The 72,089-nt window shown below is 37.9% G+C and overlaps 1 protein-coding gene across 1 annotated transcript; it reads right to left on the reverse strand.

Moving 5' to 3' along the window:
• Window positions 1-33,309: 33,309 nt before the first annotated feature.
• On the reverse strand, window positions 33,310-38,963 carry AVPR1A (arginine vasopressin receptor 1A). Its single transcript, XM_054580034.1, has 2 exons — window positions 37,126-38,963; window positions 33,310-34,950 (listed from the first exon to the last, which is right to left on the reverse strand). The coding sequence occupies exons 1-2, from the start codon at window positions 38,102-38,104 to the stop codon at window positions 34,664-34,666; spliced, it is 1,266 nt and encodes a 421-aa protein (XP_054436009.1). The 5' UTR covers window positions 38,105-38,963; the 3' UTR covers window positions 33,310-34,663.
• Between the last annotated feature and the right edge of the window lie 33,126 nt (window positions 38,964-72,089).

The following is a 72,089-nucleotide window of genomic DNA, read 5'->3' on the forward strand; positions in this document are numbered from 1 at the left end:
ATGTGAAAGTGTAAGATTTTATTGGTAAAATTTGGTGTGGGTTGCATACATAAAGAATACAAACAAATTTAGTGCTCCCCTAAAACATTAAGACCAAATTCTTCCTCACTTCCTACAAAAACAGATATTTAGTTTTGAAAGTAAAAGAATGACTTCTGTTTTGGGGGCCTAGATACAAATCCTTCGAAATTGATGTGGATCTTGAGGCATTGAGAAATGCAAGGTCAGGTGATGTCAAAATTTGTAAAGCAGTGATTACAGTTATTTCATTCACTGTAATCTGCTGTGCACAGCTTCAATTCCCTTGACCCACTGTTGCAAGGTTATATACTTTGGTTAAATCTAAACTCTGGTTAAACACAACATCCTGTTGTATTTACAATAACTGCCTGTACAGAAGCAGCTGATTATGGATAGGAAAAAACACATAGCTGTGAGAATGGTGTCATTTTCATTTCATTGCCCTAATCTCAAATTGGTCTTTGATATTCTTAATTCCAGCTCACTTGTCTCTTTCATTCACCTTTCTCCTCTTTCAGACTTTGGTGTCTGAGATTTTTGCAGACTTTCTTACACTCAGGGGAGTCACTGAGAAGTGTTTATGATTGTGTGCAGGGTGGACTGGGATTGAGGGAGTGGACATAAATTACCACAGCTGATTTAGAGGAGGTCACAGTCTGCAATCAAATGCCATATCAAAATTTTTAGTCAGTCTCTAGTCTTTAAAAAAACAACTCAGACACCGAATTCCTTCAAAAGGTAATAGTGCATAAAGATTGGCCTGGAAAAAATAGAATAGTAAAAGAGTCAGTAGAAAATTTGTAGAACAGTCCTTTAAAGTAAGACCAAAAAACAAAAGGCAGCTCCAACGTTTAATAAATAATTTCAATACAGGAGTTTTACAACATATTTTTATTATTGTTTTATAAAATTTCAAAAAATAAAGTGAAGTATTAATTTTTTAGGAAAAATACTTTTGAGATAATTTAATAATTTGATTACTATTTCTAAATTAAGCTAACTCCTATCTACTTGTGATAGCTAGTATTGAAACTTTAGCACACATTAATTTGAATCATATCTATCCTGAATTTCTCTCTGTATGAAATTTGACTTATTTGTTAAGATCTACCTCAAATGATACCTCTTTTACTAAAGATTTTTCTAAACTTCAGTCAGAATCAATCATTCCCTACAGGCTAGACTATTATCTATATTTCCATTTTGTCATCTTATGAAGTGAAGTATTTTAAAAGCAATTTTTATTAACAATATTATAGGAAACTCTGCACTTTAAATATTTTCAGCAATATATTTATGTTACATATTTGTAAATGGTTACATTTATAAACCTATGAAGTAGCTACATTGAACATAAAGTATGAAATGTTAAAATGAGTATTTTAGCATCGTTCCCCGAAAAAAGCTGTACATAAAAGTTGGTTAAGGTGTTCCAAATAGTTTTCAAAGGAATTAGTGACTCAGAGGGTAGTGAGTTCACAAAAATCTTTAAATCTAATTATTATTCTTTAAAATTAGTATCCAACTAAGAGTAATATTTCTGAGTTAATATTTTTAAGCCTAGTTTTCTTAAACTTTTGCAGAGTGAAAGCTGAAAATAATTAATGATCAACATTATTTTTAAATAATGTAAGTGTGTTTATATATCTCATGATAATCCTTTTACCTTAATTCCTCTAATTTTCTTGTAGCTTAACTACCCCATTTACCATTTCAAATATATCTAAAAAATACCATATCACTCAGTAGTATTTTCAATTTAGTATTTAATTTTTGGTTCTTTAGACTAAGAAATTCTATGATAGTATCTAAAAATGAAGAAAATTTTATTAAGCAATTTTCTACATAGAGCCATTTTATTTACATGTGTAGAATAATAATATTAAAATTCTTCTTTGTTGCCAATGTACAGTTTATAAAAGAATCTATTATTCAGGATATTATTTTTGATATCTTACCACTTCTAACAACATTCTTTCATTTGGGAAGACATTGACAGAGACAATTATTAAGCTTTGTTGAAAAATTGTAATTAAATGCTAAGACACTTGGTGCTACGTTTTACAAAGGTTAAAACCTATGATGTCAACCAACTAGGTTTGTGCCTCATTTTACATAATTAATGAAGTTGAAAAAAAAGAGGGATTTTCCATAAAATAATTTTGTTTTAATATTGGCAATCCCTTTGTATAACACTAAGGTTCATAATTTTGAAAATTACATTTTCTCTCTTTTTATTACATATGATACTCATATATACGCAAGCAATAAAACTTCATCCTACTTTATTCATTTGTAAATCAAATTTGCCCAATTGCTATTCATTACACAGCCTATTTTGACATTTTTTACATTTCATTTACATCTTCTCAAAACAATATTATCACTAAACAAAACAGAAGAAATGATTTCATTTGTAATTTAGCTAAGCCATAACCTCTTGCATAGCTGTTAAAATTATTTTAAATATTATATGCCTTACTATATTTTGTAATCATTTATGTTATTCTAAAAGAAATAAGATACTTATTCTTCTTACAAGATTTTTAAAAAATCATTTAATCTTTTTTATTTTAATGTTTGTCTCCATTTATTCATTTCGTTTCAAACAAATTACATAAAGTTCATACAGTATGCTGGGTGTCATTCTGGATGCTGGGAACTGAATAAAAACTGAGAGGCAAAAGTCTCTGTCTTCTCTAATCACCTCCAAATTCTTGCTTGTACCAATGAGTACTGATTTCCCTCATAAGTTTAAACTAATGCCTTATTCCTGAAATGCAACTGTTTTTTTGTTAAAAAATTAAATTTATCGGGACAACACAGTTTAATAACATCGTATAAGTTTCGTGTGTACAATTCCATAATACACCATCTGTACATTGCTTTGTATGCTCACCACCCAAAAGCGAGCGCCCTTCTGTCACCGTATATTTAATCCCCTTGACCCTCTTCATCCTCCCCCGACTCCTCTTCCCCTCTGGCAACCTTCACTCATACTGGTATCTGTGTCTATCAGTTAGTTCATTTGCTGCTTTCTATATCCCACATATCGGTGAAATCATATGGCTTCTGACCTTTTCCATCCGACTTATTTTGCTTAGCATGATACTCAACATTCACCCATGTTTTTGAATTCTCTGTAATTTAAATCATAGCTTTCTATGTCTTTAAGTTTATTTTTTGAAGACTTTTCCACCTTATTTTCTGAACTCCTTTGTTACCTTGGTTATTCATTGTGCTTGAAAGAGTATTCATTTTCCTGGGCATTTGTGGGGACAAAATCTTTTTTTGTTTTAAAGTATGATTGACCTTAACTGTTTAATAGGTTCATAGGTTGATAAGTAAAGGTTTCCCTTTGTTTTCTGGTAGCACTGGTTTTTGTTTTCTCCTACCTGCACAGCTGGGGCTGCTGGGATCTTTGTGGGGCAAGGTCACCTTCGCCATGGAAAACTTCCCGGAGGAGGAGGGTGCCCTCTTCATGACGGAATCTCAGCCTTAGAGTCGCCTCAGTCTCAGAGCACCACCCCTGTAGCCCGCCACAGACCATGGTGGAGTGTGGTGGGCTACAGGTCTCCTGGCCTGTGTGTCCCTGGGGTTGACTTCCTGCAGCCAGAAGATGCCAGCCTCCCGTTCTGCGTGAGGTGTCCTAGCTGCTGCAGGCTCTGCTGCGAGGGATGCAGGGAAGTGGGGAGCAGACTTGCGCATCTGTGTGCTCTGTTTTGTTTTGTTTTTTCTAGTGGGTTTAGCCACAATGCGTACAGATCACTTAGACTGGAAAGTTGTTTCTGCCCTTCTGTGGTCTGCTGAAAGGGGATTTTACTGCTGTGGCTTCTTTTGTCTGATGGTGGTGATAGGTGGTGATAGGTCCTTCCACTCTTTACACTGCTTCTCTGCCCCGACCTTGGACTCAACCTCACTGTGTACTGGCCACCCAGGCCTGATTGCTGCATCTGCCCCTCTAGTTTGCCCAATGGGGTGGCATCCCAACCCTGCACTGCTATGGTGTTTGCTGGGGTCATGGCTAGCGCTGGGGACTCTGTCTGCGGCTCCCATCTATGTCCTTCATCCAGCCTGTCCCCACTGATTGATCTCCGATACAACCACCTGCAGATGTCTCAATGCACAAATCCCTCAGGTGTGTTTGTGTGTTGAGCAGGGGGACTCTTTTTGTTGAATTACAGCTGTCCAACTTGTAGCTTCAAGGGGAGAGGTCTGGAGGTCGTCTCAAGCCACTGTGATGTTGACATCACTCTCCTCGACTCATTTTACTTAATCTTTATTGATTCATTTGTTCATTAGAAAAACATGTTGGTAGAGTAGACATATTCATAAAGTTTATTTGTGATTAAAACCCTAAAACTCAATTTCAGTCTTCAATGAAATATTAATAAATTTTAAAAATATTTGATATTATAAAATATGGACCAAAATGTATTGACAGCTGTAATACTATGACAGCTACAAATTTAGACTGAAAGTTTGTGATATTACTGTATCATAAAATTTCTGCTATTGAGGAAGTAATATTCGGAAATGTTGAACATGTTTCAGTGAAGTTTTCCAACAAGTAAAATCTTTCTTTGATTTTCACTGTAGTTACTTTTCTATAAAGTTTATTGTATATTAATGCTTGCAACACAGTACTTCACCTGGCTGAGGAAGAGTTTGCCAGGATTCCCTATTGTAGTTACTCTTCCCCCTTCCCATACTACACTCTTTTGGAGGAAGTCACTGCGTAGGCCACACAGAAGGAATGGGGAGTATGCGCTACCTCTTTGAAAACACAGTATCTATATTGTTTCCTTGGAATTCTTCTGCATGGAAGATTTGTCTCTTCTTCCCTACTATTTATTCAATCACTTATTTATATTAGTAAAGATTCATAGGTATTATTTTGTACTTTGGCTTATAATTCAGTAACTACTTTGTTGCTCTCCTGTGTTTCTTTGATATCCCCACATCAATATAAGTTATAGTTATTTTAATTGTAATTTTTTTAGCACTTCCTTACTTTTGGGTACTATAAGATGCTCCAGGTTCATCTTCTGTATTTCTTGCCCCAATCTTTAGCTATTTCTCCAAGGACCACTTGCTATTTTTTTTGGAGAATGGTATTAGAAACAGAGATCTGGGTGCTAGGTGTACTTGTGCTTTTGGCATGTCGTTGCTTCTAGGCCCTCTCATCTGACTGAGCAAAAAATATGTGTGTATGTACTAAGCTATGTGTATACACAGTTCTATATATAAATATATGTATTGATGCTTAGCTAAACAAGATTTTGTATTGATTTCTTATATTCCAGTCTATTACCACAAAGATTATTATAGCTTCCTCTACTTGCTTATCTGTAGTTTTCACTCCAACAGTGAGAAACCTGCCTTCCACAATCTGCCATCCATTTATTTAATTGTTTAATCTCAGAATATGTGTATAGAAGTATCAGAATTGTTAACCCATGCTGTCAAGGGAAACAACCATATCAATTAATGTATACTTTTATGGGCAGTTTCTTTTGCCTTTAGTATTAGACTCCATTTATTGACAAAGTTATTTAGATAAGCTTCTTTCCCCCCACCCATTTTAGTGAAATTGTTTCATGCATTTGATTGTTTTACAGTTAGATTGTTTTCGTCACATTCTGTCTTCCATCCTGGGTTCCAGCAACCTTCTAAATGTTTTTTTTTTTTTAAATCACATACCAAGGTTCAATCTTTGAGCTATGAAGTTCTATGAGTATTGACAAATGTATGATGCCATATATCCAACATTGCAGTATCACACAGAAGAGTGTCACTACCCAAAAACATCCCCTGTGCTTCATCTGTTCGATCCCTCTCCTCACCCCTGAATCCTTGGCCATAACTTATATTCTTACTATTGCTATAGTTGTGCTTTTTCCAGAATGCCATATAATTAAAATTATACAGTATTCTCTCTTCCACCTGGCTTCTTCAACATAGCTGTATGCATTTAAGATTCATCCATATCTCTTGGACATGAGTGGGCCTGTTAGTGTTGGGAATATCATTGATAAAATGAGCACTATGTAAAATATGTGTTAGCTAGAAAATCTGCATGTCCTCAATAGATTCTTGAAAGTGTGGCAAAACGACTTATAATAAAACCAAGTTTACCATAAGCTAATTGATATGTAGAGGAGAGTTAAGTTCCCACAGCACCTCATCAACATTATAACAAAACAACATGGAACAGAAGAATGTTATTCGAGGACCTGCTGTACTTCCCTCGCCCCTCACCTCCCACCCCATGAGCCTGTATAAGGAGAGACTGGGAAGAGGGGAGCGGGAGTTGAATTTTTTTTAGTCTTGCAGAAAGATTATCTCTTTGGGAACTTCGTTGGTTTTCTTTATTGCTCTATTCTCAGTATTTGAAGCAATGCCTAGACTATAGAAGCACTTAATGTTTATTTGTTGAATGAATAGGTGTTACTACCCCCACTGAGTTGAGATGTTGGAAAAAATAATTAAGGGCAATGTTACTTGTATTGGTTTCTGTTCTTTTCATTCCAATCAAAAACTGGACTGAGTAAAGTGTTGATTTGCAGAATTTTTCACCAACTGAATATTAAATATTCTTTAATATTAAATATTAAATACTCACTAAATATTTAATTAAATATTTAATATTAAAGACTAATTAAATATTCTTTATAATCTTGAGCTATCTGTGGGCATGCACCGTTTAAAGTTTTTCTCAATTAAGCCTTTTTACCTGTTACTAAAGTATATGAGTATTCTCTGAGAGAAATAGACTCTTTCATCAAATAAATTCGGGAGTTTCTCTATAGCTGGAGGCATTAATTTATGTGTGTTGCTTTTCCTATCTTTCTCCCATCCTTTGTTTCTTCAAAAATGGTCAACTTTGTAAATACTTTCCTGGTTTGGGCAAGGGGTGGGGCATGTAGCAGGACAGAAAATAGATACGGTCTACAAATCTTTTAAGTGTGTTGCCAGAAAGGGAAAGGAGGCTGGAGAGAGAGGAATAGCGTAGTGGGGTGCAGACAAATGTTTAACAACCAGATCTCTATTGAGGGAGGGCAGGAAACCCTGCCTTGTGGCGTTCCTTAACTCCCATAGTGTAAATACCTGCACTGTGGTCCAAACACTTCCAATATAACCAATATCCAGCTGTCAAGTTCAAATCTGAGTGCTTACAAAATTTCTGAATATTTAATAATTTGCTCTCAAGAGCTGGTCTGATTCTAAGATACAAATGAAAGTAAGTATTCCAACCTCCTCATCCTCACCCCTTTCCCTCTAGCCCAGGTAAGAAAGGGATTTACCTAACCTGAGCAGAAGATAAGGAAAGTGAGTAGAAAGACCTGAGAAATCATCATTGCCATATCTAGGTAGAAAGAACCTTGGACAGCTTTATGAAATATTCCTTGGTCTCAGCTGGGTCTTGCAAGCATTTCCTGAGGGGCAAGAGAGAAGAGTGATTTGCAGTTCAATATCAGCTAGTGTGTATCTGTGACCTGGGGCTAGGGGTCTAGATTTGCATCAGACACTATCCTGCCTCCCGATCCCCTGACACCCCAACCCAACAGACCTTAATATTGCCTAATATCCCAAAAGTATATTCCAGCTCCAGCGAGTAGGGGCAAATTCCAGAAAAAAAATGAGAGCATGTTTTTCCCTTTGCTTAGGTTGTTAGAGTGCAAGGAAACTTGGTGTCATGCCTTAAGTTGTTTTCTAGAGAATTCTTTTGGTAATGTGAGTTATCCCATTACAACTACATGTTTTATGATATGTTTCACAACCATTGTATTACAGGTTGAGATAGCTCTGCAGGAAAGAAGTATGTTTACTTCTTTTATGTGAATATCTCATCGTCTTAAAATGACATTTTAAAAAATAGCACCATTTCAAAAGAACATAAGCACCCCTATTTTCATTTCAGCATTATTTACAATCGCCAAGATATGGAAGCAGCCCAAGTCCATCAGCAGATGAGGGGATAAAAAAAAATGATGGGACACTAACACAATGGAACACTACTTGGCCGTAAATAAGAAGGAAACTTATCCTTTGTGTCAGTATGGACGGACATGGAGAACATTATGCTAAGTGAAACAAACCAGTCAGAGAAAGACAATTACCATATGATTTCACTCATATGTAGAATCTACTGAACAAACTGAACTAACAAGGAAAATGGGGACAGATTCATAGGGAGTAGGAGGACAGCTGGAAGGGGGTGGTTAGTGGGTGTAGGGATTGAGCAAAAAAGGAAAAGGACTCATGGACATGGACAACAGTTTGGTAATTGCTTCAGGAGGGAGGTATAAGAGGACTAAATGGTAATGGGAAAAATATAATAAAGATTAAATTTAAAAATAACACCATTTAGTATCTTAAAGAATTCGTTTTCCATTGGACAAATTTTGTTTTGAATGTGTGTGTATGTGTAGAAATATAACAATATAAAATAGGGATTGTAATGTTCACCCTATTTCAACAATTTTTTTTAACATACTGTGACTACATCCCTTTGATTTTTTTGATGAATGTGTTTATTTTGCCTTTAAACATTTCTGTGATGTTATCTCTCTCTTCCCCTTTCCTGTCTCTATAAAATCAATAAATAAAAATTAAAAATATTAAAACATTTCTGGGAATAACTTGGAGGCAAACTAAAGAATTAAAGGCATGATGAATACTCTCTCTTCAGCTCTCCTTATGAATCATCACACAGATTTGGAAATGGATCCTCAGCTACCCCAGTAGGGCATCAAAACAATGACTGGACTGGTCAGCAAGTGCTCAACTAAACAGAAGAAGCTACTTATTGCTGGAGAAGCTGTAAGAGATAAGTTTCTAATTAGTAGATTAGGATTTACTGGTGGATTTTAAAGACTTTCTTAAAAATGTCTCTAAGCTAGTCACACCTCTCATTCCTTCCTGTTTGTTAAGGTTTCAGGAAAGAGGGAGCATGGCGAGGCATGATCTGCCCCCCACCAGCACAGGCCTGTCCGGGCTGTATGCCCTGGTGCTCTCTCTCTTTCTCATATGTGCACATTTTCATGTCTTCATGGGAAGAATCATATCATTTGAAGTTTGCATTAAAAAAGCTGCCAGTCATATCAACTCCTACAGCCTATCAAGTTAAAAAAAAACCCAACTCTATCAACTTTTCTACAATTGTACCAACAACTATATGAAGGAAGTCTGTTGTCCATGGTCAATACATCTTTTAAACTCAAATTACCCAATAATGTTATAGAAATAAAGCAGCACAAGTAATAAATATCTTAAAAGGAAATTGATGTCTGTATCTTTGGAATTTCCTCTAGTTCCTTGCTGAAACTGTGGTAACTCAGATAACTTCCATTCACCTGATGAGATATGGACTGCTGGCTTAGTCAAGAAAGAAAGAAAAAAGTGTTTAATGTAGCTATTCAAACTGAGGGCACTGTAGAGGGTTACTCTAAATTTTCCAGAGTTTGTGGTTAAGCAATTTAAAATCATCTCAAGCGATATGGGATCATCTCCATCTCAGTCTACATTGAAATAATTGTACTGCATCCTGAGAGTTAGGACCTGTGAGAAAGTTGATATTTTATTAAATTCAGAGGTGTTAAACCACTTTAACAATGCCCAGGTGAAAACAAATTTAATCTAGGGGGTTACACATTAATCCCATAGGGAGCAAAAACCGTGTCTTTCTTTTCTTTATAAACTGCTAAACATAGTGCCAAACACTTGCTGGCACTCTATTTATAACTAAGTAAATTGTAGACATACATTTACTTTTTAAATATGATTATAGAATCATAGGTCTGAAAAGAATGTAGCAAAAACCAACCAAACAAGCAAAATCAACTAAAGAAAGAACTAATTTATATTCTCGGGTTTGAAGCAAAACATTTTTGAAATTTTCCAAAGAGAATAAATTCCAGAATCTTCCTTAGTAACCACTCAGCTGTGCATTGAGAACTATGTAGGCTAAGTCAGTGGCATGCAGATTGCTTTGAAAAGCACTATTTCACGTTTATAGCCTTAGATTTGTCTTTTCCCTTCCTTTACCATAAAACTCCTACCCCAACTAAAATTTTCTTTACTTTCATTTAGATAAAAAGAAAAACTATTAGTATTTTTTTACTTTTGTCAAGACACCTTTAAAATATACCCTGGAATATAATTTAAAATGAATAGCTCTTTCCTCTTTTTAAAATTTTTCTATATTATCATGGATTCTATGATATTAAGTTACTCATCCATTTATTCATCCATCTAGTCATTCATTTATTTACTCATTTACAGATAAACATTTATTAACAACCCTTTGTATGCCAGTGTGGCACTGAAACAGGCATGGGAAAATACAAACAGATCATAATACCTAGTGTCAAGCACAATAATATATATGTCAATATGCTGTGAAGACCCAGGAAAGGAAACAATAATTAATCATAGGATTCATAGGACTTAAGATCTGGACAAGGAACTAGAGGTCATCTAGTCCAGCTCCCTTGTCTTATGGGCCAGGAAACTGAAGCCCAGGAATGCTGAACATCCTGCACCTTGTTCGTGTAGTCATGGCATTGATGTCAATCATTAATCATGTGCTTAATTAATTTTAGAAACAATACCAAAGGCAGTTAATATTATCCCATTTTATAAATAAAGAAACTAAATTCAGGAAGATGAAATAATGCATCCAAATATACCATCAGTAAATGGCAGATCTCTGATTGAAACCTATCTCTGTCTAAATATAAAACTGAGTTCTGAAACATCACTTTGCTATTAGCACTAAAATAATGTCTCAACATCTAGTCCAGTGATTTTTCTAGATAAGATTTTTTTCCTATATATTCCATAATGTAGAATATCTAAATTTAACATAAATTTATGTTCCCCAAATATGAATGTATCAGTGATTCACATTATACCCTGTAAGAAAAAAAAAGGCTCCAATATTTCTTGTCCAAATTCTAAAATCAGTGCAATGGTTTACAAATTCAAATTTCTAGTAGTTATTTGAGGTTGACTGTAATTTTCTTTGAAAACGAAGTACCCAAAAACATATTAGGATTTTCAAATACATTAACTCCCCCCCACACACACAGTTTTTGGATGCACTATTTTTGTTCTAGATAATGGTGGAAGAAACTTTTCTCAGTCTTCAGTGTCAGACAAGCTGTTCTTCTCAGGGACAGCTGGCTTAGTTTTACCTTAGAAACATTGTGAATCTTATAAGTGAGTGCATCTGTTTTCCAGGAAGCTGCAAGTGTGATGCCCACCTCTGTTAACCAGACCAGATGGCATGAAAGGTATTATCATGCACGAGCCTACCCCGGCCTCATTTTATTTTTGAAATGATTTCCCCATCATTAATAACATTCCTTTTGTGGTGTACGAATTTGACTGAGCAACTCTAAGTTCCTGAGAGAATAAAATAAGGTGTGAATAAAACATATCTTATTTTTTCCTGAACTTTGTAGGTTTATGTTTAAGACTTGTAAAAATATTAGTAACAAATATAGTTGGCACAGTGAATGGAGTCACATAAGGAAGTTGTTTAATTCCTGGAAGGAAAACCTGTGAATCTTTTTGTACTGATTCAATCAACATAGTAATCAGTATAGCTGGGGGATTTTCCTGATAGAAGGATCACATTCTTTCAAAAACAGAGGCTATATTCATTCCATAGTAAGTAAGAGTATGAATTCAGTGTAAAGCTGACCTGAATTTCTTTCCCTGCTATACCACTGACTAACCATGAGACTTTGGGAGAGTTCTTTATCATTCTTAATTGTTTTTGTTTTTGTTTTTTTAATCAGCCAAAGCAGCTGATAGTTGTGCCTACTTTATGTGGTTGCTGAGAGAATTAAACAAATTAATGCATGTAAAATGATTAACCCATGGTAAATTTAAGTGCAGGTTAGTATTATGCTATTATTTCTATGGTATACCAGTCTGGTATATACCATGAAATTTATGAAGAAATTTCATAAGTACCGCATATGCTGTTTGGGACAGAAACACAGGATCATATCATTGTCAGAGCAAGATTTCTTAGGGGCAAAATGAGGGCAGAAAATAGTACAACTGTCAAAAGGTAATACAAAACATACTCTATTTATTTCACAAATTTGTTTCTCTCAGACCCTACAATTGATAGCATATACACATTCATATTTGTGAATAATTCTGTATGAATGTCAATGATGCTAAAATTATTTTCTCAAAAAAATAAGATTGACCCTAAGTGATATAACACACAGATGTACCAGTCAGGACAGCTTCAGGAACAAGTACATATGACTTATGCAAAGTAAGTGAAAGACCCCAATGTGTAGTTGCTTAGATAAGAGAGGAAAGGTTTACTCTTCTTATATCCCTTGATGCCCAGAAGTAGGCAGCTCCAGGGATGGTTTAAGAGCTCAGTGGTGTTGCTATTCTAGACTTGGGCCCCTATATTCACTTGCACAAGTTGGGAAACAGAAGACAGCACAGGGGGGAGAGTTTCTGCTCTTTCCTCTCCCATGTCTTTCCTGAAAGCAACAAATCCATCCTCTCCATCCTAGTGGCCAACCCTATGCGTGTAAGCCACCTTCCCTGAGATCAAGGGGCCCTGCCTGATGCCTGTATACATTTATCCTGCTGCCCTGTGAAGAGGACAGATGTGAGTTCTTCCCTTGGGTTCAGCCCTGATACAAGCCCTTTGCTTAAGAAATGGAAATTGGATTTTTTGAGTAGGGTTTTTGTGTAATTTCTTCAATCAATGTATAGCTACTGAAGCCCAGAATGGCAGGGATTAAACAATGGATCCCCACATACTTCTTGCTTTGTAATTAGATCGATTTATGTTATTTTATATAATCTTTGTGAAGTCATAGTTTTCTTTCTTTTTTAAAAAATTATTTATTTATTTATTTTTAGAAAGAGAGGGAGAGAAACATCAATGTATGGCTGCTTCTTGCGTGCCCCCCACCAAGGACCTGGCCTGCAACCCAGGCATGGGCCCTGACTAGGAATTGAACTGGTGACCCTTTGGTTTGCAGTATTAGCTTTCTTTAGGTCCAGAATTTCCTGGCTTAGAACTATAAGACTACCTAATTAGTTAGTAAAGAAAATTCCAGACAGGTAAGGTAAGGAGAGACTGCTGGTGCAAATGGGAGTTCTTCTGAACAGTAAAACCATTTATTTTTATTTCAACAATAAAGTTCTCTGCTTTATTAGCCACTAATAAAAGTTTCCTTACAAGGTCATCTCCAAAACAACACTCTTGGAAATAGGCAAACTTCTAACATTTAAGGTTATTTCATGTGGAATGTAACTTTTAATTTCAAAACATTGCATGCTAATCAGTTGTTATGCGTAACAGTATTCATAATGATGTTTATAATTTTCAAAGTTTTATGAAGTTTTCAGCTTTTTTTTTTTTTGCATAAGAACCTCAAAAACTTTATATGTGTCTTTTTTTCCTTGTGGTCAAAAGAACATTTAATAAATTAATCACTTAAACTAAAACAATACATAAACTAGTCTTTTGTTTTAATAATGTGAAACAACTGTGAAGTTAGTTTATGACCATGGACAGCAAGCCTAAGGACTGATGGTGCTCAGAATAAAGGGAAGGTCAGGATAAGCAAGGGTGAGCCCGGGGATATTCTAGTGAGGTGATTCTTTGTCTCCAATAAGTGAACATGGAATTTAAAAAGGAAACAGCATTAGTTAGAATGTTTTAGAAATGTAGGATATAATCAATACATATTTTCTCATTGAGAATTATAACTAAGTTTGAGCAGATTGTGAGTAATTGAATGTCCTTTTCACCTGCTTATCCTTCAAAACTCAGTTCAGTCCTGATGAGCCCCAGAATGCTTTCTTTGATCACCAGCATTTGACTCGATGCTCACTCTTTGGGCTTCCTAGGCTCCCTCTATATTCTTTGGTCTTATAATTTACCAGATTAATTAGATATCATAGTGCCTGCTTGTATGTCCATGTAGTCCACTATTTTTAAAGCTACAGCCTGTGTTTTATTCATCCATGCTAATTCCAGACCACTGGCTTGAAGGGATTTGAATACCACAGAGATAATTTGGGTTTAATTTGAGAGTCAAGAGGAGTCATTGTAAATTCTTCAGCTAAAAAGCAGTATGATTACAGGACTATTTCTGGAATATTATATTTTGAGCAGTGGGAAGTCTGCATTAGGAAGAGAAGGAAGTCGAAATAAGATGAAGAAGCTGACACGTCAATACACAAACAATAATGCTTTATATGTACATAATTATTTCGTGCAAGATGCTTTCTGTGTGATTTCTTGGAAATCTAAGCATTTACTTCTAAGTACATTAATGCTGTGAATAGATATTATTAGTTTTGTTTTAAGAGTATGGGAACTTGGAGAGGATAGTGACTTGGCCAATATCATACAGAGAAAAGAGAAATTAAAGCCTCTTCAAGTCTGAGTTCGGGATTATTTGTGTTCTTTAGTGAGGAGGAGATGAAGTCTTTACCTAAGTGTTGGCAAAAATAGAGAGAGAAAATAAATCACCTGTCAAACCATGGGATTGATAAACCTGCAAAATAAGATTGCAGGTTGCAGATGGAATGTAACAAAAAAAGAGAAGCCAAAGATATTGCCCACAGCACAACCCTGGGAACAATGTTTCTCTTAGCAAACTTGTTACATAAAAGGTAAAGTGAGTTTATGGGATGGTGTGCAGGCAAAGCTTTCACACTGAAAATTTGTTTTTGTCACTTACTATGAATCTACAGGATCAGAGTCAAACATAATGATACCCCCAGTGCATTTCAAACAAACTGGTTTTTAAGTAGTTTTCTCATCTGTAGCAGACTTTTTAAATGGCCCAAGCAGCTGTTTTTGACTCTACCTTTTGTGTCTAGGATAGAACTGCCAATATTTTTTCCTAAGGGGTAGGATGAAAAGCTTTCTTCTAAGCTCCCACTGGACTATCTTTAAGTTCACACAGTGTCTATTCTTCCACGTTAATTTCAGTTCTTTGAATCCAAGGGCACGAATGCCAGGAAGACTGTTTCGATTAAATTTGAGTGCCAAAAAAAATTGTAAATATTTGACCGGAACTGTACTTTTGAAGATAAGTTTTTGAGCAGTGATCAGCATGGATTAGGAAGGGAAGATGATAAAGGTAGAAAAGAAGAGACTTTATATAAATGGGAGAGTTCAATATCTGATGTCAATGGTGTGACAAAGTTTTTGAAACCTAATTGCTTCGAATACGTTGAAGGCTTGTTAAAAAACAAAACAAAACAAAACAAAAAAACCCTGGTATCAAAGAAGAGAACAGAGATCTAGTTTGAGGACTTCGATCTAACCCAGGGGAGCTATTTCCCCTCCGCTGACTTGGCTAAGTCTTAGGCGTGACAAAATGTGGATGCCCTGGGAGACCTGGGCTCATCTTCACAGTCTCTTTAAAAGCTCTCACCTGAAACACATTTGGTGTGTGAAACAGATCAAGTCAGAAATACAGTTGGTTTAGGAAATTAAATTGCATTAATTGTATATTCCTCCCAGGGTTCTCTCCGGTACAACCTCTTCTCTTCTTTACTGATCCCCAGAGGTGACCTCCTGCTGTAACAGCTGGTGACAGTCTCCACGAAACTTGAAAAATCCTCCTCAGTGGACATGTTGGTTCAGGGTTGAATAGAGAGAACAAAGTGACCAGATGTTTATCTCTTGTCAATTTATAATTGTATCACTGAAGACTTCATCTTCATTCTGGGTTAGATTAAAAGATTACAGGTGGAATTCAGCTAGAGGTAAAGGATATTGTTATATTATTGACACTTTCCACCCTATCACTATAATATGTAACCCCCACTGTTTCATGACGGAAGTGGGGATTGGAGTTACCTTGGTTGTCAAGAAAATGAATAGGACTTGATAAAATTCAATCTATATGCCTATCACAAATCAAATAGTTGGTCTAGGAAATTATCTGCCATATGATTGATTTCATGCCCATTCTTTGTGCTCCCTATGCTTCCTCTATAATCTCTCTTATAATTTACCATATTACATGAATATGCCTATTCCTGCTTGTTATGTCCATGTATTACACTATTTCTAGGGCCAGATTTAATGTTATCTATATTAATTCCAATTTACTGAATTGAAAGCTTTGGGTGCCGTGGAAAAACTCTGATTTATATACAATTTATGTAGATCTTAAAGGATATGACTCAGCTTTTCCTTTCCATCACTTTCTCCTCTTTTCTCTTCTCTGCTTGTCTCCTCAATCTTGCTTAATGCTGATGCCTTCACATTGCTCAGAGCCCTCAGTGTGCTATCTAGTCTCCTCCATGGCCTGATGCCCTAGGCAATCCCTGCCCTTTTTTTCTATGTTCATTGCAGCATTATTCACAATCGCCAAGATATAGAAGCAGCCCAAGTGTCCATTGGTAGGTGAATGGATAAATAACTATGGGACATTTACACAATGTAATACTACTTGTCCATAAACGAGAAGAAAATTTTACCCTTTGCGACAGCGTGGATGGACCTAGAGAACATTATGCTAAGTGAAATAATCCAGTCAGGGAAAAACAAGTGCCCTATTATTTCACTCATATGTGGAATCTAACAAACTGAACTAACAAGCAAAATAGAGACAGACTCATAGATAGAAACTAGGATAACAGCTATGGTGGGTGGTTAGGTAGTGGAGGGATTGAGCAAAAAGGGAAAAAGACTCATGGACATGGACAACAGTGTGGTGATTACTGGGGGGAGTGGGGTTTGGGGGATAAATGGTAATGGAAAAAATACAAAGAATAAGGATACAATTAAAAAAATTAAGACCCTGCATGGAAGTGCCCATTCCATGGAGCTGGCACTGCTTAATAAATGGGGACTTACAGGCTTCAATTCTAGAGGATCCTGTGGCCTGGTACAGTTGTTTTTAACTCTTGTGTATTTGAATTACCTGGGAAGCATTTTTAAAACACCAATTCCCAGGTTCTTCTTTTGAGACTGATATAATTCTGGTCAGGTGTGGGGTATTTTATTTTTTATAAGCTCCCCAGGCGATCTAAATGTGCACACTGTGGTTGAGAATTACTGATCTAGTGGTAAGACAGATCTATAAATTTAAAAAAACCTCAAAACCACATTATAAAATTTCAAAATCAGATTAAGCTAGGTGCAGATAGGCATAGGGCTAAGAACAATAGCCTGGATGGAGGAGGTCTGACTCCTGCTGGGGTGTGACCCAAGCACCCCACGGCGTCAGTGGGGACACACCCGATTTGTGGTCTGGAATGAGATTGATCAATGGCCAAGGACTCAGGTCTGGCAGCTGAGGTTCAGGGTTTCCTGAACATTTTTTGGAAGCTACTGAATGGCAAACGGGTTCTACCAAAATTGTATTTAGATGCAATTTTTAGGGGGGAGAGTCCCTGTTATTCAAAGGAAAAGTTCAAGTAAAATTTTAAAACATTGTATAAAAATATTTGTAATGTTATATTCAAATACCTTCAAATTAGAAAAATTCAACTCCATTTGACTATTTACTTCATATATTGCCCTCATACACACCGTACTTAGGAAATACAAAAATCATAAAAACTATATCCTCAGTGTGCAGTCATGTTAAAAACAGGTAGAAAGATAAAGGTTCTTTTGCCGGTAAATTGTTTTTAATCAAGAAAATTAGATCTTAGTTTTCAATGTGGTCTGACTCATGTGCCTTTAATTTCATGGATACAATCAAAGTACCTTTTAGTAAAAAGCTGTCATTCAGATTACAGTTCAGTTTTGTAGCCCTTCAAATCTGATAAGACGATAATAGATAAATATAAAACAGCTAAACACAATTTTAGAGATGAATTTTCACAGAATATGTTTGTTTTTTAACCCTTAAAATTTGAAGAAAAACTCACGAAAGAGGGAATTTGTAGGCTGCCTGTCAGTGACTGAATGTTTGTCCCCCCAGAGTTCATATGTTGAAACCTAATTCCCAACACGATTGTATGTGGGGGTGGAACCTTTGGGAGGTGATTGATCGGGTCATGAGAATGGAGCCCTCATGAATGAGATTAAACGCCCCTTAAAAAGAGGCCCCAAAAGAGATCACTCACTCCATCCATCATGTGAGGTTACAGCAAGAAGGCAGCAGTTTATGAACCAGGAATTGGCCGACACCACACACTGAATCTGCTGGTGTATTGATCTAGAATTACAAAAAAAACCATTTCTGTTGTTTATAAGACACCCAGTCTATGGAAGTTTGTTAAAGGAGCTCAAACACACTAAAGCACTACCTAAAAGTAAAATTTCTTTTCTGTGTTTGAAAAAGAGCTTCAAAGGGAAAGCACCTTTGACTATATGCCAGATGAGGTCACAGGAAAAAAAAAGTATTGACTTCCCAGTCGTGTCCAAGGCCAACAGAATCTTGTCAGGTGTAGTTGCTGACTAAAGAGCTAGCTTGGAAGCTGTTCTTATCTTTACCTGGGCTCCCCGTTCTTCTTCATTTCTTTTGCAACTTAAATATAGCCCGATAGAACATTTTAAGTGCCTGTAAATCTGTATATTTTTTAATGTTATGTTTGTTCTGAGCAGGTCAATGGGCCGTATATATGATGTTGCCTTTGTGTTTCTCACAAATAATCTTTGGTTTTACCTCTGTCTTTTGAGATAGCATATTTCATGGCTATATAGGAAAATTCCAGACATGAAAATTAATTAGCGATTATAATATGTGTAAATATATCTTATGCCTTACTTTTGATTTTGTTTTCCTCTTAAGAATGTTAAGAAAAATTTTAAAGCTACTGTGGTTAAATCTATTTATCTTTTATTTTGTTGTTTTTCCCATTATAATTTCAGACTCAGAATATTCTCCTCACTCCAGAATTTTGGTAAGGGCTTAAATTTGTTTTGTTCTTCAACTTAATTTTTCAATCTTTCCAAATTTAATATGGAAACATAGAATGAAATGAGAAAATAGATTTTTTTTGTTCTGAATCACTAAACAGTTGTTTCAGTACCATTTATTAGAATAATAGTTCTCTCCTTTATTGATTTGTCAGATCTTCTTTATCATGTAAAATTCACATGAAATCTGAAATAAAACCTATTCTATTTCATCATCAATTTTTCTGTTTATGTCTGTGCCATGGCCTTGAAGTATGTGTCAGTATATGAGAGGGCTGCTATTTCTTTATTTTAAAGATCTTATTCATTTTTGCCATATTACTCTTTAGATAAACTTTATTTTTTATCTTTGTTAACTCTCAAATCACAGTGATGTAAAAAATAAAATTATTGACATAAAAGTAAGAAAAACTGAAATTCTGTATTCTTCCTCACTCTCACTTTTCCAATTCCTCCATGCCCTAGGTGTAACCACCGTTAACATTTTGGTGTGCCCAGCTCAACACTCAAACTTCAGGATAGGCTCAAAAATATTAGTAACTTTTTTGTTGTTGGAACTGTGTTAAAGCATTACATGAAGAGAAATTGACATCTTATATTCAGGCTTCTTATTCAAAAATGTATTATGTCCATTTACTTAATCCTCATTTTATACATCTCATTAAAACTTAATTTTAGATATATAGGTTCCAACATTTTGCATTGTTTATTTCTAGACTATTCGTATTATGAAGGAATTGTTTTTTCTGATTTCCAGTCGACCCTTGAACAACATGAGGTTGAACTGCATGAGTCCACTTAAATAGATTTTTTCCAATAAATCTACATTTGGCCCTCCATGTCCTCACATTTTGCATCTGTGACTGGGAATCTGCAGATGGGGAGGATGAACTAGGTGCATTATCCTATGCCATAGGTAAGGGGCTTGAGCATCGATGTTGGGTGGGGAGGGGGAGGAAAGGAGGTGTCCTAGAACCAATACCTAAGGACTGTGCCTAGGGACCATAGTTAAGTTTTGGGGGAGTCAAAAGTTATACATGGATTTTTGACTGCATGGGGGTGAGGGCCCCTAACCCCTGCATTGTTCAAAGGTCAGCTGTATTACTATATTGTCTTTCTTATCACTGGTGATCTAAACAAATGCTCCTTGTTTTTGTCTTTTACTCATTTTAACAGCTTTGCAATATATAATATTTTGGGTTTTTATACTATATAATTACAGAATGAGAAAAATATGATAATTCTATATCCTCTACATTTGTACCTTTGTTTCTACTTAAGATTTTATTGCTTTTTTGAAAAATTTTAGAACAATGTTAAGTAGCAATGGTAATAACAGAAATTCATATTGGTTCTGGTGATAACCAGACTGTCTCCAGCTGTAACAGTCAATATGAAATTGAAAGTCATCGAGAGTCAGAGTTAGCTACAAGTGAGGCCTCAGCAGGCTTATTGCTGAGTTCATAACCTGCTGTGAGCTTCCTAGAGTTATAAACTTCGGCAAATTTCTTCTATTCTTTATGCCTAACTCTCCTAATATCTAAGATGGGGGTAATAGTAGTTTCTACCTCATACAGTTTTTATAAGGATTAAATAAATATTTTTAAGCACTTACAAGAATTTTGACACCAGAGTAAGCATTGAGTCCCAAATTAGTGCTTTTTCATGAGTGCATTTTAGACAACTTCAATATGCACTAATAATTAAAAAACAATAGCAATGTATTGGTTTAAAAACATTCAACTACTGAAATGTAGTATTCAGGGTTTTTCTTTTCCTTCTCTCTTTTTTTTCTATGATGAAGTTTATTAAATTAGTTCAACATTTTCTATTCCAACATTTCCCAAAGAATATTGTTTATTATTTGGAATCTGTGGAAATTAGTGCCATTTGTATTTCTGCAGCTATAGGCTGCTAGAAACGAAGTGTGGTTTTCAGTAGTTCTAACTGGTGTAAGGCCCTGGTGCTGAAGCTGACTCCACTGGCTTTTTACTATTTATTTAAAAAACTGGCTATTTTTAAAAAGGGATTGGAAGTTTAAGGGGTCTCCTGTGGTAGTTTCTGTCATACATACAGCTCTGTCTAATTAGCATAGATATGATTGAATATGCGGGGCACGGGGCTCCAGGAAGACAAGACAGTTACATGTGGGAGAGTATCAGTCTCCAGCTTCACAAATATTCTCTGTTTCCTAGGTAGTATTCTCATTCCCTTGAGGGTCTCATCTAATCCCCAGCCTGAAATGCCATCTATATACTAATGACTTCCCAATTTTTGTCTCCTGCCCTGACCACAACCCTGTTCTCCAGATTCACGTGTCTAATTGCTTATTCATATTTGACATTCTCATTCCTGAAATTAATCAGAAAGTTTCTCATTTTATAACATCTGGTATGGCATCTGTTGATTTGAAATAGAGTCTTGGTTGAGAGGCAAACTAGCACAGTCTCACGTTTCATTTAGAGGTCTAATAAGTCTCTCGATTTTAATATGCCCAAACTTGGACTCATGATCTCTAAACCCACTCCTTCCTCGTTTTCCCCATTAGAGTTAATGAGAACTCTGTTTTTTCACCTGATCAGGTGAAAATCCTAGGTCGTTCATAACTTGTCTCTTCCCCTCAAATCCTGATCCAATCCATTAGCAAACTAATCAATTTTATATTCAAAACTTATCTCGGATCCCACCACTTAGCACTACCTCCCCCCCCCCCCCCCGTCCCTTCCTCCCTGAGCCATCATCACCTGTTGCTTGGCTTTTTTGCAAAAGTCTCCAAACTGCTTTCTCTACTGCATTCTTTCTCCTGTCTCAATGCTTTTGCACTTACTGCTTTTTCTATCTGCAACATTCATTCCTTAGATGTCCACAAGACTGCCTCAGTGTTTTCAGTCCTCCCTACTTCAGATAACATCGCGTCCTGTGGCTTTCGCCCATCATGCCATATAAAGTAATTCCTCTTCTCTGCTCGGGTTGTTCACTATTTATTATGTCTGTATCATTTTTCTTCATAGCATTTATTTTCATTTAACACACTGTTTGTTTGCATGCCTGTCTTGTTTGCTAATTCCCTAGTGCCTAGAAAACTACTGTATCGAGGAGGCCTATATTTAATAAATGTTTGTTAAGTGAACGCTGTTATTATATGACAACAAAATGTAATGCATTTCAAGTTAACAATTTAAGGACCTGAAAAGGCATGAGATCTTATATATATGATGCGTCTTTGGGTGTAAGCCCTGTGCTAGAAAGTTTATATAGGGTTCTGAGAATGGGTGAATTTATTCAATAGAGTTTAATTTTTATTTGGAGATTTAACTCTGTTCAAGGATTGGATTGATACATAGAATGATTATAGAAATGCTCACAAAACTAAAAAGTTGGTCAAGTCCACTAAAACTTTAGATACTTTTAATAGGGAGGAAAGTCATCCATTTCATTCACGAGGAAAAGTAATTAACATTTTAATACTTCATTAGAGAAGAGACATATAATGAGGTATGACTGACAGCATAATTGTTTGTAAAACCCATTTTGGTAGAAGAGAGGGAAATAACACAGAATCAATGAAGAAAATAAACTAATGAACAAACTAGAACCAGAGGAATAGAATCATGGAATAGACTGACAGCCGTAAGAGGGAAGTGGGGAGGTGGGGACTGTTTGAAAGAAGGTGAAAGGATTAGTCAAGGAATAAATGTGAAGGACCCATGGACATGGACAATGGGGTAGGGACTGACTATGCAAGTTGAGGTGGGTGGGCTGGGTGGGGGGGATAAAGGGGGAAATAATTGGAACAACTGTAAGAGCATAAACAATAAAACATAAAAAAATAAAATCAAAAATTTTAAAATTTAAAAATAAAAAATATTAGTAAATAAAGTACTTAAAATCTTTTTTTATTGTTGTTCAATTACAGTTGTCCCTATTTCTCACCTCTTACTCTCCCCTGCCCTGCCTACCCTCCCTCTCCAACATTCAACCACCCCTCCCCCATTGTCCTTGTCCATGGGTCCTTTACACACATGTTCCGACCCTTCCCCTTTTTTACACCGTTATCCCCCTCCCCCCTCCACTCTGGTCACTGTCACTTTGTTCTTTATTTCCATGTCTGTGGTTATATTTTGCTTGCTTGTTTGTTTTGTTGATTAAGGTCTACTTATAGGTGAGATCATATGGTATTTGTCTTTCACTGACTGGCTTATTTCACTTAAAAAAATACTCTTTAGTTCCATCCATGCTGTCACAAAGCATAGGAGCTCCTTCTTTTTCTCTGCTGTATATATTCCATTGTGTAAATGTGCCACAGCTTTTTTATCCACTCATTTACTGATGGGCACTTAGGCTGTTTCTAGCTCTTGATTATTGTGAATAACACTGCTATGAACATTAGGGTGCATAGGTTCTTTTGAAATGGTGTTTCAGGTGTCTTAGGGTATAATCCCAGCAATAGAATCACTGGGTCAAAAGGCAGTTCCATTTTTAGTTTTCTGGGGAAATTCCATACTGTTTTCTGCCGTGGCTGTACTAGTCTGCATTCCTACGACAGCATGCTAGGGTTCCCTTTTCTCCACAACTTTGCCAGCACTTGTTTGTCAATTTGTTAATGATGGCCATTCTGACTGGTATAAAGTGGCATCTCATTGTTGTTTTAATTTGCATGTCTCTGATGGTTGGTGATGTTAAGCATCCTTTCATTTGTCTCTGGGCCCTGTGTATGTCCTCCTTGGAGAAGTGTCTGTTCAGGTCCTTTGCCCATTTTTTAATTGGATTGTTTGTCTGCCTGGAGTGGAGTTGTGTAAGTTTTTTAATCTATTTTGTAGATCAAACCCTTGTCCGAGATATCATTTGTAAGTATGTTTTCCCATATGGTTGGTTCCCTTTTCATTTTCCTGATGTTTTCTTCAGCTGAGCAGAAGCTTTTTAACTTGATAGAGTCCCACTTGTTCTTTCGTTTATATCCCTTGCTCTGGCAGACATATGTGTTAAAATATTGCTGCGTGGGAAATCTGAAATTTTCCTGCCTATGTTCTCCGCGAGGACTTTTATGGTGTCGCGACTTATATTTAAGTCTTTTATCCATCTTGCGTTTATTTTTGGGTATGGTGTAAATTGGTGGTCTAGTTTAATTTTTTTTTTTTGCATGTAGCTGCCCCAATATCCCAACACCATTCGTTGAACAGGCTAGTTTTGCTTCATTTTATGCTCCTGCCCCCTTTGTTGAATATTAATTGACCATAGAGACATGGGTTTGTTTCTGGGCTCTCTATTCTGTTCCATTGACCTATATGTCTCTTCTTATGTAAAAAAAAAAATCTTTTAATATGAAAAAAGTCAAAAAGAGAGAAGCTGGGGGTGCCAGTAGCAGACTCCTTATCCCAGACAACACAGCCTCACTGGTAAGGGAAAATAAGAGTCACACGGGCCTGGTCTGAAAGTCTTGCTCTGAATTTGGTGCTTCTATGATCACTAGCTCTGAATTTCTATCTCTGAATTTAAATAATAAGATTTTCCTAAATATTAAGGGTAAAACTATAAGGCAAAACTGTAATGGTAATACCGTCTATCAGGTTTAGAAAATGGGCAATAAATTGTATCTATTTTTTATTTTTCTCTAGGGCTAGATTCCATTTTGTAAAGAGATTAGATTCTTGTTAAAGAAATGAGTGCTGCATGTCAATAATTAGATAAAAACATTTAAAGTTTTATTATCAAAGAGATCCTTAATATTTTGCTTTCCTGGATGAGCCTTGTGACTTCCCTTGTTCTACTGGACAGACACTGTGACTTTATTCAAGTCTATGCTTTCAGCACCTCTTGTAAGTCTTTTTGAAGCTCATTATTCATAGTTTTCATATATGGTTCTGGGTTCAGTTTGAGGACAGCGCAGTCTCCTTTTCCCTGAGTGACTTGGGCTTCCTTCAATCCTGATGATTACAAATCAATGCTTGGAGCGGGGCTCGTAGGGTCTTAGCCTGCCCTCATGTAAGAAAGAAAGCCCGGAAGGTGTACAGGTTATGGAGCTCAGAAATGGGGTTGTCCAGATGGTGGGCCATGAGCATGGCCCTTTTTTCTTCCCCAGTAAAGTTCTTGTGAGTGAGTACCATCTTCTTTTTAAGTTTGAGTTTGTAATCTTACTTTCTAATCATAATGATGTAACACTGATTATTGAAATAACTGAAATGTGCAAAAGATTGCACTTGGGAGGTTGGAAAGAAAAGATGAAAGGGAGTGTACTGAATCTCATAACAGAAAGTCAACAATTATTTAAATAAGTCAACAAATTCAAGAATAGTAATATTATTTAAAAGTATAGTGATAACTTCCAGAAAACAATATTTTTGTCATCTTATTACCATGTATAACATTGTTAAAATAGGAAAAATAAAATAAGAATAAACAATGTGAACATAGTAAAAATAAAGATATACAGTTATCAGATAGAAAATTTTCAATAAATTAATGATGCTACTATAAGATGACTATATGGGAATATAGCTTAATCATCTTGTCTGCGGGGAAAAAAACTATTATGAGAGAGACACTCAAGTGTCTGTCTCAGAAACAAGATGCTTAAGGGAGGGTTTATGAGATAGACTGTGTTCACAGGGAAGTTAGGTAAGGAAAATCTTCTGTACTGGAAGTCAGTGTTCCCCTTGTTTCAGCAAAACATAGGCTCTCTTTCTAAAGTAACTTTTACTTTAGCCTTTTCCCAGGTCCATTTTCTTTTTCTGCATTCTGCATCTGGAGTCTGGTAACTCCAAAGGGAAATTCTGAGGACAACATTCTGGTGCAGGAAGCAGAGCAAGGAACCTCAGAGACCACTACTCGGGGAGTGACCAGCCATTTCAGAGGCTACATACACCAGATATGGTACCAATCTGGGATGCAACCCTGAAAACGGTTAAGTGGTCCTTTTCATCACCATATAGTAAAAATCTCCAAGGCCCTCCAAGGCCTTGCTACTCAAAGTGTGGTGTATGGGTCAGCAGCCCTGTCATCACTAGGGAGGCTGTTGGAAGCACAGAACCTCATAATCAGCCCTAGTGAATCATAATTTCCTGAGTCAGGTCATAGCCATTTGAATAAGATCCCTGGGTTGTTTGTAAATTTAAGTTTGAGCAGCACCGGTCTGAGGACCTAAGATGAAGAGACCATCACATGGGCTGAAGAGAATCGTGTGAGCAAGTGCTGAAAGGCCAAGCTGGAAGGAGTTGATCCCCCGGTGCAAATGGGCTGAAGCCAGACGGGGCAGCAGAAGCTAATGAGCATGAGGCAGGGCTACACGGTAGGGCTAGATGGGCCAGCAAAGTGTGGTGACATCAGTGTCTGATGCCACGTACTGGGAAGGAGAAAGAATTTTCAGATTAAGAAATGAAATATCTTAGTTTAGAGACTTCTCTTCAGCTCCAGCACCCTGCCTTCCACTCAAACCAAAGTTGGACGGACAAATTGGAAAGGCATGCACAAGATGGCTAAGAATTAGGGACCAGTTTCAAGGTCAAAGAAGTTACAGCAGAAGAGAAATTATTTCTCTCCTCTTCCAAAAATTCTCAGAGACATATTTTCTGCACTTGAATAAGAGAGAAAACTAACACCTCAGCAGGTCTAAAATACTTTGAAAGACTAGGAAAGTTAATAAAACCTAATGATAGGTGTCCCTTCATCTCTCATTTCCAATGCAGCTATTGAGCTGGGCACACACTTCTAATTTCTACAGAGAAATTTATTCGTTAAAAGATTTGAAATTTTAAAGGTTAATTGTAGTTGCTCTTTATTCTAATAAAGATATACATCATATTAGCATTTTACTCTCCAAAGATCCTGAACTTTCTGTCTCCCAGAATGTCAGCCTAGGCCTTGCACATCAGACTTATACTCCATAACACAAACAGAAAAGACAGTGAATGATTTGGGAACAACTGAACTCTGACATACTTAGCCCATGCTTGATGCCAAAACAGTACCTTATTCACTCATGCGAAACATTCATTCCCACACTATTTATGTAATAACCCATTGACAGTATAGTGAGGATTTCCATATATTTTAAAGATTCCTTTTTTATTGAAACAGTTTATATATTTGTTTAAGAAAATTACCAGTCTTGCTTAGGTAAACCACTTTTAAAAATTCCTGAAGGCTGATTTTTACAGTCATCTAAACTGTAACCATCTTATTGAAGTTCTTCAAGATTTTTAGCAGATAGATTATAAATTAGAATAAAAATTAAGGGGAAAAAGACATTCATGTGTATTTTAAAAACCTTTCAAATTGCGGATTTTCCTCTTCTTTGTCATTAGGATCCATGTTTCCATCCCAAGCTACATAATCATTTATCTCCACTGTTTAGGGTCAGGGGTTAGGCAGATTATTTGGATACCATAGTAAACTGTGTTTCCACAAAATGAAGCAACTGAAGGATAATTATCAATTACAATACCTCAAAACCATTCATTTTTTTTTTTTTAAACTGAAAGTAAGTAAGAGTCTTTTCTGAGTTCTTTGTTATCTCCAAATACAGTCTTCTGGTCCTATGGCTTTTCTAAAGTCTCTCATTGGTTATAGGCTGCTCTGCTTTCAAGACTTCCTCAGGAGTAAGCATTTTTGGTATGTTGCAGGCCCTGGATTTCTCACTGACAAGCTATGGGCTGGAGGGGCAAGACACATCATTCACAATCAGATTGTGAAAGGGGTGCTGTTCCTTTGAAATATTTTGTGCTATTGCCTAAAAATTGAGCCACAGCTGGAAAGTGAAGCCTGGTAAATGGAGGATGCTTTTAAATTGGTATGGAGAGGAGGGGAAGGAGAAGGGAGAGAAGGCTATAAAAGCTTCTAGCAGAGATTTTGACAAATGTCTGAGCACAAGTGCAAGTCTAATTGTGGTTGGATGTTTTTCCTCATGTGTCCATGTTTGAAAATATCTTAGAGTTGTTGATGGGTCTATTTTATATGATATTGTTTTTACAATGAAGTAATAGTTAGGTAAGCTGGAGCAAAGATCTGGGCCAGGCAGGACATTAAGTAAGACATAGTTTTTATTAAAATGTAACACTGAAAATTATAGACACAATAAAAAGGTCAGCGGTTTCCAGGGGTGGGGGAAAGGGAGAGTGGAACACAGGGGATTTTTAGGCAATGAAAATACTCTGCATGATACTATAATAGTAGATACATGCCATTTATACTTTTGTCCAAAACCATAGGATGAACAACGTCAAGAGTGAGCCTAATGTAAAGTATGGACTCTTGGTGATTATAACGTGTCAATGTAGGTTCATCAGTTGTAGCAAATGTATAACTCTGATAAGAATAGAGGGTATTTTGGAAATCTCTGTACCTTCCACTTAGTTTTTCTGTGAACATAAAACTGCTCTAAAAAAATAAAGTATATGAAGTATCTGTTTCTATATCTCAGTATCTATCCCAATAGCTTGTGTGTTTGCTTGTACTTGACTGCTATGGAAAGGAATGTTAGAGAATTTTCCTCTAAGAGCACTGTCGGATGAATGTTTGGAAGAGTGTTGTGAGATGATCTTGCACAATAACCGTGCACTTAGGGGAACGGAGTACAATCCAACATGGGGAAATATCAATTGTGGGAAAGTTACGCAAATGCATTAAAGGGAAAAATCTGAACTATTTAGGCACCCTCTATGTTTTACAGCTAGGATAAAAGAAATGAAGAAAAAAGAGGTGACTTAAAAAGCTCAATGCAGTTTGAATTCTTTGACAGAAGAAAAACATTACTTTTAGAATGAGAATGGCTCTCATACCTGGGGAAAACACCTTTAAAGACAATGAGCTGTTTTGAAAGGCATAGTCTAAGTGCAAGTGTTTTAGACAAATAAAATCTAAAATCATTCTACAAAATAGAAGAAATGTTAATTCCCGACAGCTGGAAAAACAAGGGTTTTGGTAGTGAGAGGAGGCTTGAGCAATACAGCAGCCAGCACGGTCCTGCAGGGAAGAGTAACTAGAGACTAATCCCCCGGAGAACGGACGACCAGGAACCTTTAGCGGGGGTGCATATGAATCACTTTCTCTTCCGGGGCATCACCTAAGCCCCCACCGGACCCCCAGCCTTCATGGAAACCCCATCATACCGCACAGTCAAGTGTCCGGAATTGTTGGATGAAAAGTGGCCGGGGGATGAGTGAAGGAAAAGTAGTCATGGTCAGCGAACCAATGGGCTGGGGATCCAGAGTTGGACAGAAGCAGGAATTCATAATAATCCTCAGGATTCCCCTTAAATCTCAGGCAAGACACGGATTTTGCCTTGTTTTTCCAACTGCTACTGGTCATTTATCTATCTATCTATCTATAATATGTGTAACATCTACATTAATTTTATTAAGTAAGCATATATTATAGACTGCTACTTTAATATGAAGATGCAAAGATCAAGAGGAAATACTTCCTATTTTAAAAATAAACGTGATTGTTGTGAAGACAGGTCAATAAACCAACATTGCAATCATTTTGATATACATGATAGTGAAGGTATTTGGAGGGCTTTTGAAAGGAAGCAAAGAAGAAATGATTAGAGATTATGAAGGACTGAAGATAGAAAATGAATAAACTCTACACTAGCACATTTCTTTACATGGGTCTTCTGGTATGCAATGGAACGATTAGTTTAGTTTTACCCGATTGATAGGACCTTTGAAGAATACATTTTGATAGAAATCCTGTTTATTCTTAAGCATTTATAAATCTTTTAAAATATCAGTGAGTTTTAAAATAACAGCATTTTAAAATAGGGACTTCAAATTCCCTTTCTTCCATTCTGGGCATTCACTGTTTCTAGAGTTTAAGCCGAAACCAAAATAAGCCTTTTAAGTCTATGCTATGAGGGTTTAACTTGTAAAAGAAAAAAATAAATTAAAAGTTAATGTTATTGGATTTCTTATCCCACGGGGTAAAAAATTCCAATTTTAAAGACTATGGAACAAAAAAAGTCTTGATCTATGTGCCCAGAAATCAGTCTCATCACCGTCTAGAGGCAAATAGACAGAGATGATATTTTCAGGCTAGGATGACACACAGGACCTCAGCTAACTGATTATTTTGGTTGTCTTAATACAGACTAAAATAAAATTAATTTGATTTTGTTATTGTAATTTACTGAAAAGGCAGTTATGAGATTTCATCTGTTCTTGCTATAGTCAGAGTATAAATGTGAACCTCTTTGTGCTCAGATATGAAGCTACCAATGGCAACCAGCTGTAAAACATTTCTTTGCTGTTTGAAATCAGCATAATTAAACTGAAATAGATTTTATCATTAAACTAGGTTGTAGAAAAAAGTCTTTCAAGCAATTTTGAGATTTGTTTTTATTTATGGAGTCATGCCAATACACAGTAAAATTAAGAAATTAATTCACCAGTAATTTCAAAATAATACCACAAACCACATTTTCTGTAAAGGACCAAATATTAGGTACAATCACAAAACATTTCAACATCCATCAAAACCAGAATCATATAATTTCCCCAAGAAAACACATTGAAATTCTTCTGTATATAGAATATTAAGCTCAGGGATACAAGACATTTGAAAAATAGTTTCAGAACTGGAATACTAAGTATACAACATTAATTCTAATAAATTTGTTACAATAATGAGCTAATGCATTATAGAATGTGTCATAAATCCTGTGATATAAATACAACTACCTTTATGTGTAGAAATGCTAATTATTTTATATTAATAATAATAATTAATTATTCTGATATTACCATCAGGTCTATTCTCAGATTTTCTACTTTATTATTTTCTAACTTGACCCTGGGACACAAAATTATTTAATTCTCTCTTTGACATTTTGTTTTTATTTAGCATATAAATCAATGTAAAAATATGATGTGATTTTATATTTTATAATAAATATAATAGCATTTAATTTTTAGCTATAACACATATTTTTGATACTGACTTATCATAGGTCAAATATATTTTTATTCATGATAATTTATTATACTTAAAAAACTGAGAACAGTATTATTTAAATGCCTATGTATGCAATGTAATCACACAATTTGTGTGACTCAACCCATTTAGGGTGCCTTGAGGACATAGCTCTTATGAATAACTCTTAAATTTTGCTTAAATGGGCTGAAGTCAAATTGTAATAAAGAATTATTCTCTAGTATGTATTGTTCTTTGTTGCTGATTATTCCAGCTGTTGTCGATGATGCTGAGTGCGCTAAAAGGGCCACAAGGAAGGAGAGAAAGGAAGAAGGGGCAGCTTCTACACCTTCTGACTAGCTTTTCAGATGGCCCTGCCCTGGGCTTACTCTAAATAGAGCTGCTGCCTCCAGTGTGAAAATCAAAAAGGGCTCAGTTTACGTGGGTCTAAAGGAGACTATTCTCTGATATTTGGGGTGAAGGACTCGGCCTAATGTCTCCCTAGAGACCTCCTAATCATGCTTTGGTGGTAGAGAAAACTCTGAAGCTATAATTTAAAGCTCCTAGTGTCCAATTACATTATGAAAATGTAGGTTTTAGGATCTGAAAAACATAAAACTTTAATATAATTGGATTGTTTTACTTGTGTAATAACAGATTAAAGTTGGGTTTCTTAATCATTAATGGTTTGTCCATTCTAGGAACTATAATAAATTTAGGAGGATACTGCATGTTATTAGGACTACTCAAACTTTTTTTCTCTTTAAAAACCACACACTTCCCCCAATTATGGTTAAAGACTGCTTTGATGATGATAGAAATTCTGCATGTAAGACAAGTAGATAATTAACTATGGAAGTTCACTAATTTTCTTCACAGTTATATTCCAAATGGTATTTTAGTATAAAAGCTGGGTAGTTTTATCCCTTAAAAAATACATGCCCCAAAGTTAAAACATTATGTACTTTAAAATGTTTTTTTTTAATCATCAATTAATATTTATGAAATGCCTAACACACAATACCACAAATTTCTCCTTACGGGTGATTATTTAGCAATCACTTTTCCATACCCACATAGATAGATTAATATTGTGTACTTGCAGGATCTTGCCACAGATAACTCGGCAAAATAAAATAAGGTGGTAGAACACATTCATTCGTAACTACAAGCCTTCATTTGGCATACTATCAGATCTTCTCTTTGGTCAAGAAAAGGAAGTCTCTTCCCAACACAGCATTTTTCCTTACCACCCACTATTTCCTTTTTTCTGAAATAGACAAGCAAAACTACTTCAATTTGGAATATTGTTTTGGGACATATGAATGTCATTCATAGGTGTATAACATTAAGAAAATCCAGCAACTATAAAAGTGAAGCTTCTCAGCCTAAACCTCAGAGCAAGACCATATACTTGCATAGTGCAAAATTAGCACTATATTGTCTGGTGTCTCCCCAGTCCCTTTTTCCATGTCTTGTCTCTTCATGCATTTAAAAGGAGGATACACAGCTGGGTAGGCTGGTATCAAATAAGACTGCACCTTATTTGACAGGTGTTCCTAGAAATAAAATTCAAACTTCATTGTTTAACATTTTGACAAACTATACAAAAACCATGAGGTTATTATTTTGCAAATAGATTTAGAAAAAAAATGGGATCATCTTTGTTCCAACCCAAAAAGCTTTAGTTTTTTAACTAAGTTGTCAAAAGGGCTGACAATGTTACAAGAGGGCAGAATTACTAAAATGCTGCTATGCCTCAAATAACAAAGAATTGATAAATTTAATTGATGGCTCATACTGGACAGTGCCCTTTAAGAAACATATTTTTTATTTCTGAAAAGCAGAATTCTAAGACCTAAGGGCTTAATCTTTATAAAACATTTGCAAACTTTTTTTTCGGCATATCAATCCAGGGAGTAAGAGACCTGAGAATTTGGAAAGGCAAGAGAATGAAGAGGAGTGAGGTTGGTGGTTCCAGGTTCTCACAGTGCCAGCCAGTCTTCAGTTTCTTATCCACAGAGCCAATTAAAGAACCAAAAATACTATTAAAATAACTGTTACCTCCTTTAAAAGATACAAAATACTTATGATGTATCCTCAAATCATTGCATGGTCTCCAAGAAGGAAAAGGAGTCAGACAAAATAGCTTGAAAAAACCCCAGTTCCATTAATAAAAAAATGCAGTAACAGCAGCCAAATAGTGTTGTAATCTATCTCTGTTTAGAAATGGAAGAAACTGATGATCTTGGCTGGCTTTGATTTACCTGCAGTCAAAGGAAAGCAAGTTCTATCTTTAACTTGGAAAACTGAATTTAGGTGGATGCCAGGCTTAAGTGGCCACTGGCAGTACTTTCCAATAAATCAGTGAAGCTATATTTAAATTTTAGGATTTTTATACCCTAGACATGAAACCAACAAGTTCTGGTTAATACAAAGTAAACAAAACAAAAAAAAAAGGCTGAGCAATTCTGAAGGCCCCAAGACTATAATAAAAGCAACTGCTATCACTTGTATAGGATTTGGCAGTTTATTTATGAAGGTCTTTCACACACTTGATTTCATTTAGTCTTCACAGTAATCTTGGGAGGTTGTTACCAACTCGATTGTGCAGCCAGGGAAATAGAGACTTCTTGTATTTTTAAGTAACTTGCCTAAAGTCATGCATTTAATAATGAAGGAAGCCCGATGAGGTACAGAGCAGTTTTCTCTCCACCTCCATGGCATCGCGGCTGAAACCCTGCCTCTCTTCTTCTGACAGCGAGATGGGTGGGAGATGAGAAGGAAAGACCAAGTTCCTTATAATAAATGTGAGGGGACCTTGTGTCTTCTGAATCGCTTTTTAGCAGACTCCCTTATCTATGAATCTGGATTCCCCAAACATAAAGTAGTGCTCATGTTAATATCCAGCATACCCTTTTGTTAAAGGGTTCTGTCCAATAGCACAGCATTATAGTTTGACACTGGTCAAAACATGTTTACAGTGTTCCAGAAAAAGTCTGCTTAGTACCTTGGGCAATCCGCTTCTATTCTTCTCATAAAATTGTGTATTCCTGACTGCAAATCTGACTTTAAAATTACCACACAGTGGGAGAAAAAAGAAAATATCAGCTAATGGACACTTTTTTTCTAACCTTCAGTATCTTGGTCCATTGGCTTTTCACAACTTATAAAACATGAGGAACCTAAAGAAGGGAACTGCCAGTACTAAAGTTCCTGTTTTGAAATCTCAGTGATTCAAATCTACGTTCTAGTAGAACTTTCCTCTTCCCACTCTGAACCAGGCACCCCCTGCTCACGTGTGCCTCTAGCACTCATGCCTCTCCAAGGCACCACCCCATCTCTAGGCCACTGTTTGAGGCTGCATTTTCTGAGGTATAAGCTGATCATACTGGATGGGAATAATTTCTTTGAAGTCTCTTCTAATGCCTTCCGAACACTAAGGCTGATTGAGGGTGAGCTCACATTATTCAGAAATAAGGTCCCCACATTATATGACTTTTAAACCAATCAAACCTTAGTTATGCCAGAAACAAAAAGAAAACAAAAGAAGCCAACAGTAGAATATAAAGTCAGGATGGTTATGACTTTTCCTTTAGAAACTTGTTATATTTATTTCTGGGAATTAGGCCTGAAAATTTTATCACCATTCTGTATAAGACAATTCATAGCTTTTGGTCATAGCAGTATGCCAATGCAAATAGAAACAAGAGCCTTGTACCCAACGAATTAATTTATGCTTATCTCACATAGTTCATTTGTTCTCATGACTGCTAGCTGGATTCAGCCAATGGGCCAGAAAGTCTGTTAGAAGAATCAGCTGCATGATTTAGGGGCTCAGGTTGAAACAGGAATGAATTTGATGAACTTGGAAGATTTAGGTGAGTCCTTCCAAGTAATCATACTGTTTGTCGGGCTTCGGTTGTTAGTGTAAGAAGTCTGTCTTCTGCTCATGCTGTCAGAATCGTCTTTGTTGAATGTTTGCCTCATGTTTTGGCAGCAAGGGAAGCTTTGGATGCAGTCTTGTAGGAGATGGCCACTAAAAAACATGTATATCCAGGGGTTGCAGCAACTATTCAAGGAAGCCAGTAATGCAGTGATGGTGATGGTTGGGTTTTCTGACTCTAAGGAAAACATAAGGGGAGATTATTCAAATAGTCAAATGCAAGTAACTGAGCACTGGATAAATTTATATTTCTACTGACTAATGAAAACAGGAAAAATTTATGGGTTAATATAGACAATGAAGTCTTTTGCTAATCAATCAGGGAATTTACTTGGTTATAAATATTTTCATAAGCAAAATGCTTTGAATTTGCTTTGTATATGGAAATTGCTTGGTTATAAAATATTTTCATAAGCAAAATGTCTGAAATTAATTCAAATATTTTAAAACACTATTAAAATAATTAAAAAGAAGTGGAACTTTTAAAGGGTTAAGAATATTAAGTAATTTTTTAAAGAAAATTTTGTATCTTTTATACCAGCACCAGCATGTGCTAAAGGACACAGCACTTACAGAACAGCTGCAATTTCAATGAAATTTCAAGAGTCTGTAACCACATACACCAAACTGTAGTCATCCCAATAACTTGGGCAAAAGTATGACATCATGGACCATGTTTAGTAGTTTTAAATTTTTTACTATTGAAACATATTCTTGTAATAACAAAACTATATAGAAAGGGATAGTTGAAATAGGTCTTCGAAGGATATAATTAATATTTAGTTGTTTTTCTTTGGTTAATTAGAAAATTCTTTTGATTTTAAAAGAAAACCATCTTTGATTGTGGCTTAAACAATTAAATTATATTATTATTAAGAACAGCTGAATTAGAAAATTCCAACAGGCTTTTGAAATATTTTATGTAAGTTTGCACTTGTAAACTCCACACATTTTATAAACTTCCACAGTAGATAATAGATAATCCACAGTAGAATAATAGATAATATGCCTTTTCTGAAGATAACAATAATCAGTAAGTACTGACTTTCCCTTGATTATAAAATATAAGTATGGGTCTTCTCACTCATGCTATGCCAGAATAAATTACAGGTTATTTCATCATTCTATATTTTTAAAGGTGGTCATGATCCATGACTAAGACAAAAAGAATGGAAATCATCAACATACCTACACATGAGTAAAGAAGTTTTTAGTAATCATGTCTAAATCCTGATATGGTAATTATTAGACTGAATTTTTGTTTGATTAGCAATAACTAAGAGGCTGCTAAGACCAAACAATCAGGCAATGATAAACCCAAAATATAGCATTTATGTTCTACTTTTCATCTGCAATACTATATTCATACAAAAATTTTCCTTCGTTTGAATTAAATTCACTCTCATGTTTTGTTTGCACATATAACTTCCAAGGTATTTTACATATACTTCATACCCAATCCCAAATAACAAGACAGTTCTTCCCAGATACCCATTTTCCAAGCACAGATGTTGTTGGTAACACTCAGTAGTAGAATTCTTTTGAAAGTTTTTTCTTACTAAAAGGAAAATTTTTTCAACATACAATATTAAACAATTCCCTTTGGGGTATATTTGTGTAAAGCTAATTTTTCTAGTTAGTGTAGGAATGAAAATCAAACAAATTAGTAGGTGTAGAGAACATTCTTGGTAAACTACTGCAAGTGTTGCACAAAGAGGTATATGGATGTGTGGTGAAGTTACTGCTGAAAGACTAATTAATTAGTCTAACAAATTAAGAGTTTTTAATAATCCTGCTTTGAAATACCAGAAAAAGAGTGTTAAAGCAATTGTTAGAAAAAAAAAAAAGATGATAAGAAATGGAACATTAGCTAAATGCCAAATTAGAACTGACTTCTTAAGAATTATTTCTTCAGAGAAAGTTTGTCTGTTTTACCCTTGCCCTTGGAGCATTTCTACAAAATTTTTGTATTAATTGTGATATTTTTCATAGACTAGCAAAAAGCAGTTGTGACTAAAAATATTTCCTTGAATCCAATAGATTGGAAAGCAGGTAATTAACACAGAAGTTAGTGATTGGCAAAAAAGTCATTCTGTTTTTGTAGCTGTGTGCCTCACCTTAGGGCACAGTTTCTGGATTTGTGGTCTTGCGCGCACTGCAAACTACAATTGCAGATTCCTGGGCCCCATTCCAGAGCTACTGAATCAAAAGGTCTGGGGCAGGGACCCCAGGAATTTGCCTTTTTGATAATTTCAGGCAAGGTGTGATTCTTAAGAGGATATTATAAAAAGAACCCCCAGCCTTAACTCCCCCGGCTCCATGCCTGTACCTCCTCTATTGTCCCGACACCTACCGACCCAGATGAGGTTCTCATCCCAGACAGACCACATCTGGACGATGAAGAAGGGCGCCCAGCAAATGATGTAAGCCGTCACGATCACGAAAGTCATCTTCACAGTACGGATCTTGGCGCGGGAGATGGACTTTATGCTGCTGACACAGGGCTCTAGGAGGAGCCCGTTGCGGAAGGCACTACCGGTGCCCTCGGCACCCTGCCCCTCGCGCGACGCCGTCTTCCTGCGGACGTTGCGCCAGATGTGGTAGCAGATGAAGCCGTAGCAGGTGGTCAGGATGACCACCGGTGCCACAAAGATACCGCTCGTCATCCAGGTCACGTAGGCGCGGGAACCCCAGGGCTGGATGAAGTTGGCCCAGCAGTCGTAGGTCTTGGTGACGTTGTTCACCTGGACCATGGAGAAGACGAAGTACTGCGGCGTGCTCAGCACGAAGCTCAGCACCCAGGCGGCAGCGATCATGAGGCGAGAGCGGCGCGCGGGTTGCTGCAGCGTCTTCAGCGGGTGGCACACCGCGATGTAGCGATCGGCCGTCATGACTACTAGCATGTAAGCCGATACGAACATGACGAACACCTGTAGGTGCTTCACCACGCGGCACAGCCCATCGGAACCCCGGAAGCGGTAGGTGATGTCCCAGCACAGCTGCGGCAGCACCTGGAAGAAAGCGACGGCCAGGTCCGCCAGGCTGAGATGGCGAATGAACAGGTGCATGCGAGACGTCTTGCGAGGCGTGCGGTGCAGCGCCAGCAACACCGCACTGTTACCCAGCACAGCCACCACGAAAGTTACGGCTAGTACAGCGATCTCCAGCTTGGCTAGCTCCTCGTTGCGCCGGTCTCCCTGCGGACCTCCGCCTTCCCCGAACGCCTCCGTTTCCCTACTGGTATTGGCTCCGCCGGTGGTCAGAGGCCACCACGGGCTGGAGTTGTTCGCGGACCCCGCACTGGGGCCTCTGGCGAAAGGCATGCTGTCCATGCGGCGCCCCCTCGACCTCTGCCGAGGCTCGCTCCCTTCCCGCCTCGGCGGGCGTGGGCTCCTTCCAGATGCGTTCTCTCCTGCCAGCACTCGCAGCTCGTCGGGGTCCTCTCTCCCTTCCGCAGGCGCCTCCCCACGCTGCGTCCCACCCGCCGGCTGAGCTGCTCTCGATCCCGTCGCCGGCAGCTCTTCCTGCTCTGTGCTTCCCCAACGCGGGCGAAGCTGGGGCTGGGGAGAGGCGCTCCGAGCCTCTACAAAGCACTGGGCTCCAAACTCAATGATTTAGGCGAGGTTTGTTTCCCCAGAAAGCGCTCCCTCTCGCCCCTGTAGTTGGAGAGTGCTCGGTGCCTACTCTCTCCACCTCCCTGCCCCCGTTCCCGGCTGGTTGTTTATTTTCCCTTCCTTACGTCGGTGATTTGTCCTCTGCATCACTACTGCAGGGGTGGGGCTGGGAGACTTGCCTATTCCTCCGTGCAATAGGCGGGATCGTGGCGCTCTCCCGCTCCTCTCGTCCCAAAATCTTGGAGACCAGGACGAGTCATGCCTTTTCTGGGCTTACCACCATTTCCTTGTGCCTCCCTGAATAGCCACCTTAAACCCGCGTTTGACTTCAAAAGAGGCGTTCAATATTTTACCTAGAAATCCCGAGTTCACCGCCAGGCGCGCGCGCTCTTGCTACTGCATTTGGCTCAGGACTTCACCTCCTCCAGCCTGGGCTTCTCCCGACGCAGCGAGCCCGACTAATTTTATTCCCACGACAGTTTGGCTACGGGAATTCCAACTCTCCCAGTTCCGCCATCCCCTCCTCCTCCTCCTCTACCGGGTAGCAACTGGGTGACTTAGAGCGCATAGTCTCCGCAGCAACTTCTTTGCCGGCTCTGTTACTCCGCCTACGTTCGCGACCGGGAAGTTTGCGCTCACTTGTGCCGCTGCAGCCCTCGTGGCCGCCGTGCGTGTATCTACATCAGGAAAAAGGCGCCTCTGGCGGTTTTCCAGTTTCTCCCGGGGACGGGGGTGGGGGTGGGGGGAGACTAACGGAGTTTTCTCTAAATTACATTCTTGGGGTTTTCTCCGGGGAAAAGCCGGATTCTCACAGAGGGGATAGGCGGAAATTGGGCCACAGTAGTCCGTGGGGACATCTCTCCGAGTGGACAGAAAGCAGCTGCCGGGCAACGGCCACCCAGGCAATGCTGGCCAGGGCACTCGAGCAGAAAATCTGCCGGGCCCCTGCACTGGAAGGGGTCGGGAGGTGGGGTGGGCTGAGAAAGAGTGAGTTTCCAGGCAGGAAGGAAGCGCTATGAAGGAAGAGTTCTAGAAAAGAACACCTTCCTATTATGAATTAGCTACTCTGGACAGCTGGAGCTCAGCCGCGGGCCCAAGCCCGGTAGAACTACTGTGTGAACTCTGCATTTTAACTTTGGTGAAGAAATGCTTCGAAGGACAGCAAGGGGGAGCTGTTTTCAGGCTATTTCACGAAAGGAAAAAAAAAATGAAGAAAAAGAACAGAACGCTATAGGGTTACCCACACCTAGTCTGTAGATACATGAACATGACTTTTTAATCAGAATGTTTGTGTATTGTGTGGCTGTGGTATAAATTTGATGGTCTCAGAAAAATATCTGTGAAACACAGGAAGAGAAACCAAAGGTTTTCTGAGGTGCAGTTCTCAGTGGAAATTCCACTTTGCTCCCCAGTTCCTTCATGCAGAGTCCCAAGGTTCTGACATTGAAGGTGCTGGATTTGACCTTTGGAGTCCTGCTTCACTGCGGCTGTATAAGCCTCGGTTGATACATCTTAAAAACGGGAATAAAAGTACCCACTTGACCCCGTTATCATGAGGATCAAGTAAGACAACCTTCTACGTGGGGAAATGCTCTCAAAACCACAAGCTACCTTGCCTTGGAGAAAATTCCTATTCTCCAAGATATTTAAGAAGAAAAAGATTTTTAAACTTCAGAGATGGCAATAAGTAAAAGGTTTCTAGACCACTTGCCTGGAAAAATCCTTCAAGCAGTTACATAGTGGTCATTGACTCAGAGAAGTGACCTTCTTTAAAGTCACAAATTACACTGTTAGTGCTCCTTAGAAGAAATAGTATCTGACTGTGGAGTCCCTGGGTATTGCAAAGTGGTCCATTGAGCAGGACCAGGCAATTTTATTGCTCTTGGCCCTACCCCTTTGAGCATTTAGATTTCCTAAGGGGATGGGGAACCTACACTTCAGTTACCAAAGTTCTTTTGGGTGTTCTTACTCCAGAAACATGGTGGTGGCCTCTCAGGAAATCATTCATCTGTGTCAAGCCCTCTGATCCAATAATCGACAATATCCAATTTATAAAAAATAACTTGTTAGCTACATCAGTGAGCACAGTTGGAAGATATTCAGTGAACAACAGTACTAATTAATTACCCATATATAGTGTGTGTATTTGACACATCTAGAGATATATATATGGGTATATATATATTTCAACAGGGAAAAATTTTCAATGAAGATTCTAGATTCCACTCCCTCTTTTAATCTACATAGTTTTATTTTTTAATTTTTAAATTTTTTTGTAGGTATTTTCTTCATTTATTTACTAGAATCAAAAAGGGAGATGCTCAAAGAGGTAATTTCTGCAATTCATTCTTTCAGCATTTCCTAAAGAATTGCAAATTTTCCCTGTGCCACTATTTTGCTAACAAAATGAGCCTTAGTTATTTGGCAAAAACATGCTTTGGTTTAACATTTTTTGGAAGCATGTACAGCCCATTCTTTTAAGGTCATTCCTTTAAAAAGACAGTTAACAACTCTTCCTTGAAAATGCCCAAATTCAATTACAATGTAGCAATTAATCAACAAACCAAGTAGTACCCACAGTACGTTTTGCATTGCATACAATGCTGTAGGAAAAAGAAAAGCTCGTTATTCTTCTTAACTTAATTTTTACGGAAACTTTCAAACACACAATATAGAAAAAAATACTATAATGAATCCCATATATCCGTCACCCAGCTTCAACCGTTCTCAGCTCATGGCCAGTGCTGTTTTACCCACTCCCCCACCTAGCTCCTTCCTCCTGCCTTATTTTAAAGCAAATCCCCAGTGGTCATATCATTTCATCTCTAGCTGTTTCTTTCTTAAAATTTTTAAAAATTATTTGTTTATTTATTTGTTTTTATTGTTCAAGGACAGTTCTCTCCATTTTCCCTCCACCACTTTCCCCTGCCCCACCCACCCCCACCTCCCACCCTCCTTCCTTCCCCCCTTTGGCTTTGTCCATGGATCCTTTATAGGTGTTCCTTGATTTGACCCTTCCCCTTTCTTTTCCCCTGTTATCCACCCCACTCTGGTTACTGTCAATTTGTTCTTTATTTCAATGTTGCTGTTTATATTTTGCCTCTTGTTTGTTTTGTTAATTAGCTTCCACTTATAGGTGAGATCATATGGTATTTGTGTTTTGCCACCTGACTTATTTCACTTAGCATAATGCTCTCCAGTTCCATCCATGCAGTCACAAAGGGTAGTAGTTCGTTCTTTCTTTCTGCTGTGTAGTATTCCATTGTGTAAATGTACCATTGTTTTTTTTAACCACTCATTTATTTATTTTTTAATTAATTTATTTTTTTCAAATACATTTGTCTCTGCCTTCTCCACACCACTTTCCCTTGTCCCCTCCCCCTTCCTCCCTCAACCCTTCCCCTTTGGTTTTGTCCATGAGTCCTTGCTATATGTTCCTTGACTTGCCTTTTCCCTTCCTTTTCCCCCCCACCCCTCCCCCCTCCTTCCCTCTTGTCTCTGTTGGTTTCTTTTCCTTTCAGTGTTTCTGGTATTATTTTCCTTGCATCTTTGTATTGTTGGTTAGGTTCCACTTATAGGTGAGATCATATGGTATTTGTCTTTCGCCCCCTGGCTTATTCCGCTTAGCATAATGCTCTCCAGTTCCATCCACGCTGTCGCAAAGTTTAGTAGTTCTTTTTTCCTTTCTGCTGCGTAGTATTCCATTGTGTAAATGTACCATAGTTTTTTGATCCGGTCATCTACTGATGGACATTTAGGTTGCTTCCAACACTTGGCTATCGTAAATTGTGCTGCTATGAACATTGGGGTGCATAGGTTCTTTTGAATTGGCGTTTTGGGATTCTTAGTGTATAGTCCCAGCAGGGGAATCACTGGATCAAAAGGCAGTTCCATTTTCAGCTTTCTGAGGAAATTCCGCACTGCTTTCCACAGTGGCTGCACCAGCCTGCATTCCCACCAACAGTGGACTAGGGTTCCCTTTTCTCCACAGCCTCGCCAGCACCTGTTGTTTGTTTATCTGTTTATGATGGCCATTCTGACCGGTGTGAGGTGGTACCTCATGGTGGTTTTGATCTGCATTTCTCTGATGGCTAGTGCTGCTGAGCATCCTTTCAAATGCCTCTGGGCCCTCTGTATCTCTTCCTTGGAAAAGCGTCTGCCCAGGTCCTTTGCCCACTTTTTGAATGGATCGTTTTTCTTCTTGGAGTGGAGTCGAGTGAGTCCTTTATATATCTTGGAGATCAAACCTCTATCTGATGTATCATTAGCAAATATATTTTCCCATACGGTTGGCTCCCTTTTCATTTTGCTGATATTTTCTTTAGCCGTGCAGAAGCTTCTTATTTTGATGAGGTCCCACTTGTTTATTCTTTCCTTTATGTCCCTTGCTCTAGGAGACATATCAGTGAAAAAATTGCTGCGTGGAATATCTGAGAGTTTCCTGCCAATGCTCTCTTCTAGGACTTTTATGCTGTTGCAACTTATATTTAAGTCTTTTATCCATCTTGAGTTTATTTTTGTGTATGGTGTCAGCTGATGATCCAATTTCAATTTTTTGCATGTAGCCGTCCAGCTCTCCCAACACCATTTGTTGAAGAGGCTATTATTGCTCCATTTTATGCTTCTGCCCCCTTTGTCAAATATTAGATGTCCATAGAGACCTGGGCTTATTTCTGGGCTTTCTATTCTGTTCCACTGGTCTATGGGTCTGTTCTTGTGCCAGTACCAGACTGTCTTGAGTACAGTGGCTTTGTAGTAGAGTTTGATGTCCGGTATTGTGATCCCTCCTACTTTGTTTTTCTTTCTCAAAATTGCTGCGGCTATTCGGGGTCATTTATGGTTCCATCTAAATTTTTGAAATGTCTGTTCTATTTCTGTGAAATACGTCATTGGTATCTTAATAGGGATTGCGTTGAATCTATAAATTGCTTTGGGGTAGTATGGACATTTTGATGATATTAATTCTTCCAATCCATGAGCATGGTATATGCTTCCATTTATTTGTGTCTTCCTTAATTTCTTTCTTCAATGTTGTATAGTTTTCTGCATACAGATCTTTTACCTCCTTGGTTAAATTTATTTCTAGGAATTTTATTTTTCTTGTTGCTATATCGAACGGTATTTTTTTCTGATTTCTTCTTCTATTGCATTGCTGGTGTACAAAAATGCCTTTGATTTCTGAATATTGACTTTGTATCCTGCTGTTTTGCCCAATTCACTTATTAGGTTGAGGAATTTTTTGGTAGAGTCTACAGGGTTCTCTATGTACACTATCATGTCATCTGCAAACAATGATAGCTTTACTTCCTCCTTTCCTATTTGGATGCCTTTTATTACTTTTTCTTGTCTGAGCGCTGTGGCTAGGACTTCCAATACAATGTTGAAAAGAAGTGGTGAAAGTGGACATCCTTGTCATGTTCCCGAAATTAGTGGGAAAGCTTTCAGTTTTTGCCAATTGAGTATGATGTTGGCTGTAGGTTTTTCATATATGGCCTTTATTATGTTGAGGAATGCCCCATTTATTCCCATTTTGCTGAGTGTTTTGATCATAAATGGGTGCTGTATCTTATCGAATGCTTTTTCTGCATCTATCGAGATGATTATGTGGTTTTTGTCTTTTATTTATGTGATGTATTACGTTTATTGACTTGCGTATATTGAACTATCCCTGCATCCCTGGAATGAATCCCACTTGATCATGGTGGATAATCTTTTGAATGTATTGCTGGATGCGGTTTGCCAATATTTTGTTGAGGATTTTAGCATCTATGTTCATCAGCGAAATTGGCCTGTAGTTTTCTTTCTTTGTAGGGTCTTTATCTGGTTTTGGGATCAGGGTGATGCTGGCCTCATAGAAGGAGTCTGGGAGTCTTCCCTCCTCTTGGATTTTTTGGAATAGTCTGAGAAGGACAGGGGTTAACTCTTCCTTAAATGTTTTGTAAAATTCTCCTGGGAAACCGTCTGGCCCTGGGCTTTTGTGTGCCGGGAGTTTTTTGATTACTGCTTCAATTTCCCCAGCTGTTATCGGTCTGTTCAAGCTTTCTGTTTCTTCTTCCTTCAGTGTTGGAAGATTATACTTTTCTAGAAATTTGTCCATTTCATCAAGGTTTTCAAATTTCTTGGCATATAATTGTTCATAGTAGTTTCTGACAATCCTTTGTATTTCTGTGGTATCCGTTGTTATTTCTCCTCTTTCATTTCTGATATTACTTATTTGGGTCCTCTCCCTTTTTGTCTTGATGAGTCTGCTTAAAGGCTTGTCAATTTTATTTATCTTTTCAGAGAATCAGCTTCTGGATTGGTTGAACCTCTGAATGGTTCTTTTCATTCCTATGTCATTCAGTTCTGCTCTAATCTTGACTATTTCCTTCCTTCTACTTGCTCTGGGATTTATTTGTTGTTGTTTCTTCAGTTCTTGAAGTTGTAGTGTTAGGTCTTTTATTTGAAATGTTTCTATCTTTTTTAGGTAAGCCTGTATTGCTATGAACTTCCCTCTCAGGACCGCCTTTGCTGTGTCCCATAGGTTTTGGACTGTTGTCTGTTCATTTTCATTTGTTTCCAGAAATTTTTTGATTTCTTCTCTTATCTCATTATTGACCCATTCATTGTTTAATAGTCTACTGTTCAGCTTTCATGAATTTGCAAGTTTTTGATGTTTCTCTTTGAGGTTGATTTCCAGTTTCAAGCCCTTGTGGTCCGAGAAAAAGTTTGGTATTATTTCAATTTTCCTGAATTTGCTGAGGCTTGCTTTGTGTCCTATCATGTGGTCTATCTTTGAAAAACTGCCATGAGCATTTGAAAAGAATGTGTATTTTTCTTCTTTGCAATGTAAGGTTCTATATATGTCAGTTAAGTCTATTTGATTCAGTGTGTCATTCAGCTCCACAATATCCATATTAATGTTTTGTTTGGAAGATCTGTCCATTTTTGACAGTGGGGTGTTGAAATCCCCTAATATCAGTGTGTTGCTGTCTATATCTTTTTTGAAGTTGTTCAACAATTTCCTTATATACTTGGGGACTTCTATATTGGGAGCATATAAGTTTACAATGTTGATGTCTTCTTCATAGATTCTTCCTTTAAGTATTATAAAGTGCCCCTCTGGGTCTCTCTTTATGGCCTTTGTTTTGAAACCTACTTTGTCTGATACAAGTATGGCAACCCCATCCTTTTTCTCATGCCCATTTGCTTAGAATATTTTGTTCCATCCCTTTACTTTCAATCTGTGTAGGTCTTTGGCTCTGAGGTGGGTCTCTTGTAGGCAGCATATGTGTGGGTCATGTTTTCTTATCCATTCAGCTACCCTGTGTCTTTGGATTGGGGCATTTAGTCCATTTCCATTGAGAGTTATTACTGATAGAAACCTATTCATTTTTTCTCTTTGTACCTGTGTTTTTCTCTTTCTCACTCTTTTCCTTCATTTTCTTAAACCAGTCCCTTTAGCATATCTTGGAGTGCTGGTTTGGTAGAGATGTATTCTTTTAGCCTTCTTGTCTGGGAAAGTCCTTATTTTGCCTTCCATTTTAATTGAGAGCCTTGTTGGGTAGAGCAGCCTTGGTTGTAGGCCCTTGCTTTTCATTACTTGGCATATTTGTTGCCATTCCCTTCTGGCTTGTAGTGTTTCTGTTGAGAAGTCAGCTCCTAGCCGTATGGGGGCCCCCTTGTATGTTACTTTCTCCTTCTCCCTTGCTGCCTTGAGGATTCTCTCTTTGTCTTCGATAGTTGCCATTTTAATGATGATGTGTCTTGGAGTGGACCTCTTTGAGTCCCTCTTGAGTGGGGTCCTCTGTGCCTCTGGCATCCATGAGACCTTTTCTCTCTTCAAATTGGGGAAATTTTCCATCATTACTTTTTCAAAGAGATTCTCTATCCCTTGTTCCTCTTCTTCTCCTTCTGGTATCCCTATTATACGGATATTATTGCGTTTCAGATTGTCCTGCATTTCCCTAAATGTCTCTACGTTCTTTCTGAGTCTTTTTTCCATTCCTTGTTCTTTCTGGGAGCTTTTTTCCACCTTATCCTCCATCTCACTGATTTGATACTTGGCTTCATCCAGCCTGCTTTGGATTCCTTCTACTGTGTTCTTCAATTCAGAAATGGTATTCTTCATATCCTCTTGTGTCTTCTCGATAGTTTCTATGTCCTTTTCCAGGTTGATATAGTTTGCTGTAAGATCCTGATAGTTTCTCTGCAGTTTCTCATAGTTATCTTTGAGCTGGCTAAGCTCATTGAGCTTCCTTAGAAGCATTGTTTTGAATTCAATATCTGATAGTTCCCTTGCCTCTATTTCATTTAGCTCTCTCTGTGGGGAGTCCCCTTTTCCACTCATTTGGGGGGAACTTCTTTTTCTTCCCATTTTTGTGAGAGTCTGTTCAGTAATTTATTTATTTATTTTTGCTTCTGCTTCATTTGGGCCGTCTAGATTTCCTAACTTTGTGAATTAAATTTCTATGGTAGTAGGCAGGTCTTTTTATTTATTTATTCATTCATTCATTCATTCATTCATTCATTCTTTAGTTTTCTTTCTGGGCCTGCCTCTGGTGATGTCAGTTGTTGACCCTATATGACCTTGGGTTGTTTGTTTGAGCTTTCCAGGAGTCTATTGTCTGTGTCTGACTCCTGCTTTAGGCAGCTCTGTGACCCCTTCAGCCAGGGATCCACTATTTTCTGTGGATCGCTTTGCACTCCCCCCCGCCTTGAGCGTGCTCCCCGGCCCGACAGGATCCCTGGCCCCACAAGATCTCCAGCCTGCCTGAGCACTTATTCGCCCAACCTCGCACACTCATCTGGTGCCCGCGCCAGGTAGGCACCCTGGGACTGGTCAGTTTAGGGTCTTCTATTGTGTGCTTTCCCTGCTTTTGGCTCTTTGAGGGCATTGCCGGCTCTCACCAAATGGAGACTACGGAAATCGGAGGAAGTCAGCTCCAGGACTCTCTGGTTAATCCTGTCTCCAGTCTCTCCTCCAGGGTCTCTGGGCAGCTCTGTGACCCCTTCGGCCCAGGACCCACTATTTCTGTGGACCACTCTGCACTCGCGGGCTGCGCGGGTCGGTTTACACCTGCCCTCGCCGATCTGTGCACTCCCTTGCAGGCCCCGTCAGCGCCAACTTGCGGGAGGCCTTGCCAGCCCACGCAAGCCCTCGCCAGCCCACACGGGTCCACACACACGCTCGCCAACCCTTGCTGGCCACTCCGCGTGAGTGTGCGTGCCTGCACTGGGTGGTTTGGGGCTCTCTATTGTGTGCTTTTCAGCTTTTGGCTCTTTGGGGGTGTGTCCTCTTCCCACACAATGGGGGCTACGGAAAAGAGAAGGAGTCGGGACTCCCTGGTTCCTCTTCCTGTTCTTTCCCCAACATCTCTGTCTCCAATCTCTCCTCAGGGGTCTATGGGCAGTTCTGTGACCCCTTCAGCCAGGGATCCACTATTTCTGCAGACCGCGTTGTAATTGTGGGCCATCTGGCTCATCCGCGCCCTGCTTCTGCCTCTTTGGGGGCGCTTCCTCCCAGCACAAAATGGAGACCATGGAATGAGGAGGGAGTCGGGACTCCCTGGTTCCTCCTCCCGTTCTTTCCCCAATGCCTCCGTCTCTAGTCTCTCCTCAAGGCTCTCTATGCAGCTGTGTGACCCCTTTGGCCAGGGATCCTCTATTTCTCCCAGCCAGTCTGCACTTAGCCCCCCAGTTCACACGAGCACAAGCTGTGCGTGGAGCGCACAAAAGGCAGGTTAATTGATTCCCTTATGCCTGAGCGAGATGGAAGCTGCAGAGTGGGAGGTGCATTATCACCGGGCACCACCGGTCACCGTCTCAGTTCTCTTCACAAAGTTTTCCTCACCAGTCTTTTCCCAGCCACCAGCCCACCCTGCTGCCGCCTCTACCAAGAGATCAAGGAGGGCGGCTGCCACTGCAAATTTTTGCGTTGGCCCTTTAAATGTCTCTTTGCATCCCCAGCCACCTGTCTCTGGCAGAGAGCACCCCTAAGCTTTTCGGGGTTGCGTTTTGTCTGTGTGTTTTCCTGGTTTTAGCTGCTGTAGTCTAGGGGTCCCTGTTTATGGTTCAGACCCCGTTCTTCTCTGGGGGAGCTAACTGGCTGGTTCAATGTCCCTCTGGTGCTGGTGCCCGAGGGCACCCAGCCCACCCTCTCGAGCCTCCACCGCACTTCTCACCCGTTGGGATGTGTGAGAGTTGAATCCACTGTCTGTCCGTGGCTCCAGGGCTCCTCTCCCTCTATCGTTCCATTGTTTTCCAGGTGATTTCTCCACTAGTTAGTAGCAATTTCAGTTTGGTCTTGGGAGGAGGTCAGCGTGACTCCCATTCACTCCTCCGCCATCTTCCTCTCAATTTTTCTGAACCACTCATTTATTGATGGGCACTTAAGTTGCTGCCAGCATTTGGCTATTGTAAATTGCGCTGCTGTGCACATTGGGATGTACAGGTTCTTTTGAATTGGTGTTTCAGGATTCTTTGGGTATAATCCCAGCAGTGGAATTGCCAGGTCAAAAGGCAGTTCCATTTTTAGCTTTTTGAGGAAATTCCATATTATTTTCCACAGTGGCTATACCAGTCTGCATTCCCACCAACGATGTACTAGGGTTCCCTTTTCTCTACAATCTCACCAGCACTTGTTGTTTGTTGATTTGTTAATGATGGCCATTCTGACCTGTGTGAAGTGGTATCTCCTTGTGGTTTTAATTTACATTTCTCTGATGGCTAGTGATGATGAACATCCTTTCATATATCTCTTGCCCTGTGTATGTCCTCCTTGGAGAAGTGTCTGTTCAGGTCCTTTGCCGATTTTTTAATCAGATTGTTTGCCTGCCTGGAGAGGAGTCATGTGAGTTCTTTATCTATTTTGGAGGTCAAACCCTTGTCCAAAGTATCAGTGACAAATATATTTTCCCATATGGTTGGTTCCCTTTTCATTTTTCTCATGTTTTCTTTAGCGGTGCAGAAGCTTTTTATTTTGATGAAGTCTCATTTATTTATTCTTTCCTTTATGTCCCTTGCTTTAGGGGATATATTGGTGAAAATGTTGCTGCGTGGAATATCTGAGATTTTCTTGCCTATGTTTTAAAAATGGATCTGTCTTAATTTTACTCGTTCTACATTTAAAGGAAACCAGGACCATTGAAATACAGACTCAGTATTCATGTACCCTGCTGGAACTGCCATGAAAATTACTCAGTGGGGGTAAAGAAATTATAGTCCTAAAATATGAAAAGAACATAGTATTTTCTGTGGCATCGTGTACTTTTTCTTAGAGCAATTTGCATATGTTGTACTTCTTGTATTAAGACTTACTGCTTTCTCCCTCTTACTCTCAGTGGATTTCAGTTAGCATATTTCTTGAGGGGCTGTGTGAAATGATGAAAAAAAATATGCAAGTTGTGCATACACATCCTGGAGTCATCTTTTTCTTTCACTTGCTGGTCTTTCTCCCAGCTTGCAATTCCAGATATTTAAGAAGTATTTCAATTAATGGAAACTTCTACCTCCTTCACTTACTAGCTCTGTGACATTGTTTTAATCTTTGAGCCTTAAGTTCTTCTTCATCTGTAAGATGTTGGTGATACAACAATGCAGTTCCTGTGTTATTCATATATCTGGTTGTTTAAGTTTCTGGAATTTCATAGGATTTAAAACATTAATTCTACCTTTTAAAAAATATGTAAATATCCTCCATATTTCCTGTTATTTGCCAAGAAGGTTTTTCCTTTTAATTAAACCACAATATCCCCAACTCTCTTCTGTGCAACAGAAGGTATTGACAAGATTTTTGTGAGATAGTAATTTCATGGTACAATACATTGGAGGAAGTGGTGTGTATACATCCCATTGTCTCCTGGAGATGTATATGTAAAAAAACCTTTGAGAAATCTGTTTAACTTTGTTTATATTTCCCAAAGCTGTTTAACCATGGAAAAACTTTCATCCTTTTCCTTTTCCCAATGGAAAGGTGATGGACATGTCACAGGATAGTACACATAGATTGAAGGACACTGAATAGGGTACTTGGAGTTCCAGAGCTCTTGGGAGCCACCCCGGACTTAGTCAAGAAGTTAATGGGGTGAGTCAAGAATAACATACTCTCCAATTTGATAAGGTACAGCATCCATTTATGATAAAAACACTAAGCAAAGTGGGAGTAGAGGGAGCATACCTCAACATAATAAAGGCCATATATGAGAAACCTACAGCCAACATCATATTCAACAGGCAAAAACTAAAAGCTTTCCCAGTAAGATCAGAACAAAACAAAGATGTCTGCTTTTACCACTTCTGTTCAACATAGTACCGGAAATCTTAGCCACAGTGATCAGACAAGAAAAAAAATAAATAAAAGACATCCAAATTGGAAAGGAGAAGGTAAAACTGTCATTGTTTGCAGATGACATGATAATATACATAGAAAACCCTATAGATTCCACCAAAAAACTATTCAACCTAATAAGTGAATGTGGCAAAACATCAGGATACAAAGTCAATATTCATAAATTGAAGGCATTTTTGTACACCAGCAATAAAATACTAGAATCAGAAATCAGGGGAAAGATTCCAATTTGCTATAGCAACAAGAAAAATAAAGTATCTAATAATAAACTTAACCAAGGAGGTGAAGACCTGTACTCTGAGTACACAACACTGAAGAAAGAAGTTAAGAAAGACACAAATAAATGGAAGCATTTACCATGTTCATGGATTGGAACAATTAACATTATTAAAATGTCCATACTACCCAAATCAATTTATAGATTCATTGCAATCCCTATTAAAATACCAATGATATATTTCATAGATATAGAACAAACATTTAAAAAATTTATATGGAACCATAAACACCCCCAAATAGCTGCAGCAATTTTGAGAAAGAACAAAGTAGGAGGGATCACAGTACTTGACATCAAATTAAATTACAATGTCGCTGTAATCAAAACAGTCTGGTATTGACATAAGAATAGATGCAACTGAATAGAGAGCCCAGAAATAAATCCATGTCTCTATGGTCAATTAATAGTCAACAAAGGGAAAAGAAGCATAAAATGGAGTAAAAATAGCCTCTTCAACAAATGGTGTTGGGAGGTTGGGATAGCTACATAGAAAAAAATGAAGCTTGACCACCAACTTACACCATACTCAAAAATAAACTCAAGATATATAAAAGACTTAAATATGAGTTGCGACACCAAAAAAATCCTAGAGGAGAACATAGACAGGAAACTCAGATATTCCATGCAGCAATATTTTCACAAATATGTGAACAATGGACATAAAGGAAAGAATAAACAAGTGGAACTTCATCAAAATAAAAGGTTTCTGCACCGCTAAAGAAAACATCAGAAAAATGAAAAGGGAACCAACCATATGGGAAAATATATTTGTCAATGATATTTCAGACAAGGGTTTGAGCTCCAAAATAAAGAACTCACATGACTCCTCTCCAGGCAGGCAAACAATCTGATTTAAAAATCGGCAAAGGACCTGAACAGACACTTCTCCAAGGAGGACATACACAGGGCAAGAGATATATGAAAGGATGTTCATCATCACTAGCCATCAGAGAAATGTAAATTAAAACCACAAGGAGATACCACTTCACACAGGTCAGAATGGCCATCATTAACAAATCAACAAACAACAAGTGCTGGTGAGATTGTAGAGAAAAGGGAGCCCTAGTACATTGTTGGTGGGAATGCAGACTGGTACAGCCACTGTGGAAAATAATATGGAATTTCCTCAAAAAGCTAAAAATGGAACTGCCTTTTGACCTGGCAATTCCACTGCTGGGATTATACCCAAAGAATCCTGAAACACCAATTCAAAAGAACCTGTGCATCCCAATGTTCAGAGCAACACAATTTACAATAGCCAAGTGCTGGCAGCAACTTAAGTGCCCATCAGTAAATGAGTGGGTGAAAAAATTGCTGTACATTTACACAATGGAATACTACACAGCAGAAAGAAAGAACAAGCTACTGCCCTTTGCGACAGCATGGATGGAACTGGAGAGCATTATACTAAGTGAAATAGGCCACGGGCTGAAAGACAAATACCATATCATCTCACCTGTAAATGGAATGTAATCAACAAAACAAACAAGCAAGAAAAATATAACCAGCAACATTGAAAGAAAAAACAAATGGACAGTAACGAGAGGAAGGTAGGAGAGGGGCAACGGGAAAAAGAGGGGGGAGAGTCAAATCAAGGAACATGTATAAAGGACCCACGGACAAAGCCAATGTGGGGAAGGATTGAGGGTGGGAGGGAGGGTGGGTCAGGCAGGGGAAAGTGGTGGCAGGAAAATGGAGAGAGATGTATTTGAACAATAAAAAAAAAATGTCACACTTCCTGCTATGTTATCATTTGTTTAATGAAATTTACCAATTTTTATTTAGGGCCCACTGTACTTGACAGTGGGGGGGAGGGTTATACAAAAGAATGTACAGTCCTGTTTTCAAAAAGTTTCTCTACTAGTTAAGAGAAACAAGACATATAAACCTGATGCAATTAGAGAATATACTTTATGAGACAAGCAACTTTGAAAATGTATGGAATGGGTAATAAACACTTTGTAAATATAAAATAAGGACAATGAGTGACATAGTAGTACTAATGAAAAAAATAATTATGCTTTCTCTGAATTATAAGTAAAGGCTTGAGATGAGGAGCACATGTGAGAGGAGAGCTGAGAGGTGTGGCGTTGTTGCAGGCAAAGGGGTTTCTGGTTAGAACACTGAACAAGAAATACTGACTTTGTGGGCTAGTCATTGCTTAACTAAATGAGTCATTATACTTATTTAGAGATGAAGCTGATTGTGCTTCTTCTAGTTACATCTCTTCTAAAACACTTTCTTTTTGGCATAAGAAGCGTAGCTAATTTAGCTTAATGGTTAATAAAAGTGGGGGAAAGATTTCCCCAAGTTTTATGTTTAAAATGGTTAGTCTGAAATAACAACAGTCACTCCCCTCTTGAAATTTCTAAAACCTTGACAGCTGTTTTGTTTCCATCAACCTTAGCATGTTCCACTTAAATTTAACTGATTTGGGGGAACTCTAGGATATTCTACAAATGAATGCTTCCCTTTCAGCTCCCAGTTTTTCACTCCCTTTTACGATTCATGGACTGAACAAGTGTTTAATGAGCATCTGTTCATACTGGCCTTTTATATGAGCTCCACTGGCTGTGCTTCTGCATGTCAACTCGAATAAATTTTTTAATTAGGCCTTTATGGATTAAGGATACTCATGAAATATAGTGTCTCTGAATTTTTTTTCTAAATGTGTTACTGCTTTTTCTTAGTATACTGTCCGCTGGTCATGAGTCAGGGAATATCCACAGACCAAGGGACTCTTTGAGAGGACAGAAGGATCCTTGATAAAAATTTGAACCTTGAATTAAAGGAAAATTTACCTAAAAGGCTGAGTTAATCCAATACAATGAAAAAGTCTACCAACACATTTTTACTGATATTGGAGGAACAGTAGGGGCTTTAAGGTGCTTAATGCCTGGCATGAGTTTCTAGCATGGGGACTCATAAACTACAAGTCTATAATAGGTACCTGCTGACTTCTTAATAAAATAGTTCAAAATGAATTTCTATATCTAGAAAGCAGCCAATTACTTTTGTCCAGGCTCATTCTTTCCTGAGACAAATATTTTGAGAAACTCTGGTGTTGCTTTTCCACATCGCATTTTTTGGAGGCAGTGTTAGCCAGCCCACTCTGACCCTCAGTGAAGAATATTTCTCCATATAGCAGCCCTCATATCACAGACCAAACTGCCAAATGGATTATCTGTAGATTAAAAACAATTTACCAGGCATCCTTATGTAATAACACTTAAAACACCTTATACAATAGAGTAATTTCACTAATATGAAAAGCAGTCAAAGAGATTAGTATTGTTGTTCTTAACTAAAATATATGCATGTATTATGACCTGGCATTTTTACTTGCCATGGAGAGTAAAATACATTATATGTTAATGCAGTTTTCTAAAGATGTTCCACATCCCAACAGCAGGTTTAAGCACCACTCACCTTCTTACATCACTGGGATTTTTGCACCTTGTTATAAACTTCCCTACCATGAATTGCTACCCTGTAGTTTTATTACAAAGTGACTTGTGTAAACAGCTGTCTTTTGAAGTTTGCATTTGTTTACTTTTATCCTGTATATCTCAGCCTTATCTGATTCATCTTAAACTCCAAAATTCACAGTGCTGCCAATAGTGGTGCTCTGTCTGTAACAGTTGAAACCAACTTGAAATTTCTAAAGCTCACCACACACTGAAATTTAGTACAGCACACTAAAGGTTAAATAGGGCATATCTGGGTTGCTACAGGGCAAGAGATTCTCAATCCGAGCTGCAGGTTAGAACCACTTGGAAAGTCTTTGAAACTACAGATGATCATAATGTGTAGGTGGGGTTGGGAATCGTACGCAGAATGGATCTATTCCAAGTAGAAATCCGCAGACAAGAGTCACTGAGCTGCAAAGGAAGACAAATCCTTTTCTCTTCCTTCCTCCATGTACATCTTCCTCATTCTATCTCCCTCCTCTGCCCCTCCAGGTTTTTGTGGGGGGTTTTTTGTTTGTTTTTGTTTTTCAAGTAGCACTATCCTAATGTGTACCTTTGTGTGGGCATATTTTCTGTGGGGGCAGAGGAGAGAAGGATTGTAGAGACTGAGGGAGGAAAAGGTATTGTGGTGGGTAGAGACGATACTAAGATGAACTCGACTGAAGAAGCCATATTTCTGCTTGACATCAAAGGATTATTTCAAGGTGAGAAGTTAAGTGTGTGAATCTGAAGAATTCAAGAAAAAATAGGGAGACAAAAGAGTCATTAATAAACTTCTACAAGTTTGAAAACTAAAAACTAAACAAACAGAAAAAAACATAATAATGTAGAACTTTGAGTTAAAGAAGAAATCATTAGAGAAATAATGAAATATTTAGAATCAGATAACAAAGCAGTGCATGGCAGATTATGTGGAAGAGAGATAAAGCAGTGCTTGGAAGGAAAGTTTTTAATAAAACATTCTTTAAGAGGATGAATAAGATTAATAAATCTCTTGTAAGACTATTCTATTAAAAAAGAATATACAATGTAAAACAAAATACAGAGTGAAAAGATGAAATAATCATATAAATATTTAAAAGTTAATTCAAAATTATGACATCTATTTGCACATAAATATTATATTTCAGATGAAATATATACTTTTATAAAATGCAAAATTCTAAGTTTTTCAATAATAAATAAAAATTATTTTCTATTGACTCAATAAATTTCTACTATATTTCTGAGGAAGTCAACAAACTCATTCTAAAAAGTGTATGGAAGAATAAAATTTCATGAAAAGTTAATTTGAAAATAAAGAGCAAAGTGGAGAGTTTACTCATTAAGGGACTACACATAGTCATAAAAATTAAAACAGTGTGATACCAGTTCAGGAATATACAAGTAAACTAATGGAACAGAGAGGTGGCTCATAAATGGTCCCATGTATATTTGGGTATTTGCTATTTGACAATGATGGTCCCACAAAAACAAAGGAGAAAGATGGCTTATTTAGTGAGGTTGAGAAAAGAAAGCTCATTATATGTACAAAATTAAGCTGGATTCCTCTACCTTTTTGCACATCTTAACAGTAGAATCCTGATGGATTAATGACATAAATGTGAAAGGTAAAATTACAAACCTAATAGAAAGAAAATGTAACAGAGAATCTATATGACCTAGGGATTGTAAAAACACTTCTTAGGCAAGACCCAAAAACCACACTCAATAGCTAAAATAATGAATGCTTTGGTTACATAAAAATTAATCATTTCTCATCAGTGTGTTCTACTGTAGACAGATTTAATAGATAGCACACTAGAAGAGTTTTTTTTTCCATTGTGTAAACAATAAGGAACTAATATCTAGAATAAACAGGGGTCTCCTCCAAATCAAAGGCAAATATTAGAAAAGCAGATAGAAAAATAAAAAATAAGTATGAAAAGATACTTTACAAAGGGTAATAGCTAGCTGACATGTACATGAACAAATATTTAAACTTAATAGTAATTAGAAAAACGTATATTTCAATATTTATAAGATACCACTTTAGTCCCATTTGAATGAGAAAAATTAGGACATGGATAATAACAAATGTTGTACAAGATGTGGATAGAGTTTATTTTTGTGTACAGTGTAAATTGGTGGTCTAGTTTTATTTTTAGCATGTGCATCCCTATGTTTATAGTAGTGTTATTTGCAATAGCCAATATTTGGAAACAGTCTAAGTGCCCATCGGCGGATGAGTGGGTAAAAAAGCTGTGGTACATTTACACAATGGAATACTACACAGTAGTTCAAAAGAAAAACTCTTATGTTTTGCAACAGCATTGATGGATCTGGAGAAAATTATGCTAAGTTAATTAAGCCAGTTGGTGAAAGAAAAATACCACATGATCTCACTTATATGTGGGATCTAATGAACACAATAAACTAGTGAACAAAATAGTATCAGAAGCTTAGGTACATAAAAAGATTGACAGATGCTGGAAAAGAGGAGGGGGATGAATAGGATAAAAGATGGTGAAGGTATTAACTAAAGAGCATTTATGCACAACCTATGGTCATGGACAACAATATGGGGATTGACTTAGGGAGGGGATAGGGCAGACCTGAGTGGAAGTGGGGAAAGGGAGAAGAACTGGAAACAACTGTAACAGCATAAACAATTTTTAAAAAAAAGAGAGATATGGATAGATAGGAACTCTCATGACCTGTTGGTGGAAGTGTAAATGGTTACAGCTATTCTGGAAAGAAGGATTGGAAAAACAAAATATGTCTATGCCCTGTAGCCTGGTAATTAACCTTCTGAAGTATGTGTCAGGGAAACTCTTGCACAGGACCATATAGGATAGATACAAAAACAATTTGTCTCCATGGAGTTTGTGGTGATAGATAAAGGAAGTAGCCTAGTTGTCACTCACAGCAATATGGATAAATAGAATGTGGTAGATGCATACCATGGAATATTACTTAATAGTTAAAAGAAGCTCCAGAGACACAAACAACCATACTGATCTTTAAAACAGTGTTGAATTAACATAGTAAGAAATATAAAAGATTCATAGCTCAACAATATATGTACATTTAAAAATGTACCCAACAACAACTACAACCATCTGCTAGAACACATAAATACTTAAGGAGATATATCAAACACTTCAGAATGCATATGTATGTAAGGAAGCAAATGGAAGTCATATTTGAGAACAAAGGTGAGATTTATATTAAAATGAAACAGAAGAGGGGTCTTGTTAAACTGATAATGATATTGTACTATGGACAATGGTGTATGAATGATTAGTAAGTAATTCAACTCCCTGAGCCTGTGGTGCAAAAACTGAGTTGAGAAAGAAAGAGAAATTTGCACACATTTACTAATGGATGTCTTCACTGTGCCATAACGACCAATTGTAAGTACACATGGTTCTGTCTCTGTCTCTTGCCTGAGTGAAGTGATTGTCTTTATCTCCTATAGACAACCAGGATGTTGAAAGGTTTCAAAAACTGATTTTGCTCTTCAAAGATGTGACATACTCTTTTAGTACTGAGAGCCAAGGTCACATGCTCTAAAGCAGGTTCATCAAATCTCAGCATATATTTTTATTAAGTGCAGCTACCAATGAAGTGGTATTCTGAGCTCCGCTATTCAGAATCTACTGAGAACAGAGAACAGACCTGAAATCCAGTTTTTCCCACTACTGCTTTGTGTCTTCGACAAGTAACTTACCCCTTCTAGCTAACCTATGAGAAGAATTAGAGGTATGATTGTGAGTGTATTCTTGGGCTCTCCACCAAGCACCTCAACAATCCCACCTTAGTGTGTGAGGAATCCGTAGTGTGCTAGATATTGTACATTATGAACTTTACCTACTTTATAATTTTAAGTCATCAACAAAGCCTTACCTGAGACATTAAATGAGAATCTTATCCAAGGTTCTTAGTATCAAACGATAGAAATGAACCCTAGCTAACTTAATCAGGAAAAGAATTTATTGGAAGTATGTGAAGAAGACTGGAGAACCAGATTCTGAAAATGAGCAGGTGCCCTTGGGGCCTGGGTGGCAGAAACCACAAGGAACAGCCCAGCTGGATGTTGTCCTGAGCCCTAGCTTCCAGAAGTATGGAGAGGAGCAAGTATAATTACCCTTTAATTTTTGTAGCACAAATTGGCCAACACTACTAATAAAACTCTAATGCGCCAGGAGTAGAAAGGTTAAGGCATTTGTCAGAGACACAAAGTAGTAGGTGACAGAACTGACTCTCAAGTCTGTTTTCTTTCTCGTATAGTGAGTTTCTTTCGAGAAATGAATAAAAAATATTGCAAAGTTCCTCAAAATCCAAATATGTTAGAATAAAAGATTAAATAGTTTCTAGTCCTCCTCCTCAACCTCCTCCACTCCTCACTTCTCTCTCATCTTAGATCCCATAATCCTTGTACTTACTTCTATAATATCACTTTGCATTTGACATTCTAATTCCTGTTTACACATCTCCCATTTCTATTAGATGGCCAATTAACTCTTATGCATTTGTACAGTATGCAACTGGACATACATATTGGAAACTCAATGAAATTTTGTTGAACGAACAAGTTAATGAATGAATGAAGGGAAGAATGTCTATAGAAAACCACCTTGACTTAAAGATCAGGGTACCAAGGCATTAGTCCTTAAACAGAGGGTGTGAAGGAGTGATCCAGGTGAGATCTGAAACTAAAAATCTAAAAAAAAAAAAACTGGTGTTGTTGCTTGAGTTTAACTAAGAAGACAATTTGTCCTTTGCTCTCTGTTTGGATAAATAGAAAGGCTAACAAGGACAGCTGTAAGGCATTTCAAATGAGACTGGCAAAGATCATATCATTTGAGTTGTTGTGAAAATATGACTAGATGACCAGGCAAGGCCTAAGTAAGTGGGTTAGAAGACAAAAACCCACAAAATATGCAAATGTTTTTTTCAACAGTCAACCCACACAAACTCTCTATACGAAGTAATTATTATCAAGGATCTCATACAACCTTCAGTTATTTGAAAATTTGCCAAACCCTAAAATTTAAATATGTTCAAAGACTGCCATGCATTAATGAATTAAGTGATGATGTCAATAATACTTGGATGAAAACTTAAATCCTTAAGGAAATGCCCGATTTTTTCCTATAAATCTTTTTACTTGGTGAAAAACAATATGGTTTCAGAATAAGATGAAGGAAAAATTTAACTCAAGCCCAGTTAGATAAGATGTGTTGGGTTTAGAATTGCTACTTTAAAAAGAAACGTGTTCTTGGAGAAGCAGGTCCAAGATGGTGGCATAGGAGGACACAGAACTTCCCTCCTGCCATGAACACACTAAATGCACACCTATATGTAAAGCAATTCTTCCTGAGAGACAACTGAGGGCAATGGAACAGCTTCTGCACAGCAAACAAGAGAGAAAGACCAAATAGAGAAGGATGGGGAGCTGTGAGAGCATTCTGGAATCTGAAGAATCTTTCTGGGATTAAATGTGCTTGTGGACACCATTCTTTATATGTTCCTTCTCCATCAAGAGAGTGATGGAGAGCTCTACCCAGGTGCCCTGGCAGGTCAGTAAGGCTGCTGCTGCACCTGTTCCCTGCCGCTGCGCCTGTAGCCCCCTCCAGCAGGACCAATGGGGAGCTGAGTTGTGTGTACACAATTGGATCACATGCAAAAACAAAAAAACAAAAAACACCAGACCAAAATAATATACAAAAATACACTCAAAATGATTAAAGACTTAAATTAAGACCTGAAACCATAAAATTCTTAGAAGAAAACATAGGTAGTATATCCTTTGACATCGATCTTAGCAATATATATTTGATTTGTCTCCTCAGACAAAGGAAACAAAGCAAAAACAAACAAACGGGACTACATCAAACTAAAGCTTTTGCACAGCAAAGTAAACCATCAACAAAATGAAAAGACAATATACTGAAAAAAAGAAGATATTTGCAAATGATATATCTGATAAACAGTTAATATTCAAAATCTAAAAAGAACTCATGCAACTCAACATCAAACAATCTGATTAAAAATTGGGTAGAGGACCTGAATATTCATTTCTCCAAAGAAGACATGCAGATGGCCAACAGACATAAGAAAAAGTGTTCCCACTGAATCAAAGAGACTTAACTGACATATATAGAACCTTACATCCCAAAGAAGAAAAATACACATTCTTTTCAAATACTCATGGCAGTTTTTCAAAGATAGACCACATGATAGGACACAAAGCAAGCCTCAGCAAATTCAGGAAAATTGAAATAATACCAAACTTTTTCTCAGACCACAAGGCCTTGAAACTCGAAATCAACCTCAAAGAGAAACTTCAAAAACTTGCAAACTCATGGAGACTGAACAGTACACTATTAAACAATGAATCGGTCAATAATGAGATAAGAGAAGAAATCAAAAAATTTCTGGAAACAAATGAAAATGAACAGACAACTGTCCAAACCCTATGGGACACAGCAAAGGCGGTCCTGAGAGGGAAGTTCATAGCAATACAGGCTTACCTAAAAAAGATAGACACATTTCAAATAAAAGACCTAACACTACAACTTCAAGAACTGAAGAAACAACAACAAATAAATCCCAGAGCAAGTAAAAGAAGGAAACAGTCAAGATTAGAGCAGAACTGAATGACATAGGAATGAAAAGAACAATTCAAAGGATCAACCAAACCAGGAGCTGGTTCTTTGAAAAGATTAAAAATTGACAAGCCATTAAGCAGACTCATCAAGACAAAAAGGGAGAGGACACAAATTAATAATATCAGAAATGAAAGAGGAGAAATAACAACTGATACCGCAGAAATACAAATGATCATCAGAAACTATTATGAACAATTATATGCCAAGAAATTTGAAAATCTTGATGAAATGGACAAATTTTTAGAAAAGTATAATCTTCCAACACTGAAGGAGGAAGAAACAGAAAGCTTGAACAGACAGATAACAGCTGGGGAAATTGAAGCAGTCATCAAGAAACTCCCGGCACACAAAAGCCCAGGGCCAAACGGTTTCCCAGGAGAATTTTACAAAACATTTAAGGAAGAGCTAACCCCTGTCCTTCTCAGACTATTCCAAAAAATCCAAGAGGAGGGAAGACTCCCAGACTCCTTCTATGAGGCCAGCATCACCCTGATCCCCAAACCAGATAAAGACCCTACAAAGAAAGAAAACTACAGGCCAATTTCGCTGATGAACATAGATGCTAAAATCCTCAACAAAATATTGGCAAACCGCATCCAGCAATACATTAAAAAGATTATCCACCACGATCAAGTGGGATTCATTCCAGGGATGCAGGGATGGTTCAATATACGCAAATCAGTAAACGTGATACACCACATCAATAAAAGAAAAGACAAAAACCACATGATCATCTCGATAGATGCAGAAAAAGCATTTGACAAGGTACAGCACCCATTTATGATCAAAACACTCAGCAAAATGGGAATCAATGGGGCATTCCTCAACGTCATAAAGGCCATATATGAAAAACCTACAGCTAATATCATACTCAACGGGCAAAAACTGAAAGCTTTCCCACTAAGATCGGGAACACGCCAAGGATGTCCGCTCTCACCGCTTCTTTTCAACATCGTATTGGAAGTCCTAGCCACAGCGGTCAGACAAGAGAAAGAGATAAAAGGCATCCAAATAGGAAAGGAGGAAGTAAAGCTATCATTGTTTGCAGATGACATGATAGTGTACATAGAGAACCCTGTAGACTCTACCAAAAAACTCCTCAACCTAATAAATGAATTTGGCAAAACAGCAGGATACAAAGTCAATATTCAGAAATCAAAGACGTTTTTGTACACCAGCAACGCAACAGAAGAAGAAGAAATCAGAAAAAATATACCATTCGAGAGAGCACGAAAAAAGATAAAGTACCTAGGGATAAATTTAACCAAAGACACAAAAGACCTGTATGCAGAAAACTATACAACATTGAAAAAAGAAATTAAGGAAGACACAAATAAATGGAAGCATATACCGTGCTCATGGATTGGAAGAATTAATATCATCAAAATGTCCATACTACCCAAAGCAATTTATAGATTCAACGCAATCCCTATTAAGATACCAATGACGTATTTCACAGAAATAGAACAGACAATTCAAAAATTTATATGGAACCATAAACGACCCCGAATAGCTGCAGCAATTTTGAGAAAGAAAAACAAAGTAGGAGGGATCACAATACCGGACATCAAACTGTACTACAAAGCCACCATACTCAAAACAATCTGGTACTGGCACAAGAACAGACCCATAGACCAGAGAACAGAATAGAAAGCCCAGAAATAAGCCCAGGTCTCTATGGACATCTAATATTCGACAAAGGGGGCAGAAGCATAAAATGGAGCAATAACAGCCTCTTCAACAAATAGTGTTGGGAGAGCTGGACAGCTACATGCAAAAAATTGAAATTGGATCATCAGCTGACACCATACACAAAGATAAACTCAAGACGGATAAAAGACTTAAATATAAGTCGCAACAGCATCAAAGTCCTAGAGGAGAACATTGGCAGGAAACTCTCAGATATTCCACGCAGCAATTTTTTCACTGATATGTCTCCTAAAGCAAGGGACATAAAGGAAAGAATAAACAAGTGGGACCTCATCAAAATAAGAAGCTTCTGCACGGCTAAAGAAAACATCAGCAAAATGAAAAGGGAGCCAACCATTTGGGAAAATATATTTGCTAATGATACATCAGATAGAGGTTTGATCTCCAAGATATATAAAGGACTCACTCGACTCCACTCCAAGAAGACAAACGATCCAATCAAAAAATGGGCAAAGGACCTGGGCAGACGCTTTTCCAAGGAAGAGATACAGAGGGCCCAGAGGCATTTGAAAGGATGCTCAGCAGCACTAGCCATCAGAGAAATGCAGATCAAAACCACCATGAGGTACCACCTCACACCGGTCAGAATGGCCATCATAAACAGAAAAACAAACAACAGGTGCTGGCGAGGCTGTGGAGAAAAGGGAACCCTAGTCCACTGTTGGTGGGAATGCAGACTGGTGCAGCCACTATGGAAAGCAGTGCGGAATTTCCTCAGAAAGCTGAAAATGGAACTGCCTTTTGATCCAGCGATTCCCCTGCTGGGACTATACCCTGAGAACACCAAAACGCCAATACAAAAAAACCTGTGCACCCCAATGTTCATAGCAGCACAATTTACAATAGCCAAGTCTTGGAAGCAACCTAAATGCCCATTAGTAGATGATTGGATCAAAAAATAATGGTACATATACACAATGGAGTACTATGCAGCAGAAAGAAAAAAATAAGTACTAAACTTTGCGACAGCATGGATGGAACTGGAGAGCATCATGCTAAGCGAAATAAGCCAGGGGGCAAAACACAAATACCATATGATCTCACCTATAAGCGGAACCTAACCAACAATGCAAAGATGCAAGGAAAATATGACCAGCAACACTGAAAGGAAAAGAAATCAACAGAGACAAGAGAGAAGGGGGGGCAGGGAAAGGGAAGGGAAGGGGAAAGTCAAGGAACATATAGCAAGGACTCATGGACAAAACCAAAGGGGAAGAGCTGAGAGAGGGAAGGGGGGGGCAAGGGAAAGAGGTGGGGGGGAGGCAGAGACAAATGTATTTAAAAAGTAAATAAAAAAAAAAGAAAAAAGAAAACAGAAAAAAAAAAGAGAAAAAGTGTTCCATCACTAATTATCAGCAAAACGCAAATCAAAACTACAATGAGATACAACCTCACACCTGTCAGAATGGCTGTTATCAAAGTCAAAAAATAACAAATGTTGACAAGGATGTGAAGAAAAGGGAAAGCTTGTACATTATTGGTGGGATTGCAAATTGGTGCATCCCCTATGAAAAACAGTATGGAGATTCCTAAAAAAATTGAAAATATAACTTCCAATGACCAGCAATTCCACTTCTTGGTATTAATCCAAAGTAAAGAAAATGCTAATTAAAAAAGATATATGCACCCCTATGTACATTGCAGCATTATTTACAATAGCCAAGATATGGAATAAACTAGGTGTTCATCAATAGATAAATGAATAAAGATGATGTGGTATATGAAATCTGTCCAGAAAAAGTCCAGCCATTGTTAATATAATGAGAATGGTTTGCACAACATCATTGTAACCTGGCAGCCAAGGAAAGTGACTGGAATGTGTATGTTTGAACAATGATGACTTCACTCTACTAGTCAATGGGGGCAGTAGACACTGATGAGTGAGTGTGTGTTCTGTGTGGTAGTCACATTCAAAATGACTGAGCAAGAAGAGCAACGATTCTGCATCAAATTTTGTGTTAAGTTTGAATATTCCTCTGTGGAAACTATTGGGATGATTTGGAAGGCTGCAGCTATGGGCAGCTATGGTGATTGGCAGCTTCATAAGGATAAGGCATCGGCTCCTGCATCACGTCTCATGCAGTTTTTTGGCAAAACATCAAATCATCCAGGTGACTCAGTCCCACTACAGCCCAGATTTGGTCCCCAGTGACTTCCAGCTTTTCAAAAACAATAAAATCACTTTTGAAAGGGAAAAAATTTTACACTGTCAATGAGATTCAGGAAAATATGATAGAGCAGCTGATGGTGATTGGTAGAACTGTGTGAGGTGCCAAGGTGCCTACTTTGAAGGGGACTGAGGCATCATTGTCCTATGTACATGTTTCTTGTACTTTGTATCCAAAGGGGGAAAAATTGGGACAACTGTAATAGAATAACAATAAAAAATGATTTAATAAAAAGTCTCTATTTTTCATATTTCATGGCTGGATACATTCTGAACAGACTCTCTCTCTCTCTCTATATATATATATGCATGTATGTAGAAGATGGAGCAAAAGTAGGTTTATAGTAGTTAGTACGTGAAACGCAGTTTATTTTTATATTATTATTTATTAATTATTGTATTATTTTCCATATGAACAACAGTAAACCTACTTCCCCTCACCCTGTATGTATGTATGTATTTGTGTATGTGTATATATGTTTGGCAAAAAAATCCATTTTGTTTTTTTGTAAATTAGAAGACACTGTTTTCATTTTCATCAATAACTTTATTGAATTGGTAATTTTGAGTATGTTGGCTATCTCCCATTATTGGTTTCTGGTGGGTAGAGGCCAGGGGTGCTGCTAAACGTCTTCCAATGCATAAGACAGCCCCACAGCAAAGAATTATATAACCAAAATGTCAATAGTATCAGGAAACTTTGCAAACTACTTTTGTCATGTTTGATCAGCCATAGCACCTTCTCTATACACTGCACAAATCTTTTTTTTGCATTTCAGTTGTGTTTTTACCTTTCTTGAAATAATAAAGTTTAATATGACCAAAATGTGTATTTTCTTTCATCTTCAATATTAAAATGGCTGCACAAAAATTAACCAATTTTAATTTTTTTAAATGCATGCTGATATGATAGTTGTCACAGTATGATCTAACTAAATGGTTTCAAGTGACATTAAAGACAACAGAGCACTACTAGAACCATCATACAGAAAAAACTAAACAAGATTTTTGGGTAGCGATATACACACACACACGTGTGTATGTGTGCATGTGTACAAGGTGAAAGATGTATACAAGCTGAAGAGAAACCAGAGTATATGTGTGTGTGTGTGTGTGTGTGTGTGTGTGTGTGTGTGTAAAAAATGAAATATTACTCAGCAGTAAAAATAGAATGAGATCTTGGTATTTTCAACAACATGATAGTCCTGGAAGGTAGTATGCTAAGTGAAATAAGTCAGTCAAAGACAAATATCATATAATTTCTTATATATGGAATCTAAAAAATAAATGAACAACAAAAAAATAAAAACAGAGAAACAAAGAACAAATTGATGGTTGCCAGAGGGGCAGAGTGGGGGAAAGGGTGAAACCGGTGAAGGGGAATTAGAGGTACAAACTTCCAGTTATAAAAGGAGTGAGCCATGGTCACGCAGTGCGCCCGCACAGGGAGTATCGTCGATGACGTCATCAAATGGCATCAGGACAGGTGGTTACCGGACAGTGCGGTGACGGTATAGTAAGGTATGTCAATGTTAAAACACTATGCTGGGCATTTGAAACTAATATACTATTGTAAGCCAACTATATTTTAATAATAAAAAGGAAAGAAATGTGTTCTTAGAGCATTACAGGATAAAAGATACCTGGGGAAAATTCTTTATTTGTAAAAAGCACTTCTAATAGAAATCATGCACAATGAACATGCTAGCAAAATACTAACATAAGACCAGCAATAATAGTAGCAGAGCTGTCTATTAGGAAACATTATAACATAACAGGAAGGAAGATATTGGTGACAAAGCTCCCTTTTCTCCCATTCACTTTCATTCAAGTCAGAATTTAAGAAACACTATGTCTTTTACTATAAATACAAATAATGAGTTTTTAGAGATCTACTTCTGACACATAAAAACAGAGTAATGAAAGAGTGTAGGCAATTTTCCATGCTTGGTGCAGAACATTTTTGTTCCATTCATTCTAATGTTCACTTGTATTTCTGAATTTTTTTAAAGAGCTGCACCTATTGTTTATGATACTTAGCCAATTTTGGTCCTATTTGAATTGTGGAAGCTTTACAGAAAGCATATAGTAATAAAAGATGGAGATGGCTTGGTTATTAGTGAAGTAATACTTTTCTGCTTTATGAGAGTCTATAGTAGAAAGATTCTCAGGACTTTTTCAAATAAAGCTTGTATTCTCTCAGCTGGGGTTTCTTCCACCTATTCATTTACTAATGCATCCATCCTCTTTTCTCTGTTAGTCCAACAGATATTTATTGGGCTTTGATTATGTGTGAGGCATCATACACAGGGAGGAGCACAAAAGGAGGTTTGTGCAGGAGAGGCGGCATGTTTCGGTGGCCACAAGCTTGAGCTCTGGAGGGCGGTGCCTGCATTCAAGTCTTCACTAACTGTGTAAACCTTGAACAAGTTACTTAATCTTTTTTTTTGCTTCAGATTCCTCATCTGTAAAACAATTCCTCACAGGTTGTTGTGAGAATTAAACAGGTTAGTGTACTTGGAGCACTTCAACAAATGCGAAGCACCCGTATATATTGATCATCATTATTCCCTGGACCACCTCAAATACTGTGCCAGAGTTTCCCCCTTTAGGGTAAAAGGGCAATTTTCAACTCTGACAAAGGGCTTTGTATCTAGGGTAGATTAATTTTAAAGGGCAAAAGTAATATACTAGAGTCTTTATCATGTTTCTTCCAGGGCTGCAATTCTATATTTCATGAGTCCCTGTCTTCCCCCAGACACTTCCATCCTAAAGTCTCAGTTCTCTGTTTTCTGATTCAATCCTTATTAATGCATCAGAGTGTGAAATCTCAAGGTAGTCCCCCCAATGTCTGTCTGGTAAGTGACAGGGAAGGACATTTATGCACAGGCTAAGTTTCAACCTCCATCCAAGTTGGCTCAGTAAACATGACTGGAATTCTGCCTTGGTTTTCTGGGGAGTACCCTTCTTCACTGGAATGAGAGCTCCAGTACAAACCTCTGTTAGGTTGGTTCTTCACTTAGATTTTTCTAGCTTTCTAACCTAGGAAGGTTGGACCTTATTACCTATGTCCTCGCCTCATATTCTGCTCTAAATAGATAAAGTCCTAAAACTGATACAGAGAGATCTGATCTGATCACTGGGGAGAAAAAGGGAGAGGTCATGGGAGGAGTTTGCTGAGGTAATGGTAAATGGTCTAGGAGCAGATTGGCTGAGAAGCTGAGTACTTCCAGAGCACATGGAGTGATGCGCTAGAAGATTTTAAATAAAAGAAGGGCTCTCTGGCCCTTGGGCTTCTTACTCGAGGATGCCAGGATGATCGTGCTGCAACTGCCTGCATTTCCCAACGAACAGTATTTTGGTTGGGAAGGAACTCCGGGCACAGGCTAGGACCGGGCTGGCCAGGCAGAGGGTGGCAGGGTTACCCTTTGAGTGTTCTAGAGGGAACAGGCTTTGAGGCAGAAGCCTATCATTTTTCCAAAATTATGTAGAGTTTGTATCTTATGTTGTTTTAGTTTATAAACTAACCGTATAGAAATAACATAATTAAAACTAACAGGGGGCATGATAGAACTCAGGTGTTAGAGTTTAGCCTTAATCACTAAGGCTTAAGTGATTAAAGCTGTAACTAAAGAGTTGCCGAGTTTAGCCGCAATTCACAGGCCTAAATGCCTAATGCATATGGAAAGCTGTTATTCCAAAATTATAAAGCTTCTGAATGAAGACTCCTTTCCTTTATCATTAAAACTTTGGCTCTGGAATTTTGCCTAGAGGAGGGCTTCAGGCAATGGGAACTCAATTGCTGTTTGGTAATGGAACCACTGGCTTCAGCTGTCCCTGCTGAGAAATTGTTCCATTTCTGTGGCCACATATTGGGTTGGATCCTCATGATGCGCACACCAGGCAGGACAATCCCCCTTTGGAGACTGCTAATGAACTGTTTTTTACATTTTATTTTTCAATTACAGTTTACATTCAATATTATTTTGTATTAGTTTCAGGTGTACAGCATTACAGTTAAACAATCATACTTTTTATAAAGTGGTCCCCCGGATATTTCAAGTACCCACCTGGCACCATCAATGTATTATTGACTATATTTCCTATGCTGTACTTTACATCTCTGTGACTATTTTGTGACTACCAATTTGTACATCTTAATCCCTTCACCTTTTTCAACCATCTCCTACAAGCCCTACCTTCTCCCTGGCAACCATCAGTCTGTTCTCTGTATCCATGAGTCTATTTCTATTTTTGTTTGTTGTTCATTTATTTTTCTGTTCAGATCCATGTAAAGTGAAATCATATTGTATTTGTTTTTCTCTGCCTGACTTATTTCACAAAGCATAATACCCTCTAGGTTCATCCATGCTGTTGCAAAAGGTAAGATTTCATTCCTTTTTATGGCTGGATAATATTCCTTTATACATACATACCACCTCTTCTTTATCCACCCATCTATTTTTGGACACTTGAGTTGCTTCTATATCTTGGCTCTTGTAAGTAACACTGAAATGAACATAGGGGTGCATATATTCTTTTTTAAAAAATCCATATATTATTGATTATGCTATTACAGTTGTCCCAATTTTTCCCCCTTTGACCTCCTCCACCTCGCACCCCCTTCCCTCCAGCAATCACCCCCCTTAGTTCATGTCCACGTGTTGCACGCATAAGTTCTTTGGCTTCTCCATTTCCTATACTGTTCTTAACATCCTGCTATCTACTTTGTACCAACCAATTATGCTTCTTAATCCCTGCAATTTTCTTCCCATTCTCCTCCTTCCATGTCCCAGCTGATAACTCTCCAAATGGTCTCCATATCTATGATTCTGTTCATGTTCTTGTCATTTGCTTAGTTTGCATTTTTAGATTCAGTTGTTGATAGCTGTGAATTTTTTGTCATTTTACTATTCATAGTTTTGAGCGTCTTTCTCTTTAAAAAGCATCTTTAACATTTCATGTAATAACATCTTGATGGTGATGAACTCCTTCATCATCACTTTATCTGTCCTTCCATTCTAAATGATAGCTTTGCTGGATAGAGTAATTTTGGATGTAGGGTGTTGCTTTTCATCACTTTGAACATTTCTTGCCAGCCCCTTCTGGCCTGCAAGGTTTCTTTGGATAAATCAGATGACAGTTTTATGAGAACTCCTTTGTAGGTAACTATCTCCTTTTCTGTTGTTGCTTTTAAGATTCTTTCCTTATCTTTAATCTTGGGTGATTTAATTATGATGTGTCTTGGTGTGTTCCTCTTTGGGTCCAGCTTCTTTGGGACTCTCTGAGCTTCGTGGACTTGTATGTCTATTTTCTTCACTAAAATAGGGAAGTTTTCTTTCATTATTTGTTCAAATAAGTTTTCAATTTCTTACTTTTCCCTTTCTCCTTCTGGAGTCCCTATGATTCAGATGTTGGTATTTTGGAGATGTCCCACAGGCAACTTATACTATCCTCATTTTTTTCTTTTTAATTCTTTTTTCTTCTTGCTGTTCTGGTCAAATGCTTATTTCTTTGTTATGTTCCAAATCATTGATTTGAATCCTGGCTTCATCCCCTCCACTGTTGGTTCCCTGTAGGTTTTTATTTCACTTAGCATAATCTTCATTTCTTCCTTTATGTTTTTGCCATACTCAATGATTTCATTGAGCATCCTGATCATCAGTGTTTTGAACTCTGCATCTGATAGGTTGACTATCTCCTTGTTGCTTATTTAAGGTCGTGAAATAACATGATCTGGAGAAGTAAAGATGATAGAGGAGTGAATGGGAGTCACACTGACCCCCTCCCTGGACCAATCTGGAATTACAACTAAATTGTGGAGAAATCACCTGGAACAAACAACTGAACAATAGTGAGAGAGGAGCCTTATAACCTTGGACAGACAGGAGAATCAACTTTAGCATGACCTAACTGGTAAGGAGTGTGGTAGAGACTTGAGAAGGCAGGCAGGGCGCCCACAGGTGGCAGCATCAGAGGGATATTGAAACGGCCATTTGGATCCCCCTGAGAAGAGTGAGGTCTAAACCATAACTGGGGATCTCCAGGCTATAGCAACAGAGTCCAAAAGGTACATAGATAACAACCAGCTGTGAAAAGTGGCAGGGTTGCTCTCTACCAGAGACAGGAGGCAGGAGATGCAAAGAGCCTTTTAGAAGACCAACACATAAATTTTTATTTACAGCTACTTACCCTGGTCTCTGGCAAAGGTGGGGGCAGAGTTGGCTAGAGATGCCTGAGGAGAGACTGGGGAAGGAGGCTTTGGAGAGAGAACTGAGAGAGTAGTCAGCGGGATCCCAGCACTGACTCCTCCCCCATATGGCATCTGCATTTAAAAAAAGAAAGAAAGAAGGAACTCCTACCTTTTGCGACAACATGGATAGAACCGGAAAATATTATGCTAAGTGAAATAAGCCAGTTGGTGAAAGGCAAATATCATATGATCTCACCTATAAGTAGAATCTATCCAACAAAATAAGCTAAGAAACAAAACAAACCACAGGCATGGAAACATGGAGCAAACTGAAAAGTGACCTTAAGAGATGTGGAAGGGGAACAATGGTAGAAAGAAGGGGAAGGGACTAAACAAAGAACATGTATGAATGGCCCGTGGACATGGACAACAGAGATGGAATTGACTGTGGGAGCGGTCTGGCGGGTGGGATGGGTGGTGGAGGGCAAAGGGGGAAAATTGAGACAACTGTAATAGAATAAACATGATTTTTTAAAAAAAATAACATGATCTGTTATTTCACTTAGGCCATATTTCTTCGTCCTAGTGTATCAGTTATGTTATAAATAGTGTGGGATATCTGAAATTTTCCTATATTCTCCTCTAGGACATTTATAGTGCGACAATTTATGTTTAAGTCTTTTATCCACCTTGAGTTTATTTTGATGTATGGTATAAGTTGGTGATTTAGTTTCATTTTTTTTTCTTTTGGCATGTAGCTGTCCCAATCTCCCAAAACTATTTGTTGAAGAGGTTATTTTTACTCCATTTTATGCTCCTTCCCCCTTTGTTGAATATTAATTGACCATGAGGTTTATTTCTGGGCTCTGTATTATGTTCCATTGATCTATGTGTCTGTTCTT

This window comes from Pteronotus mesoamericanus, unplaced genomic scaffold, assembly GCF_021234165.1.
Source record: "Pteronotus mesoamericanus isolate MK-2021 breed Mesoamerican mustached bat unplaced genomic scaffold, CSHL_Meso_final contig_56, whole genome shotgun sequence".
NCBI lineage: Eukaryota > Metazoa > Chordata > Mammalia > Chiroptera > Mormoopidae > Pteronotus > Pteronotus mesoamericanus.

Excerpts from the sequence above, each read along its gene's own strand:
- AVPR1A (XM_054580034.1), bottom strand. The coding sequence starts at position 38,104 with ATGGACAGCATGCCTTTCGCCAGAGGCCCCAGTGCGGGGTCCGCGAAC. Across the intron at positions 34,951-37,125 it reads TGAGAACCTCATCTGGGTCG|AGTCAGAAAACCCAACCATC; the intron begins GTAGGTGTCGGG and ends TGTTTTCCTTAG.